The sequence below is a fragment of the Oncorhynchus nerka genome, linkage group LG21 (genome assembly GCF_034236695.1).
Source record: "Oncorhynchus nerka isolate Pitt River linkage group LG21, Oner_Uvic_2.0, whole genome shotgun sequence".
Taxonomy (NCBI): Eukaryota; Metazoa; Chordata; class Actinopteri; order Salmoniformes; family Salmonidae; genus Oncorhynchus; species Oncorhynchus nerka.
Window position 1 is genome coordinate 13,609,059 of NC_088416.1, and position 72,089 is coordinate 13,681,147.

The 72,089-nt window shown below is 42.2% G+C and overlaps 2 protein-coding genes and 2 long non-coding RNA genes across 4 annotated transcripts; 1 reads left to right on the top strand and 3 right to left on the bottom strand.

Annotated features, from left to right (window-relative positions):
• Positions 1–8,004: 8,004 nt before the first annotated feature.
• Positions 8,005–9,419, bottom strand: LOC135563548 (uncharacterized). The gene is made up of 2 exons (XR_010460371.1): positions 8,652–9,419; positions 8,005–8,434 (listed from the first exon to the last, which is right to left on the bottom strand). It is a non-coding gene; the product is annotated as an uncharacterized LOC135563548 (long non-coding RNA).
• Positions 9,403–23,138, top strand: LOC115115308 (zinc finger protein ZFP2-like). Its single transcript, XM_029643807.2, has 2 exons — positions 9,403–10,035; positions 20,270–23,138. The coding sequence occupies exons 1-2, from the start codon at positions 9,654–9,656 to the stop codon at positions 21,562–21,564; spliced, it is 1,677 nt and encodes a 558-aa protein (XP_029499667.2). The 5' UTR covers positions 9,403–9,653; the 3' UTR covers positions 21,565–23,138.
• Positions 23,139–28,716: 5,578 nt separating this feature from the next.
• On the bottom strand, positions 28,717–37,002 carry LOC135563547 (uncharacterized). Its single transcript, XR_010460368.1, has 4 exons — positions 34,303–37,002; positions 32,772–32,902; positions 32,139–32,233; positions 28,717–29,388 (listed from the first exon to the last, which is right to left on the bottom strand). It is a non-coding gene; the product is annotated as an uncharacterized LOC135563547 (long non-coding RNA).
• Positions 37,003–60,639: 23,637 nt separating this feature from the next.
• On the bottom strand, positions 60,640–66,881 carry LOC115115316 (zinc finger protein 883-like). Its single transcript, XM_065006320.1, has 2 exons — positions 66,288–66,881; positions 60,640–63,045 (listed from the first exon to the last, which is right to left on the bottom strand). Exons 1-2 carry the CDS (start codon positions 66,631–66,633, stop codon positions 61,805–61,807), a joined length of 1,587 nt encoding a protein of 528 aa, XP_064862392.1. The 5' UTR covers positions 66,634–66,881; the 3' UTR covers positions 60,640–61,804.
• Between the last annotated feature and the right edge of the window lie 5,208 nt (positions 66,882–72,089).

Genomic DNA, 72,089 nt, shown 5'->3' on the forward strand with positions numbered 1-72,089 from the left:
TAAGAAAAATAAATGTTTTTATTTGACTTTATCATTCATTTTAATTGTATTTTAATTGTTATTTTTTTCAAATGTATTATTATTTTTCACTTTTTTTTTAAGCCTGTCACATCTGTGAATGTGGAATGTGTTTTGTTGGTTGATTGAAAAACAAGAAAACTTAATAAAACTTTAAATTGAAAAAAAAAAAAACAGCACTCCGATTAAAAAACGTAAATACAGGCGCTAAAATCATATATGTAACACGGATCCTTCCAGAATAACCCAAGAATGCACATCATTAATTATCCAAATGGCAGAGCCAACAGACCTAATTGAGACAGTTGAAAGCCTCTTATCACAGATACCGCCATAACTCCTAGAAATTACTAATCGTATGAATGAGGCGGGGGTAACAGACATAATACCGATAGATGAAAGCATATTATCACAGATTCCAGCCGAACTCCTAGAAATTATTAATTGTATGAACGAGTCAGGGACGCCAGATGAAAACCTGTTATCACAGATTCCCGAAGCCCTCATATCCCTAATTAATCAGATGAATGAGAGCTCGGCATCCCACACCCCCCAAAACCAGCCGTTAATCTCTCTGCGCACCGAACCCGTTATCGGGATTAAATTCGACAACATACGGTGATCGCTACATAAATAGTCATATTAAACATTCATGAAAATACACATGTCTCACATGTTTCGAAAGCCTAGAATCTTGCTAATCAAACTGCGTTGTCAGATTTAAAAAAGGATTTAATGTGAAAGAATACGATAGACCAGCTAGATCTACTGTCTCTATTATATTATGACAGACCAGCTAGATCTACTGTCTTTAGTATATTACAACAGACCTGCTGTATCTACTGTCTCCATTTCACTTTGGCCATTGTTGTGGGTCTGCCGCTCCACCCCACCCCCACATGAAATAGCCTATTTGAGGCTGTTGAGGGGAGGGCAGGCCCACAACAATGGCCAAAGTGAAATGGAGACAGTAGATGCAGCTGGTCTGTTGTAATATAATAAAGACGGTAGATCTAGCTGGTCTGTCATAATATAATAGAGACAGTAGATCTAGCTGGTCAGTCATAATATAAAATAGACAGTAGATCTAGCTGGTCTGTCATAATATAAATGAGACAGTAGATCTAGCAGGTCTATAATAATATATTCAACCTTATGTTCCCTGTACTCTATATATATCAGTTTATTATACCTGTTGATACAGGGCTCATATGTGAAACTATTCTAACTGAACATTTTCTTTCACAGTGACACTGACTCGGATGGGAGACCCCAGTGCCAAGGTGTCCATCCCTCACTGAAGCTGGTTCATCCAGCCGGACACCTGTTGTCTCAGCGCTACTGGGGCATGGACCGCAAAAAATGTCCCCATTCCAACTGCAATAAAGGACTACAACAAGAGGATGGGAGGTGTGGACCTGTCAGATGCGCTGATAGGCTATTACAATGTTCTCCATAAGACAATGAAATGGTACAAGACCTTCTTCTATCATTTCATCGACATTGCTGTGGTGAATACATTCATCCTACACAAGGAAATGGCTAAGAGCTGTGGAATGCCCCCCAATTCACAGCTTGCCTTCAGAGAGCTGCTCATCAAGGAGCTTGCTGGCTACAGCACCACTGCACCACGTTCTGGCCCCTTTACCTCTGTCCCTTCTGCTCCTGCCACAAGTGGTGTTCATCTGCCCCAATTTATTTCTGCAGGCATGAATGTGCCTCAGGGCCCAAAGGGCACAGCATGGAGGCGTCGCTGTGTTCTTTGCAAAATGAAGTCCCCCATCACCTGCACCACATGCATTTACATTTACATTTAAGTCATTTAGCAGACGCTCTTATCCAGAGCGACTTACAAATTGGTGCGTTCACCTTAAGACATCCAGTGGAACAGCCACTTTACAATAGTGCATCTAAATCTTTTAAGGGGGGAGGGGGTGAGAAGGATTACTTTATCCTATCCTAGGTATTCCTGAAAGAGGTGGGGTTTCAGGTGTCTCCGGAAGGTGGTGATTGACTCCGCTGTCCTGGCGTCGTGAGGGAGTTTGTTCCACCATTGGGGGCCAGAGCAGCGAACAGTTTTGACTGGGCTGCGCGGGAACTGTACTTCCTCAGTGGTAGGGAGGCGAGCAGGCCAGAGGTGGATGAACGCAGTGCCCTTGTTTGGGTGTAGGGCCTGATCAGAGCCTGGAGGTACTGAGGTGCCGTTCCCCTCACAGCTCCGTAGGCAAGCACCATGGTCTTGTAGCGGATGCGAGCTTCAACTGGAAGCCAGTGGAGAGAGCGGAGGAGCGGGGTGACGTGAGAGAACTTGGGAAGGTTGAACACCAGACGGGCTGCGGCGTTCTGGATGAGTTGTAGGGGTTTAATGGCACAGGCAGGGAGCCCAGCCAACAGCGAGTTGCAGTAATCCAGACGGGAGATGACAAGTGCCTGGATTAGGACCTGCGCTGCTTCCTGTGTGAGGCAGGGTCGTACTCTGCGGATGTTGTAGAGCATGAACCTACAAGAACGGGCCACCGCCTTGATGTTAGTTGAGAACGACAGGGTGTTGTCCAGGATCACGCCAAGGTTCTTAGCGCTCTGGGAGGAGGACACAATGGAGTTGTCAACCGTGATGGCGAGATCATGGAACGGGCAGTCCTTCCCGGGAGGAAGAGCAGCTCCGTCTTGCCGAGGTTCAGCTTGAGGTGGTGATCCGTCATCCACACTGATATGTCTGCCAGACATGCAGAGATGCGATTCGCCACCTGGTCATCAGAAGGGGGAAAGGAGAAGATTAATTGTGTGTCGTCTGCATAGCAATGATAGGAGAGACCATGTGAGGTTATGACAGAGCCAAGTGACTTGGTGTATAGCGAGAATAGGAGAGGGCCTAGAACAGAGCCCTGGGGAACGCCAGTGGTGAGAGCGCGTGGTGAGGAGACAGATTCTCGCCACGCCACCTGGTAGGAGCGACCTGTCAGGTAGGACGCAATCCAAGCGTGGGCCGCGCCGGAGATGCCCAACTCGGAGAGGGTGGAGAGGAGGATCTGATGGTTCACAGTATCGAAGGCAGCCGATAGGTCTAGAAGGATGAGAGCAGAGGAGAGAGAGTTAGCTTTAGCAGTGCGGAGGTCCTACATGCTTGGTGACCCTCTGCTTTACAGCAGAAAGAGACTACTATTGCACCTAGCATCAGCAGCACAATATTGTGTAGAGGACTGAGGGTCTTCCAAATATTGAGTGTTATTAAGTGTTATTTTGTAAATGTATTTATTTATTTTTTTCATGTTTTTTTCCATTTCTTTGGGGGGGGGGGTGTTAGAATACCATTTTGGTATTTTGTATTTAGTTATTCCATTCAAAATTAATAACTTCACCAATTTGGCCACTTGGGTACATTTGGGCTACTTGTGTGGGACACCTGGGTGACTTCATGATAAAAGTCATGTAGCACACTCATTTTGGAAGTTATCATTCTGAAACTTTGCACAAGTACTGTTGCCCTCTTATGTTTTTCACTGAAATTGTTCCCATCATCCTATCTGAATGTTTGTTTTGTCTTGTTCATTTTAAAGATGATGATACAACAATAAAAATAAAATACGTATGGTTGTTTCATTGTATTATCTAAACCAGATCTATTGTGTTATATTCTCCTACATTCAATTCACATTTACACAAACTTCAGAGTGTTTTCTTTCAAATGAAACCAAGAATATACATATCCTTGGTTCTGGGCCTGAGCTGCAGGCAGTTAGATTTGGGTATGTCTTCAGGTGGAAATTGAAAAAAGTAGGGGTGTAGCTCTAAGAGGTTTTAAGATGCGTTTGGGAAACCCGGCCCAGATATCCAGTTCCTCCTCCTTTTTCGATGTAACAGTCATCTCCCCCTCCTCCTCTTTCACTCCATAAACTGCATCCTCCTCTCCTTTTACTGTAACACCCTCCTCCTCTTTCACTCAGAACGCTCCTTCCTCTTCTTTCACAGTAACGGCCTCACCTTCTACTTCTTGTTTTACTGTGATATCCTCCTCTTCTTTAGCAGAAGGAGAGTAACTTAGTGACCGCATGGTCGGGGATGTTAGCTAGGCTAATGCTAACTTAACCAGCCCGCTAGCTGACTAAAAACCACACCGTAAATATGAAATTAGATCGGATAAATAACTAGACGACAGAAGGGGGTTTAAAACACAGTGGATAATATACACTGAAGCGTCTAAAGAGCTTTATTGGTTCGGCTATTTTGTCTAGCAAGCTACCGAGGTGGCTGACTAACTGTTGCTGCTGTTGAAAGAAGCGTTCCATCCACTAGATTATACGTCACACTAACAGCATTGCCTTAAAGTCGCAGACCTCCATCTGCTGACTGGAGTGGGTAACGCTGTTGAGTAAAATGTATATTTTATCTTCAGACATCAAGTAAAAGTGTAGGAAGCATGTGTTTTTACTCACCAGTGTGACAATACTGTGTGGTTAAAGACTTAGTAAGCTAGTTGTACTCACAATATGGTTTCCTATAATTACAAACAGTTATGTTTTTGCGTTATTACATATTTATTAACTTATTTCGGGAAATCTTCTAAACTACCCACAATGCACTATTTCCCAAGGTCATATGGATGATCTACTATGTGCTACTGAGTTTGTATGCCAGTGTAAAGGTGTAATGAAGTTACATTTTTTAAATATATTTAACCAGGCAAGTCAGTTAAGAACAAATTCTTATTTACATTGACGGCCTGCCCCTGCCAAACCCTAACCCAGACGATGCTGGGCCAATTGTGTGCTGCCCTATGCGACTCCAAATCGCAGCTTGTTATGATACAGCCTGGATTTGAACTGTAGTGACGCCTGTAGCACTGAGATGCAGTGCCTTAGACCGCTGCGCTGCTCGTGTGTTTACATTACACTCAGTGATAATGGTATGGGATTCTGGGTAATCCACAGCAGATTTATGGAGTATTTTATGGAGAATTTGAAAATTGAGTGGTCCTGGGATAGAAATGTATAAAGTTGACATTACATCATACATTAGCAATTTATGTTCTAGTAACTACTGTTGTTGGTTTGGCGTCAAATAAGCCTATCTTTATATGTTACCTGCCGAATCTCAGTTTTCCATGTGGGTTTTATGCTAAAGTTCCCTCTTTCAAGTTGGTAGCTAACTGGAAAATGCATCTTCTTGAGGAGTGCTATTTTTACCCTGTTGACTACTGATTATTCATCCACACTATGTGTCTCATCAATGCAGGCAATTTATGACAAATGTATAAAGTATATGTTTTATAAACTCGTGAACACCAGCCAGCTTATTAGCCCGGTTTTGTTAGTTCAGGTGTATTATACTTCTTCACCACCAGTAATTTTTCAGGTTAATTTGATATATTTTGATAGTAAAATGGATGACAGTTTATTCTGATGTAGTGAATATGAGACACATGGAAACAATGGATTAATTTATTATAGTAAATTAGGAATTAGTAGGAATTGTTAAATCCACTATACGATCACAATAACTTTGATAGACATTTCAATCGTTTTTTTGTTAATATATTATACAGCAGATTTATGTAGAATTGCTGTGGGAGTGCTATTTATATCCCGTCACTAGTGATCATTCATCCATACTGTGCAGCTTTGGAAATAAGTTAACTATCCATTCATTGCTCCTTTCTGTGTTGACTGTGGGACCAGGAAGGTCACGCTAGGTTGATATCTAGCTCAAGCTTCACCTCATGCTTTTAATGAACTCTGTGGTTGTATTATCTAGTGGGAACTCGTTAGCACGGTAGGCTCTGGTGCCTTCTTGCTGTGGACTCAAGACGACAGAGGAAATTAACATGGTTGCTCCTTTTTGTTTTGTCAACTTTTCGATATGGATGTTACTCAGCTCACTGGTCACAATAACAACACTCACCTGTAGCACGCATGTTACATTTAATACCGGAGCTACGAGGCATGCGCCGAAATCACTAAGCAGTATACTTCAAAGCAGTGTGTAACTTTTATCAACAGTGATCAATGACGTCTGAAGCTTCATTTCGTCCATCATTCTGTCTCTTTTTATCTGCAGTTATGTTTTAGTTGGGCTCTAAATGGTCTCCGGTAGTTGGTGCTCCAGCTCGCTGACCATAACCGTGCTGGTTGGCTATGCTCGTTAGGCTAATAGCTAGTTGGCTAAATAGCTAACGTTAGCTGGCTGGCTAAGATAACTGCATATAGCTAACATTCTTTGATATATGGTTAGATGGTGTTATGTATTTCCAAAACTGTGGTTTACTTTAATCACTCAAGTCATGACTGAAAACGATTGGTTTAATATGAAGTTACACATTTGAAGTTATTTCTGCTGTAGTTTAGATCATAGGGAATAGGCTGGTCCTCCATATTACTTCTGTTACTGTAATTGAGTTATTCCAATATGTTTTCATTAATTTAATTCCCTTAATCTATTTTGAGAATTTGTAAGATTCTTGTTTGCATAAAATAGACAGAGACCGGTCTTATCAATAATAGGTAACAGAATTTCTTCTCGGAACGCACTGACACGTTACCACGAGGAACAGTTTATATACAATAACATGACGTAATTTTATTGCTTAATGAATCCCGACCTAGAATTAAGTGAGTTTAAAAGTTCATTCCAACTCACTAACACACTCACAGGTCACACAACATAACTGAATTAACTCTTGACGCCTCACCATTATCGATCACCACTTAGCTGACAGCTCTAATTAAAAGAAAACCTAGGAATGCACTCACTGCCTTATCTAAAACACCCCAGAGCTAAGTTTCGTCGGTTCAACCATAGGTTAACGACCCTATCTGCTTACTTTATCCACAACCCATTCCTCCCCTGCCTAGTTGAAATGGTGTTCATTAACTTCATTAATAATCCCTTCTTATGAACTCATATACAGATATAATAAAACAGAGTATACGTTTACTTAGTTGCAGTTCTATTTAAAATTAGAATATTGTTGTGTCATTTATTCATAATATTCCTAACAACTTCACACCTGACTTTGGCATTCTTCTGAAATCTGATTGGTTTAATGTAATAACTCCAAAAATAGAACAGTGAGGTGTAACTTTGAATTGTTGATATTTTATAAATAATATAAAACATACACATACAAACGACGACATCATACAAACATTAACTACATCACTCCTGACCAGACCCACTAGAACACACCTCCATCTCCATTAACTACATCACACCTGCCCAGACCCACTAGAACACACCCCCATCTCCATTAACTCCATCACACCTGCCCAGACCCACTAGAACACACCTCCATCTCCATTAACTACATCACACCTGCCCAGACCCACTAGAACACAGCCCCATCTCCATTAACTCCATCACACCTGCCCAGACCCACTAGAACACACCTCCATCTCCATTAACTACATCACACCTGCCCAGACCCACTAGAACACAGCCCCATCTCCATTAACTCCATCACACCTGCCCAGACCCACTAGAACACACCCCCATCTCCATTAACTACATCACACCTGCCCAGACCCACGAGAACACAACCCCAGCGCCCGCATGAGCACCATTTTATTTCTCTCTGTCACTTTCAACTTTTAGATAATAAAGCATTTGACCTTTCTATTGAATTAACAACAGAGGATTGGTTGATTTCCAGGTTTTAATTAAGTATAATTTTGAAGATGATTGATGAGAAAAGTATTGTCCAACTCTGGGGTATCTCACTGCACCCTCAAATGCCATGTCTTGAAATATGCAGACAGACAGATTAAAAGTAATTTTACATTGTATAATTGTACTTCTGACAGCCAACTTTCTAACTCCGCCCATAACTTTATGACATCATAACATTCCCAAAAGGATTATTGAGTCATTGTTAGTTTTACACTGAAGACATGACTCTGCCGTTGTGCTGTAGAATATGGTCTCTTGTATAATAAGGGACTATCATTTGTCCCAACATCACAGGCCACAGACTTTGATAAGGAATTCCAACAGTGTTTCTGCAATTTTTTTAATGGGGTTTCTCCATGTTCACCTGCCAATGTAAATCCATTAAATGAGACAAGTTACCAGACAGGAGATCTTGCTAATGCTCTTCCCATTGATAACCTGAATGACAATTAACTTGTGGTCGTGATGACGGCCTATTCGATGACGTCGTCCATCGGGATCCCCCAAAAAGGAAGACGCTCGTGATTGATCACTGGAGTCAGATGTGAAGGAGGAGGTTGATAATCAGGAGTCAGATGTGAAGGAGGAGGTTGATCATCAGGAGTCAGACGAGAAGGAGGAGGTTGATCATCAGGAGTCAGATGAGAAGGAGGAGGTTGATCATCAGGAGTCAGATGAGAAGGAGGAGGTTGATCATCAGGAGTCAGATGTGAAGGAGGAGGTTGATCATCAGGAGTCTGATGAGAAGGAGGAGCTTGATAATCAGAAGTCAGATGTGAAGGAGGAGGTTGAACATCAGGAGTCAGATGGGAAGGAGGAGGTTGATCATCAGGAGTCAGATGTGAAGGAGGAGGTTGATCATCAGGAGTCATATGTGAAGGAGGAGGTTGATCATCAGTGAACCTCTAGCTTGGTCATATATTTTGATACTTTGAATGTTGATATTGTGAACCTATGTTATATATTTGTACCTCCTGTTTCATGAAGTGATGTCACTGAGTACTGCCCCTATATATACAGTGCATTCGGGAAAGTATTCAGACCCTTTCACTTTTTCCACATTTTGTCATGTTACAGCCTTATTCTGACATGGATTAAATATATTTTCTTCCCCCTCATCAATGTACACACAATACCCCATAATGACATCCCAATACCCCATCACAATACCCCATAATGACAAAGCAAAAACTGGTTTTCATATATTAAAATATTTGATTTTCTTTCAAAAACAAGGACATTTCTAAGTGACTCCAAACTTTTGGACGGTAGAATACATCTACATGATGTATTGTTACACCATGTAGGAGCAGTATAGACCTAGTCTGTTCGTTATATACATCTACATGATGTATTGTTACACCATGTAAGAGCAGTATAGACCTAGTCTGTTCATTATAAACATCTACATGATGTATTGTTACTCCATGTTGGAGCAGAATAGACCTACAGTAGCTGGCTACTTACTAAATCTAAATAAGACTTAATTAAACTGCCTTAAATGTACTGTAGTAAACATTAGTTTTATTTGCACTAATCAATCAACACATTCCTGTCTTTGTATGTCTCAGTACAATGGTATTATTTAATTAAATCCATTTGAAATAATCTTTGTCTGAAAATAAAATATGATCCTCAACTGCGTTTCCCCTCCAGTCAGCAGACGGCGGATGTGCGTCTTCCAGGCGACGCTGCCAGCGTGACGTATAATCTAGTGGACGGTTCTTCAGAAACAGCTCGTCACCTCGGTAGCTTGCTAGCCAACATAGCCGATAGATTCAAGCTCTTAATACGCTTTCGGTCTATATTAGCTACTGTATTTTAGACACACTTCTGTCGTATCTACTTGTTAACCTATTTAATTTAATATTACGTTATTTTGTATTAGTCAGCTATAGTAGTTGGCTGGTTAAGTTTGCACTAGCCTAGTCGCTAATGATAGCTAGCTAGCTAGCTAGCTAACATCCCCGAACATGAGCTCACTAAACTACCCCCCTGCTGTTAAAGAAGAGATCTGCTGGACGGAGAAAGAAGCTCTGGGGTTGAACATTGTCGTGAAAGAGGAGAAGGAAGAAGAGGATGTTACTGTGAAACAAGAAGTAGAGGGTGAGGCTGTTACAGTGAAAGAAGAAGAGAAAGACGTTTCAGTGAAAGAAGAGGAAGACTCGTTCAGAGTGAAAGAGGAGGTAGATGTTGCAGTAAAAGACGAGGAAGATGTAGTTTTTGGAGTGGAGGATGACGTGAAAGAAGATGAAGATGTTTTTGGAATGAAGGATGATGAGGGGGAGATTACTGTCACATTAGAGGAGGACGAAGAAGATCAGACTGGAGATCTGATTAACACCAGTAAGTACAGTGAGTACTATCTTATAAAAGGGTGGGTATAATTTGAGGTACGTTCCAACAGGAATCCGTTCCAAAAACTTCGTAAATATCAAGGTTGCCAACAAACAACGCATACAGAGTCGTATAACAGTAGAATGAGATACCGGGTAGGGCGTGAGCTATGTAATTACGTTTTTCACTATCCACGTTTATTCGGAAAAATTTATCTTCATTCTGGTAGCATCTACCATTTCTCGTTCGTTGGTTTAGTAATTATTTCCGGTGTTCCTGCATTTGCGGGTGAACTCTGTTGCGCCTCAATTAGGGAATCGCTGTGGTTGAAATGTAACTAATGACCGCAAGCCCCAGTATTTTATTTGCTAGGTGGCTTGTACACAATTTTTACCGATTTAACTGTATATACCTACTCGTACTACAGAAACATGCATTGCATTTTGCCAAGTTCTCTCTGTTAATCCTGATTCCCAAATATAGCAGGTAACGTGTGTCTATGTCGATGTTGAGTTCAGTTAAATAATATTAAATAAATTAGAAAATGTAAAATATATACTTTTACCTATTTCAGGTAACCCCAAGATGTTTGATTCACTACAGCTGCTTTTGAATAACATTCCAGTCGTTTTTGCTTTACATTCCGACTTTTGAACGTCTGTTTATTGGACATATATTAGTGTCTAATAAAAAAGAGCAACTTATGTAAAGCATCCTATCTGTTTTAAGGTTATAGTGTGTGTATATATGTATATATGTATATGTGTGTGTGTGTAGTGTAGGTCCTCTTGATGTCCACTAGGTGTCAGCACAGCTTCAATCATGTCACACCAGGTTCACAACATGTTTTCATGTATAACAAATCAAGTTGAATACTACATGTGTAGACCTTACAGTGAAATGCTGAAATGAAGCCCTTAACCAACAATTTAGCTGTAAGAAAAATGTTTAGTAAAAAATAAGAAATAAAAGTAACACATAATTAAAGATCAGCAGTAAAATAAAAACAGGGAGCCTAAAAACATGGGGTACCGGTACAGAGTCAATGTGTGGGGGCACCTGTTAGTCGAGGTAATTGAGGTGTTCCTTTCAAGTCCAGTGGTGTAAATTACTTAACACAAATGTATTTAAACTACTCCACTACATTCCGTTTATATCTGTTTTTTAGAATCTGTACTTTTACTCTTTCTGTTTCTTTACAACATTAAATTTAACTTCACCACATTTCTAAAGAAAATAGTATATTTTTTACTCCATACAGTTTCCCTGGCACCCAAAAGTACTTTTTGCATTTTGAATGCTAAGCCGGACAGGAAAATGGTCCAATTCACACACTTATCAAGAGAACATCCCTGGTCATCCTTACTGCCTCTGATCTAGCAGACTCACTGAATACATGCTTCGTGTGTAAATTATGTCCGAGTGTTCCCATGGCTATTTCATAAATAAAAATACAAGAGAATCTGGTTTGCTTAATATATGGAGGGTCAAATAATTTATACTTTTACCACTGATACTTAAGTGTCTTTTAGCAATGAAGTTTACTTAGTATTTTACTGGGTGACTTTCACTTTTACTTGAGACATTTTCTATTAACATATCTTTACTTTTACTAAAGTATGAGAATTGGGTACTTTTTCAACCACTGTTCAAGATGTTTTAGCACCCAATACCCAACATTTACTTGGTGGCTTGTAGTAGGAGTGCTGAACTAGGATCTGTTTGGCATTTGTGAGTAGAATGAATAACATTACTTTGACGGGGGGAAGGCTGATTCCAGTTAAGCATTCTTAGCCTGAGACATTTCATAAATGCGTACAGAGGAGAATTTTTCTACGATCAGCTTTGCTTAGATCATTCTGAATCAGTTGTCTCTGAAATAAGATTATATGGACAGGGGTGGGTTTGATCGTAGATCAGCACTCCTACTTAACACCAGTTGCTGTACCCTAACTTTTTATAATCCAATTTCCCTTGCTGTCTATGTCCTTCTGGAACCCCACCTCAACATGGTTCTGTCAAGGCAACAAAAGCAAGTTGGCATGCTCTTGAAAGGAATTTAACTCACAACCTCTCCTTTGGGAATTCACCACCATATCTACTACTACACCTATTTCTAAACTCTTAACATGTGGCATTCTTCAGGGGGACCAAGTCTAGGAACACCTTTAAATGGTCTACAAAGAATGGCCCCAGGTAAAAGTTGGCGTTTGCAGAGTATGGTTGTATTGTTACTCTACAGCAGAGTATGTTATCACATCTCTATTGAAATGGCATTGAAGTGACACAAGGTGTCACTTCATTCTTGCTATTTGATGGGAATGAGCCCATTTTCCCCAACATACTTCTTGTTTGCTCTTTCAGGCCCACAAAGGCAACAAGAAAGAAGTTGCTACATTAACTGTTTCTCTGGGATTTGAACTCTCAAACTCTGGTTTGGGGAGCAATCACCATAACCACTACTCTACCAGACAGACGGAGACTAAATGTTGAGCGGTACTTGAAAATGCACACATCATTTCAGAGGTCGGAGAATGGTGTGGGGGCTTGTACTTCTTGGATCCACCAACCGTTCCTCAATCTTCTTCTGATGACTACAAGCATAGATTATGAATCTTCAAAACCTACACTATAGGATGGATGTGTTTAGGAACGGGGGACAAAATTCGAAAGGGACATGTTTCCAATTACCAGCAAATAGACCCTAGAAATGTTATTCCATCATCTTAATATTGGAACTTTGTCCCTTCATTTGCCGACTACTGTCAATAAGCTATCATAACATGTGGGTTATTTCTTGGGGACACGGTATCGGAAACGCTTTTGAATGGTCTACAAAGCATGCCCCCAGGTCAAATTTGGCTTTTTGCAGACAAGGATAATATTGTTACTCCACAACAGTATGTTATCACAACTCTATTAAAAGGACATTCTATACAAGGTGTCACTTCAGTCCTTCTATTATATGGGAACTAGCCCCTACCCCCCTACACACCTCAAGTTAGCTCTTTCATGCCAACAAAAGGCAATGTCAAAAATGGCTCTCTAAAAAATGCTCTCAGATTTGAACTCTCAAAATCTGGTTTGGGGAGCAAACACCATAACCACTACTCTACCGGAGAGACATTCTTTTTTTCTTTTTCAAATGCAGAGACTCCTTTTTCATTTCCCCATGCTATTACCTAACTACCTTACTCTAACCTTATTCTAAAATCGATTACGTTAATATTTTCCCTCAATCTACACACAATACCCTATGATGACAAAGTGAATATCGGGTTTATACATTTGAGCAAATTAATTACAAATAAAAAACAGAAATACCTTATTTACATAATGATTCTTCCCCTTTGCAATGAGTCTCAAATTGAGCTCAGGTGCATCCTGTTTCCATTGATCATCCTAGAGCTGTTTCTACAACTTGATTGGAGTACAGCTATGGTAAAGTCAATTGACTTGACATGATTTGGAAAGGCACACACCTGTCTATATAAGGTCCCACAGTTGACAATGCATGCCAGAGCAAAAACCAAGCCAAATCAAGTAAATTTTATTTGTCACATGCGCCGAATACAACAGCTGTGGACCTTACCGTGAAGGTCTTAATTACAAGCCCTTAACCAACAATGCAGGTTAAGAAATATCGTTAAGATTTTCGTAAAAATGTTCCTAAGTAAACTAAAGTCAAAAAAATAAATTAAATCCATAAATAACACAAGACAATTACATAACAATAAAGAGGCTATATACATGGAGTACCGGTGCCGAGTCAATGTGCGGGGGTACAGGTTAGTTGAGGTCATTTGTAAAGTGACTTTGCATTTATAATTAACAGTGAGTAGCAGCAGTGTAAAAACACTGGGGGAGGGGGGGGGTGGGGGCTCTTTGACTATTGTTTGGCCCTTCCTGTGACAACGCTTAGTATATAGGTCCTTGATGTCAGGAAGCTTTGCCCCAGTAATGTACTGGGCCGTACGCACTACCCTCTGTAGTGCCAGATGCCCAGCAGTTGCCATACCAGGCGGTTATACAACCTCTCAGCATGCTCTCGATGGTGCAGCTGTAGAACTTTTGAGGATCTGGGGATGGTCAGTCTCCTGAGGGGGAAAGGTTTTGTCGTGCCCTCTTCACAACTGTGTTGGTGTGTTTCGACCATGATAGTTTGTTGGTGATGTGGACACCAAGGAACTTGGAACTCTCGACTCGCTCCACTTCAGCTCTGTCGATGTTAATGGGGGCCTGTTCGGCCCTCCTTTTCCTAAAGTCCACGATCAGCCTCTTTGTCTTGCTCACATTGAGGGAGAGGTTGTTGTCATCAGGCCAGGAAGTGCTTAGGCATTGTTCCAGGGCTCAGGTCCTCTGGGAGGGGAGAGGGAGGAAGAGGGAGAGAGAGAATTAGAGGGTGCATGAGACAGGAGAAATACTCCAGATAATACAGATTGACCCTAGCCCTCTGACACAAACTTTTGCAACATAAAATACTGGAGGCTGAGATACGAGGGGTAGGGAGACACTGTGGCCATGTCCTATGATTCCCCCGGGCAGGGCCTATAATGTAGTGGATCCTACCAGAAAACATTTAGTTACTTTTTGCATTTATTATGCTTTACGTCTTACATATACACAAGAACAACACATTTCTCAATTTTGGTGAAAGTTGGCCATTAGCTAACCACAACTTTCCTGTCAATGACATTCATGAACTATGACAACTATAACTTGACGATCTGACAGTGTGGGGTAGAGAAATTCCAACTAACGGGGGAAAAATTAACCAGGTTCTTTGTGTATATGCAGAACAGTATACAAATACACTATTAATACATCCAGTCTCTGGTTATTGGTGATACTTTCCATTCTGCCCTATTGTGACCTTTGACCCCTTGCAAAGGGCCTTAAATTTCCACATTCTGGATGACATCCTGCTGAACTTTCATTGTTTGATCTAGCGTGTGAGTTTTTTCTCCCCCTCTCACTTGTCCCACGTGGGCCGACCTACGGTGCAGTTAGATGGAAAGGTGCTACTTGATATAGGCATGACTTGTGATTTGGGATGAGGGGAAATGTCAATCAATGACAATTGAAATTGCTAATTTATTCTGCACATTGCTATATTTGTTCATGTAGACATTGAATATGTTTCATGTGTGGGTGATGCATTTCATTTGTAGTCTTTCTTAATTTGTCCTTTTGAAATATATTTAACATCATTTGGTGGGATGTCTGTAAGAAATCACTTATGATGATCAATATTTCAACTGAGATGTTTGATACAAATTACTGAGCAACTCCTTCCTCCCTCCTTGAAGTAATCATTGCTTAGACAGGAATGAGCAGGGCTCCACTACATGGCTTTAACCTGTCTAGTCATTTCTAATCAGTGATTACTTCTAGGGAGGACAAAAGGAGGGATATATGTAAAGATTGAGCGAGCCACTACTGTCAGCTACACAACCCAATCCTGTTATTTGCATATAATATACTTTTGACCTCTCACCTGTATATTGTCTGTAACCATTCCACATATATCTTGTACAGTGGAAACACTTGAGCCTCTGCCTCGTCCACATCAGCAATAACTCATTACTCCTACTCCAGGTAAATTCATTAGCATGAAGTTTGATACCCACATGACCCCACTCAACCCCAGGGGCCAAGTGTTAACATTCAATCTAGCCTGGGGCCTTACGTATCAAGTGTCTCAGAGTAGGAGTGATCAGTTTAGCAGTTTACAACAAAAATAAGATTATAGACACATCCTAGATCAGCAATTACTCTGAGATGATTTGTGGATGAAGTCCCAGGTCCGCCTCTGTCCATGTTATGTTGTTTATTTGGATCTTAACATGGCTATTGGGGGCCCTAACCAATATTTGGTTTGGGGGCTGCCCACCTCGCTGGCAAAATGTTGTAGTGCCCTCCACCCTCTTGACGGTGGAGAGAAATGTAAATAATTCAGCAATTTCAATTGTGGCCATTTTGCAGGGAAAGGTTTATAGCAATTTTGAATACATTTCATGCAATTAGACTCATTTTGCCATGGAGCAGAGAAAATGTGCAGTATTACAGTGAATTTGCTGCAATTCTATACATTTTGCCAAGATGTATGCAATGTTAACCATATCTGAGTGAGAGTGACTAACACAATCATTGGGGGCCTCCTGGAGGTCAGGGCCCTTGGGCACATGCCCCTGCGTGCCCAGTCGGTATCGGGCCATTATTACAAGAAGTTTAGATAACTGGCTAGACTAACTTACCAATCACCATTTTTGTAGCTGACATGGCTAATTGTGACTCAGTGACTGGCAATATTTGTTCTGATATTTACTGCTTACATTTTTAGGATTATGTGTTTTGTATTGTTAGGTATTACTGCATTGTTGGAGCTAGAAACCAACATTTTGCTGCCCGTACGATAACATATGTGTATGTGACAAACTTTTATTTGGTAACCAACTGCTGATTCACAACCAAATCTCTAAATGTCACCTTGTGTATTTTACTATTGTAGCACAACAGTAAGTGACCGCTGATAAAAAATTAATAATGATAATAATGGTCGGTGGCCCCCTGGCTACTGCTTATGTGGATTATGCCTGCAGCCCACTGTGGTTATGAGTCATAGCGCAATTCCATCCTCACTGGAAGTAATCATTGCTTAGACATGATTGGGTAAGTCATGTATTTAGAAATGATCATTGATTACAGGGGGGATATGGTTTTAAAAAAAACTATTGTAATTCACTTTCAGTCCATGTTCTTTACATTCAATGTCAAATTCTGTATACTGATTATTTCCATTAAAAAATAAGTAACTGATGTAGAATGTAACAGGTATCAATTTAATTCTGAATGGACTCCAATCTAGCTTGATTTTAGAATAAGGTTAGAATAAGGTTGTGTTAGAGGAATTTAATTCCTGTATGTGTTAATACCCAATTAAAATGAAACACTGTCAATTCATAAGAATTTGTAAGACTCTTATTTGTATAAAATGGACAGAGACCCGTCTTTAAAATCAACCAGCATCATTTATTCTCGAGAGTACTGCCCATGATACATTTTACCACAGGTTATAAACTGAAAAGGACGTCAGCGTTTCCTAACTGTTCCGTCTCTTCTTGACACTGGTACAAAGGCTGTATAGTTCTCAAGCCTTCCCACATCGTCTAGAGCCAAGGTCAGCCTGTGTAGATTAGCATTCTAGCCAGTCTGGCGATATAGTTCATTCATTTCTACCAAGGAACAGACAGTCATTGTTCCAATTCTTGATTATATTTACACACATTCTATTCAGTACTATGATTTTAAAAAATCATACATATACAGTAACATAATAGTATTCTGATTAGTCAGTCCTGATTGAAATGTATACATATTTAGTCATTATTGATAAAAATTCCCTTAACAGGTTGTTAGGTAATAGCATGGGGAAAAGAAAAAGGAGTCTGCATTTTAAAAATAAAAAAAGAGTCTGTCTCTCCGGTAGAGTAGTGGTTATGGTGTTTGCTCCCCAAACCAGAGTTTGAGAGTTCAAATCTGAGGAGAGCATTTTTAGAGAGCCATTTTTTATGTTGCCTTTTGTTTGCAATGAAAGAGCTAACTTGACGTGTGTAGGGGGGTAGGCGCTAGTTCCCATCAAATAGAAGGGCTGAATTGACACCTTGTATAGAATGTCCTTTTAATAGAGTTGTGATAACATACTATGTTGTGGAGTAACAATATTATCCTTGTCTGCAAAAAGCCAACTTTGACCTGGGGGCATGCTTTGTAGACCATTCAAAAGTGTTCCGATACCTTGTCCCCCCCAAAAAAAACACATGTTATGATAGCTTATAGACAGTAGTGTTTAAAGTAATGTTCTTCATTCTACTCACAATTGCTAAACAGATCCTAGTTCAGCACTCCTATTTCAAGCCACCAAGTGAATGTTGGGTATTGGGTGCTCATTGGTCTCATACTTGAGTAAAAGTAAAGATTTGTTAATAGAAAATGTCTCAAGTAAAAGTGAAAGTCACCCAGTAAAATACGAAGTAAACGTCATTGCTAAAAGATACTTAAGTATCAGTGGTAAAACTATAAATGATTTGACCTTCCATATATTAAGCAAACCAGACAGCACAATTCTCTTGTATTTCTATTTAAGAAATAGCCATGGGAACACTCAGACATAATTTACAAACGAAGCATGTGTTTAGTGAGTCCGCTAGATCAGAGGCAGTAGGGATGACCAGGGGCACAAACTCTGCAGTTGTTGATCTAGTGTGTGATTTTTAAAAGGGCATTCTACACTTGAATATGTTTTTGTACTGTATGAATTGTTCATGACGTCCTCCAGGGATGTTTCATATTTTCCTGTTGAAAAGTTATATATAAATACAGTAAAGTATAAACACACTAAAGGGAAACAAATAAATGTTTTGAGGAAAATAGTTTTTTTTTTAGACAACTGCAAACTAGAAGGAGTGAGTGATGTCATAGTAAGGCATTCAAGGAGTTTGCTTGATGGGAAGTCGTGATGTCATCCAATAGGCGACTGATCTTCATGTGAATATCCATTATTCTTTTTAAAGTCCTTCCTGATCTGTCAAGTTGGTTGTTGATCATTGCTAGGAAGCCATGTTCAAGTCTTGCCATAGATCTTCAAGGCAATTTAAGTCCTAACTGTTACTAGGCCACTCGGGAACATTCAATGTCATCTTGGTAAGCTCTTCCAGTGTAGATTTGGCCTTGTGGTTTAGGTTATTGTCCTGTTAGGACAGTTTTTTTTGTAGTCAGATCTCTGAAATGCACTCTACCTATGTAACATTTAGTGTCTCCTTTTGTTACGCTGGGAAACCCTTTTTCATGGGCACATAAATCCTAAAAAATTTCAGAGTTTGCTAAATCCAATGGTTCTCACCGAGAGTCACCTTAACTTTATTGACAACACCCCAATGGATACTGTCATTAATGTGGTTATTCAATAATTACACATAATTTTTAATACTGTAGCTGTTTAGTTAGTCACATGTTCAACTATCATCAGCTGATCCAGGAAATCATTTTCTGAATGCCAGTCAAATGACAAACATCACAACATGCAGCAACAATCAAAGTGCTTCTTCATTCATTACTCTGGTAAAGACAGTTATGTCGTGCTCCACATTGGATCCAACATCCCTAACAAATTGATGTTTATAGTTTGTTATTGTCTGCTTGATTTATAGTAGGGTCTCGTTAGTCTGTTTGGAGACAGAGATACTTATCTCATAATGTGTAGAGAACCTTTCCTTGATGGACAGGCTATTGTACAACACACAGAGCTATTTTCCTTTATTCAGGAAATTTAGAATGACAACACATTACAGAGTAGCCTAGTGGGATTATTCCCAAAATTATCTGGTTATGAAATGTCATGACAAAGAAATTTTAGTTTCCATGTTTCACCTGAACAATGAAGTTATGGGTCCTACAGTGGGTGTATGTTGTTGTTAGGTGAAGTTATGGGCCAATTTGTTAAACACTTAGTGTGCAAATCCTCATTGTCAGGCTGATGGCAAAGCTAGCCAAAGAGAATATTACTGGTTTAAGTAGTTTTTAAGTATAAAGCAGTTGATTTGCGACAATAACAGAAACATATTAAGCAGGTGTTTCAAGCGAGCCTTACAATTATAATCCAAAAGTAGTGTGAAATGCACTCATAAGCAACTTGTAAATGGAGGCTATTTTTGCTGTCAGCCTATGAGACAACTCTGAGGTTTCCCCCATGGTGGTGAATTAGTGAATAGACACAGAACTTAATGTGAGTTTCCTTGAGTAGCACTCTAATATTCAGAATACATTGTGAAAATCTCAAATATTCACTCAACATTTTTGCTCCAGGCAGGTATACTACATACAAAGCTAGCAGTTTCCTCATTAGCAGGGAGGAGTTTCTGCAACCAAATTGTGTGCGCATTGCCCTGATGCCGCAATTTTAGCAAACACAGAAAGGGGCCTATATTGGAGACCAAAGGTCGTCTGGCACACTGTTTAGGATTTCAACAACTTGAATAACTTATTTCTAGCGTACAATCATCGATGTTACTACTAATGTGAAAACAAGACGACATCTGACTATTGTTGCTATCTTGACTTTCAAATTTAACAGACGTCAATTGTTGTACAACTTCATGGGTAAGCTCTGGGCATCACCTTTTACCTCAAGTAAACAGTGGATTTCTACTGTTGTGGGCCTTTAAGCATCTGTCTGACGTTGTCGTTCACACAGGAGAGAGACAGGAGAATCGTGGATCCTCTGGGGAGCCTCAACATCATGATGCTGACAAGGCAGCGGAGAGTCTCTCCAGATCAGAACTCCTCAAGAAACACCAACATAAAACCACAGGGAAGAGAACTCACTGCTGCTCTGACTGTGGGAAAAGATTCAACTCTTCATCAAACCTTAAAATACATCAAAGAATTCACACAGGAGAGAAACCTTACGGCTGTGATCAATGTGGGAAAAGTTTTACTCTGCTACACACCCTGAAATCACACCAGAGATCACACACAGGAGAGAAACCCTATAGCTGTGATCAATGTGGGAAGAGTTTTACAACATCTAGCAATCTAACTATACACCAGAGAACACACACAGGAGAGAAACCCTATAGCTGTGATCAATGTGGGAAGAGTTTTACTTCATCTAGCTATCTAACTATACACCAGAGAACACACACTGGAGAGAAACCTTACGCCTGTGATCAATGTGGGAAGAGATTTATTCTGCTACAAACCCTGAAGTCACACCAGAGAATACATTCTGGAGAGAAACCTTTTGGCTGTTATCAATGTGGGACAAGTTTTTCACAGCTAAGCAGCCTGATAGTACACCAGCGTGGACACACAGGAGAGAAACCTTTTAGCTGTGATCAATGTGGGAAGGGTTTTACTACATCTAGCCGTCTAACTATACACCAGAGAACACACACTGGAGAGAAACCTTATTGCTGTGATCAATGTGGGAAGAGTTTTACTCAGCTAAGCAACCTGATAGTACACCAGCGGGGACACACAGGAGAGAAACCTTATAGCTGTGATCACTGTGGGAAGGGTTTTACTACATCTAGCTGTCTAACTATACACCAGAGAATACACACAGGAGAGAAACCGTATGGCTGTGATCACTGTGGGATGACTTTTATTGGGCTTCAAACCCTGAAATCACACCAGAGAACACACACTGGAGAGAAACCTTTTAGCTGTAATCAATGTGGGAAGAGTTTTACCACAGCTAGCTGTCTAACTAAACACCAGAGAACACACACTGGAGAGAAACCTTTTGGCTGTGATCAATGTGGGAAGAGTTTTTCTCACCCAAGCAGCCTGATAGTACACCAGAGAACACACACAGGAGAGAAATCTTATAGCTGTCATCAATGTGGGAAGAGTTTTTCCACATCTTGCTATCTAACTACTCACCAGAGAACACACACAGGAGAGAAATCTTATAGCTGTGATCAATGTGGGAAGAAATACTCTGATAAAAGGTCTCTGATTAAACATCAGAAAATACATACATGAAGAAGTTGTTTCATGATATCAATGTCGCAATGTAGAATGTTTTAACATTGTCGTAGCAATATTTGAATGAATGTAGAATGAACCCTGAACGTTTGTCCCCTGTTCAGTTGATATTAGCCTCAGTGGAAAAATCCAGACTCTGAATTGAAAGAGTACTATTTATGTGATTTAACAAAAGGTGACAATTGTGTTACACTTACCACGTTGGTGGCCCACTTGAATCAAAACGCAACACTTCAACATGTTTCGGTTTACAATATATCCCAAACTTTTTGCATATTGGTTATTGATTTCGACATGTTAAAACTGTGTTTTGACATTGCGCTATTCCAATTTAGCAAAATGTCATTGAAAAGACGTTGAAAATAGGACTATGTTTGGTTGTAGTTGAAAGTGAAAGTTGAAAAGATGTCTTTTCGGGTTGTTTTTTCAATGACTGGAAAACAACTTAATTTCAACATACTTGCAGCATAAACACATGGACACAGTATAATACATTGGTCTATAATCAATTTTCTTAAAAATCCTACATCACTCCAGTATTTCTTTACAACATTCAAACGCTACTTGTCTTTATTCCACTTACTGAAGAAGCATGTCTCAAATGATCCCATATTTCAAACATTCAGCCTGACAAAAGATACATGTTTTATTATTCCATGCCTCACCATTAAGTCAATTATTGCCAACACATATTAACAAAGGGATGTATATTTGATTTTGATATTTCATATTTACAATTCATGTAACATTCAGCAATAATTATTTATGCAACCAACTGACAATTTTTGGGTACAATTATATTGACATTGTTATCCTGCTTTTAGACTATCAAGGTTCATTCTCAGATGTGCCAACCCAAATGTACTACAGCATGACATTGGGGACTGGGCCCTGATCCAACAACAAGCCTATTGAGTGAACCCTGAAAAGAGAGAAGCTTCGCAATGAGGTGGAAAGTTACTACGGATATCGCAGGAGTTTCCTCTTGATACCAGACATGTCTTTGGTAAGGACAACTTGATTGTCCAAGGGGACGAGAGTTCTAGAAGCTAGTGAGTTTTAGAAGGACAAGTGTTATAGAAGCTCATGAGTTCTAGAAGCTCGTGAATTTTAGGATTCTAAAATAGGATTCTAGGAAAAGGAGAAAAATATATATGATTGTATATTAATATTTAGAAATACGTTGTTTTTAATTGTTGACAGCAAGTTGTTTTTTGTTGGTGTTGAGCAAACTTATCCAACAAAAATATAGGATATATTTGTTGTCTTACAGGGAAAGGTGTTACAGGCTTTGGTTTTTCCATTTATATTTTCAGGTTGGACCTTAGCTCGTAGGAAAGGGGGATACCTAGTCAGTTGAACAACTGAATATATTCAACTGAAATGTGTCTTCGGTGCACTGATTGGTGTCACCTCGTTAGTCAGTATGTGTTACACCTGTGCTGGCTTGTCCATCTCGTTAGTGGGAAGGTGTTTCACATGAGCTGGTCCAGGTTCTATTTAAGAGTGTCTGGCCCAGTGCTCCAATTGTCTTGATAGATGTGGAGAGTCAACACCTTTAGTTGCTCCACCTTTTTGGTCAAAGATGTTTTCATTTCAGGTTGAAGCTTCTTTCTGAAGAGAGCTTATTTTTTTTAAATGAATCAATACAAGCAAACAAGATCGGTTCCGGGGATTGGTATGGCAAATACCTTACGATTTGCCTGGACTGAAAAGGAGATGGAACCGTGGAGTAGAGAGACATTTGGAAGGACCATTTTGATGGGATGCCTCAGGATAGAGGTGAAGGAAGTGCTCTGCCTTCAAGGGAACCCGAATGAGAAGGCTTTCGATGTGACGTTTCACAAAGAAGAAAAACATGACGAAGTAATGAAGATGGCAAAGGAAGCGGAGAAAACGGGACCCCTGTGCCATTATGCGGTGACCAGCCTGGCGAAGAACAACTTCAGGGTGGTCACCGTAACCATGTACAATCCGCATGTGAAGGATGAAGAGGTGAGGGCCTTTCTGGGGAGATATATGGACAATGTCTCCTCAGCGAGGTACCTCAGGGACTCCCTGGGTTTCTGGAACGGAAAGAGAGGTTTCCAGGCGTTACTCAGGGAGTCCCCGAAGAGTGTGGATGGCTATTTCCATCCTCCGGCGATGTTCTCCCTGGGGGCTGACAGGGGAACCCTATACTATGCACGTCAGCCCCCGTTCTGCAGGCGTTGTATGGCCTACGGCCATACCCTGGCCTCGTGCAGTAACAAGAAATGTCGGTTTTGTGGGTCGGAAGAGCACGAGGCCAGGGAGTGTGACGAGCCCAAGGCTTGCCACGGGTGTGGCTCAAGAGCACACCTGTGGCGTGATTGCCCGGCTCGTCACAGGTCATACGCGTCTGCAGCTGGGGGAGCGGGGGATGGGGGAGGAAAGAGAGGACGCATGCGGATTGTACGGATGGCACAGGGGAAAGGACGGAGAAGGACGAAGAAGGGAAGAATGAAGAGGCGAAAAGAAAGAGGAGAGAAGATGGACCGAAGGAAAAAGAAGGAGAGAAGAAAAAGAAGGCGGAAGAACGGGAAGGAGCAGAGAAGAGGGAGAAGGGGACAGTGGTGCGAGAAGGAGTGGAAGAGGTGATGGGGACGGAGGGAGGTGTGGAGGTGGGAGGGGAGGGGGTGGGAGGGGGAGATGGGGGGGAAGGAGTGGGGGGACAGCCTGCCAGGCTTCCTCGAGGACGAGACAAGGGAATTGATGGGGGGTTAGCGGGGATGGGACGTTGTGTCTCCCCCGCTACCTCCTACACCAAAGAAGAAGGGGAAGAAGAGGGGAAGTTTGGCAGGTAGTGAGAGGGAGGGGGTGGAGGGGGAGGGGGGCTAAGAGAGTGGCGGGGGAGGGGAGGGTAATTTGTCCTCCTGTTTGCCTCAGCCCCTTGCATTTTAGTGGATGACTCCAGTGAGGGGTCGGTGGGCTGTTTGCTAGAAGGATCCCAACTCCTCTTTGAGGAGATGGGGTCCCCTACATGCAGCCCCGAGGCAAACAGGGAGGGGGATGGTGGGTGGGGAGGGAGGACCCAACACACTGCCTGGGTCATGGGTTGGGATGGAGGACGGGGGGCGTCAGGAGTGGAGAGGACGTCCCCGCCGGTGGAGATGGACCAGGGGAGCATTGGGTGAGTCTCCTGTTTTTTTCTTTGGTTTTTGGGGTTTTATTTGTTGTTAATAATTAAATGAATAGTTCTGTTTCTTTTTTTTTTAGTCTAAATGTTAGGGGATAAGGAATAATGTTAAAAGGAGGGCGGTTTTTTGTTATTTAGAGGGTGTGGGGTTTGATTTCTGTTTTTTACAGGAGGTTCACCTGAGGGATGGTGGGGATGTGTGTAGATTTAAGAGGGAGTGGGATAAGGGGGAATCTTTTTGGGGCATAGGAGGGGTGCACTCAACAGGAGTAGGGATTTTGTGTGGGCATAGAGAGGTTAAAATAGAGAACACTTTTGTAATAATGCAGGGTAGAGTTTTGGGGATAGATGTTAAGTTTAGAGAAGCTAGATATAGGTTAATTGGGGTGTATGGGCCACAGGTGGCGGCAGACAGGAGGGAGATGGTGGACTGTCTGGCGCCCCTGTGTGTTACAAACAGGCACTTGGTGATAGGAGGAGACTTTAATATAGATTTAGGGGTAGGCGGTGATAGCAGTGCAGGTGCCATCTCTGGGCTAATGGCTTGCCATGGTCTGGTTGATGGTGGCCTGCACACTACTCCGGCAATGGTCGGTCTACATGGCGCAACTCCAGGGGGGTTGCGCGGAGGCTCGACTACGTTTTTCTATCCAGGTCTTTGGGTCAGTTGTCTGGGCGGCTGTTGCCTGTCTTTTTCTCGGATCACGACGGGGTGTTCCTGCAGGTGGGGTCGCCAGTCTGCCTCTTCGGTAGGGGGTACTGGAAGTTAGATCGGGATATACTGGAGGAGCAGGCTTTCGTTGACGCATTTTTTTGTTTCTTTCGAAGGCTTGACGGCCTCCGGTCTATGTGCGAGGGGGTGTTAGAGTGGTGGGATTTAGTTAAGGTGAGGATAAGGGCTTTTATAATAGGATATTGTAGAAAGCAAAAAAGGGAGGAAAGGAGGGAGGTGGATCGTATCCAAAGGTTAATTGAACTCGAGCACGAGGCAGGCAACCTCGGCGGGTCAATTGACTGGGAAAGATTCGCAGCCCTAAAGGCGCAGCTCAGGGAGCTGCAGGAGCAGAAGGCTCGAGCTTTCCTGGAGCGTGCGCATAGTGGCTTTCTAGAACATAATGAGACTTGTTCCGCGATGTTCTTTAAGTCGGTTAGGGCCAGGCAGAGTAGGAAGGTAATGCATGGAGTTAGGGAAGAAAATGGTAGTATAGTAAGTAAACCAGAGGAAATGGTCAGGGTGACAACTGATCATTTCCAAGGTTTATTTAAGGAAAGGGAAATAGATGTAGAGCAGGGAAATGTGTTTTAGAACACTTGTCCCGGCGGTTGCCAGAGGACATTAGAGACGTGATGGAGGCCCAGATCTCACTAGAAGAGGTTGAGAGCGCTCTTAGGAGGATGGGAAAAGGGAAGGTGCCTGGGATGGATGGGCTGCCGGCTGAGTTTTACCTCAAGTTTTGGGGTATACTTGGACCAGTGGTTCTCGAAGTCTTGAAGGCCATCCTTGAGACGGGGGTCCCGGGGGATCAATGGCTGTTGGTGTGCTGTCACTTCTTTATAAGAAGGGGGAAGCAACTGACCTTGGCAACTGGCGGCCATTGACCATGCTGTGCGTAGATTACAAGATTCTTGCAAAGGTTTTAGCAGACCGGTTGCGCACAGCCCTTCCCTACGTCGTCCACGAGGATCAGACGTGCGGGGTAGAGGGCCGCTCTATAAGATGGAACCTACAGTTGATCAGGGATTCCATCGCTTGGGTCGAAGATAGAGGGCTGCCTTTAATGGTAGCAGCGCTAGATCAGGCGAAAGCTTTTGATCGCGTGAATAGATCTTTTCTATTCAGGGTGTTAGGTAGATTAGGATTTGGGGAGAAGTTTATAGGATGGATCCGTACTTTATATGTCGGAGCGGGGTGTCGAGTTAGTGTAAATAGTCACTTAGGTGACGTTTTTGACCTCTCGTCTGGGGTCAGGCAGGGATGCCCACTCTCGGCTCTCCTCTTCATACTGTACATGGAGCCTCTGGGGCTGCCATTAGGGCAGACACAGGGGTGGAAGGCTTGTTGATCCCTGGAAGTGGTGGGCTGCGTGTTAAGATGACGCAGTACGCCGACGACACTTCCTTGCTGTTGTGCAAGGACTCGTGCCTGACAAGGTCCCTTGCCATCTTTGGGGATTTTACCCGAGCGTCGGGAGCAGTTCTGAACCATGCAAAGTCTTCCGTCAAGTTTTTCGGAAGATGGCGCGGTAGAACGGATGTGCCTGGGGGGTTATCTCTCTGTGTAGGGGCCCAGAGGATTCTCGGGGTTCATTTTGAGACCTCCGGCTCAGCGACGCTAAACTGGAACATGCGTATCGCAGTGGTACAGAGGAAGCTAGCAATGTGGAAGGCTAGGTATTTGTCTTTTATGGGCAAAGTCCTGGTCCTAAAGGTGGATGTGTTGCCGTCTCTTTTGTATTTGGCATACATCTACCCATTGCCGGCTTGTCTGAGGAGGCCTCTAGTGAGGCTTGTGTTTCAGTTTATGTGGAGTGGCAGGTGCGAGTGGGTCGCCAGGGCACGCATGATCTGTCCCATCGGGGAGGGAGGTACCACATTTCCCCCTCAAGCTGGACTCAATTTTTGTTTCTTTCTTGTTAGCGGAGCTTGCTCAGCCAGTGATACACCCGTCCGGTTACCTCCTGCGGGTGTTCTTCTCGTACCAGGCGAGAAGCGTAATGGTGTGGTCTAACGCGGGTCCTCGGGCGGAACAGCTGCCGTGGCACTTTGGCCATGCGGCCAAGTGGCTGCGTGCGCACCCGAGGTTGAAGTTGCCCGAGTAGGTTTAGACCACAGGCACCTGTACGAGGAGGTCAGGCAGGCAGGGAGTCCTGCGCCTGTAGCGGGCATCTCGTCAGTGGTCTGGGAGGGAGTGCAGGCGCGGGGCCTGGACAACGGGCTCAAGGACCTGAATTGGTTGAGCCTTCATAGCGCTTGCCGGTACGTTCCATCTTGTACCGGTATAGTTTGGTGCAATCCCCCACCTGTCCAAGATCCTCTTGTGGCAGGGAGGAGACTGTGCGCCATGTCTTTTGGGACTGTGCCTTTGCCGGACTAGTCTGGGCTAGGGCACGGGTGATGCTAGGTGTGGTTAGGAGTGATTTTGTTTTGACATGGGCTAGGCTAGAGAGAGGCGTAGGGAGAGCAAAGGGAACGGATAGGGACAGGTTTCTGCTCTGGCTTCTCATGAGTCTCTTTAAAAGGGACTGTGGGAAGCCAGGAAGAATTTTGTCAAGACAGGGAGAGATTGGGGGTGGAAGGGATAGTGAGAAGGGTGGAAGGTGATTTGAGGGGAGGATGAAGAGGGAGGAGAGGAAGTGGGGGAAGCATGCGGCACGGGAGAGGTGGAAAGGGGGTTTAGGGCTGGGAGTGTTAGAGTGAGTTTGGTAAGGGGATAGATTAGGGAAGGGGAGATAGGGAAAGGGTTAGGTATTGGTTAGGTATGACGGGGAGGGACGATGCTCCCCTGAGGTTTGTTTTTGTTTGGTGTTTGGTGATTTGGTTTTGTAAATAAAAGTAAGTAATTAAGAATGAATGATAGATATGATTTTGTAAAGTGTGAATGATATTGATTGTAAATAAATTATTTTAACCACCTTTTTGTTTTGCTTCCTGTCGAAGTTTGGTGTGGGTTTTTCTTTTGTTTGTCTCTTCTTGGCCAGATTTAGTGGGTCTCATGGTGGTTGTCTTTTAGGTCCCAGTTGTTGTTACTAGTCAACATTCAGTGGACACCCCCATAGTGTCTTTCAGAACCCCTCCTAAAAAAAACAAGCTTGTATTTTTGGTTGGATATAGCATATTGTTAATATTTTAATCAATTGAATTTCCTTAGGGTGCCCATTAGTCTTTCAGTTATTAGTCTGTTTGTTGTGTACTAAATATGTTTTCTTTTTGTTTTTCCCTGTGAAGCCATTGTTGCATCCATGTCTGAAATGTGCTGTATAAATAAAGCTTGATTTGATTTCAACAACAAAATGTTATTTTTATTTCACCTTTATATAACCAAGTAGGCCAGTTGAGATAAAGTTCTAATTTACAACTGTGACCTGGCCAAGAAAAAGCAAAGCGGTGTGACAAAAACACATAGTTACACGTGGGATAAACAAAAGTACACAACAGAAAAATCTATATACAGTGTGTGCAAATGGAATAAGGAGGTAAGGCCATAGTGGCAAAATAATTACAATTTAGCAATTAAACACTGGAGTGATAGATGTGCAAGTAGAGATACTGGGATTCAAAGGAGCAAAAATAAATAATACGGGGATGACGTAGTTGGGTGTGGCTATTTACAGATGGGCTGTGTACAGGCGCAATGATCGTTAAGCTGCTCTGACAGCTGATGCTTAAAGTTAGTGAGGGAGATCTATATATGAACCCAATGACCGACCAATCGAAAGAGTCTTGGTCCCTCTTTAGTATGAAAATCAGTATCAATCCCATGTCAAAGGATTCAACTACTCAAAAACAGAAACAAACAAATGGATCAAATCGATCAATCCCACTTTTCAAGCCTGTTGAAGGAGTGGTAAACACCACCCTCGGCTCCACCAGGGGCTTGAGGTGATCTCCCACAGCTCTGCTTATGTCATGATCTGTGGCCTTGCCGTTCCATTTCTTGACTGTTCCTGCAACACATTTAGTCATATTATATAAAACACTCAAAGTAATGGATATGTAGCATCTATGGCGTCAGTTACACCTGGCACCTAAATGTGACATCTGATCTCTCCAAGTTGCATTAGGTTCAGATCTACCAGGATGGGCCTTTGACATAGTCTGGATGAAGTCAGGCCACTGAATATGCATCAGCAATGTAAAGAGATGGGGTGAAAAGTACATTCTACACAAATTACCATCATATAATATCAAAGGACAAATGTTTGTGTCTGAGGGGAAATTAACTTTCATACAGCCAACACTTCCCACACTGCCCCTACTCGGATGGTATCGCGCCGTCCCAATCTTCGCTCTCTCTCCCCCGCTACTCTCTCCTCTTCCATCCTATCATCTCTTCCCTCTGCTCAAACCTTCTCCAACCTATCTCCTGATTCTGCCTCCTCAACCCTCCTCTCCTCCCTTTCTGCATCCCTTGATTCTCTATGTCCCCTATCCTCCAGGCCGGCTCGGTCCTCCCCTCCTGCTCCGTGGCTCGACGACTCATTGCGAGCTCACAGAACAGGGCTCCGGGCAGCCGAGCGCAAATGGAGGAAAACTCGCCTCCCTGCGGACCTGGCATCCTTTCACTCCCTCCTCTCTACATTTTCCTCTTCTGTCTCTGCTGCTAAAGCCACTTTCTACCACTCTAAATTCCAAGCATCTGCCTCTAACCCTAGGAAGCTCTTTGCCACCTTCTCCTCCCTCCTGAATCCTCCTCCCCTCCCCCTCCTCCCTCTCTGCAGATGACTTCGTCAACCATTTTGGAAAGAAGGTCGACGACATCCGATCCTCGTTTGCTAAGTCAAACGACACCGCTGGTTCTGCTCACGCTGCCCTACCCTGTGCTCTGACTTCTTTCTCCCCTCTCTCTCCAGATGAAATCTCGCGTCTTGTGACGGCCGGCCGCCCAACAACCTGCCCGCTTGACCCTATTCCCTCCTCTCTTCTCCAGACCATTTCCGGAGACCTTCTCCCTTACCTCACCTCGCTCATCAACTCATCCCTGACCGCTGGCTACGTCCCTTCTGTCTTCAAGAGAGCGAGAGTTGCACCTCTTCTGAAAAAACCTACACTCGATCCCTCCGATGTCAACAACTACAGACCAGTATCCCTTCTTTCTTTTCTCTCCAAAACTCTTGAACGTGCCGTCCTTGGCCAGCTCTCCCGCTATCTCTCTCAGAATGACCTTCTTGATCCAAATCAGTCAGGTTTCAAGACTAGTCATTCAACTGAGACTGCTCTTCTCTGTATCACGGAGGCCCTCCGCACTGCTAAAGCTAACTCTCTCTCCTCTGCTCTCATCCTTCTAGACCTATCGGCTGCCTTCGATACTGTGAACCATCAGATCCTCCTCTCCACCCTCTCCGAGTTGGGCATCTCCGGCGCGGCCCACGCTTGGATTGCGTCCTACCTGACAGGTCGCTCCTACCAGGTGGCGTGGCGAGAATCTGTCTCCTCACCACGCGCTCTCACCACTGGCGTCCCCAGGGCTCTGTTCTAGGCCCTCTCCTATTCTCGCTATACACCAAGTCACTTGGCTCTGTCATAACCTCACATGGTCTCTCCTATCATTGCTATGCAGACGACACACAATTAATCTTCTCCTTTCCCCCTTCTGATGACCAGGTGGCGAATCGCATCTCTGCATGTCTGGCAGACATATCAGTGTGGATGACGGATCACCACCTCAAGCTGAACCTCGGCAAGACGGAGCTGCTCTTCCTCCCGGGAAGGCCTGCCCATTCCATGATCTCGCCATCACGGTTGACAACTCCATTGTGTCCTCCTCCCAGAGCGCTAAGAACCTTGGCGTGATCCTGGACAACACCCTGTCGTTCTCAACTAACATCAAGGCGGTGGCCCGTTCTTGTAGGTTCATGCTCTACAACATCCGCAGAGTACGACCCTGTCTCACACAGGAAGCAGCGCAGGTCCTAATCCAGGCACTTGTCATCTCCCGTCTGGATTACTGCAACTCGCTGTTGGCTGGGCTCCCTGCCTGTGCCATTAAACCCCTACAACTCATCCAGAACGCCGCAGCCCGTCTGGTGTTCAACCTTCCCAAGTTCTCTCACGTCACCCCGCTCCTCCGCTCTCTCCACTGGCTTCCAGTTGAAGCTCGCATCCGCTACAAGACCATGGTGCTTGCCTACGGAGCTGTGAGGGGAACGGCACCTCAGTACCTCCAGGCTCTGATCAGGCCCTACACCCAAACAAGGGCACTGCGTTCATCCACCTCTGGCCTGCTCGCCTCCCTACCACTGAGGAAGTACAGTTCCCGCTCAGCCCAGTCAAAACTGTTCGCTGCTCTGGCCCCCCAATGGTGGAACAAACTCCCTCACGACGCCAGGACAGCGGAGTCAATCACCACCTTCCGGAGACACCTGAAACCCCACCTCTTTCAGGAATACCTAGGATAGGATAAAGTAATCCTTCTCACCCCCCTTAAAAGATTTAGATGCACTATTGTAAAGTGGCTGTTCCACTGGATGTCTTAAGGTGAACGCACCAATTTGTAAGTCGCTCTGGATAAGAGCGTCTGCTAAATGACTTAAATGTAATGTAAATGTAAAAGGGGTGAGAAATTACACCAATATCAGTGGATAACTTGCACTAATGTAAATAAACATAGATGATGGAACATATTCCCTTTTGCTTACGTGATGAACCACTAAGGGGACATAAATATTTACCATCTTAACCATCTGTGACCTCTCACCTCTCTGGCTGTTAGTGTTCTTCCTAATCAGTCCCTCAACAGCTCTCTGACTGAGCTCCTCCCTCACTGGGTCTTCAGAGGAGAGGAGAGGAAGGCTGAGGAGGAATGGATCAGTCAGTCAATAAAGTGTAGAGCTGCTGTGACAAAATCACTATTTTAGTAGTTCATTAAAGTAAATAAGGCTTTATGACTGCTGAATACCAACTATCAATCACTTAGATCATGTATTTTCAGGTAGAGATACATCCTTGGGACGTCCCTAGCCCATTGAAGTTGACATTTAAAATGGTGAAAGTAGGGGTTAAGGTAGGGATGTCCCAAGGATTCCAGATAGCATTGACCATTGTGCATTCTTCTGTCTCTTTTAAATGAAATGAAATGAAATCAAATGTATTTATATAGCCCTTCGTACATCAGCTGATATCTCAAAGTGCTGTACAGAAACCCAGCCTAAAACCCCAAACAGCAAGCAATGCATGTGTAGAAGCACGGTGGCTAGTAAAAACTCCCTAGAAAGGCCAAAACCTAAGAAGAAACTTAGAGAGGAACCAGGCTATGTGGGGTGGCCAGTCCTCTTCTGGCTGTGCTGGGTGGAGATTATAACAGAACATGGCCAAGATGTTCATAAATTACCAGCATGGTCAAATAATAATAATCACAGGCAAAACAGTTGAAACTGGAGCAGCAGCACGGCCAGGTGGACTGGGGACAGCAAGAAGTCATCATGTCAGGTAGTCCTGAGGCATGGTCCTAGAGTTCAGGTCCTTTGAGAGAGAAAGAGAGAATTAGAGAGAGCATACTTAAATTCACACAGGACACCGGATAGGACAGGAGAAGTATTCCAGATATAACAAACTGACCCTAGCCCCCGACACATAAACTACTGCAGCATAAATACTGGAGGCTGAGACGGGAGGGGTCAGGAGACATTGTGGCCCCATCCGATGACACCCCCGGACAGGGCCAAACAGGAAGGATATAACCCCACCCAATTTGCCAAAGCACAGCCCCCACACCACTAGAGGGATATCTTCAACCACCAACTTACCAACCTGAGATAAGGCCGAGTATAGCCCACAAATATCCCAACCCAGACAGGAAGATCACATCAGTGACTCAACCCACTCAAGTGACGCACCACTCCTAGGGACGGTATGAAAGAGCCCTAGTAAGCCAGTGACTCAGCCCCTGTAATAGGGTTAGAGGCAGAGAATCCCAGTGGAAAGAGGGGAACCGGCCAGGCAGAGACAGCAAGGGCGGTTCGTTGTTCCAGAGCCTTTCCGTTCACCTTCACACTCCTGGGCCAGACTACACTCAATCATATGACCCACTGAAGAGATGAGTCTTCAGTAAAGACTTAAAGGTTGAGACCGAGTTTGCGTCTCTCACGTGGGTAGGCAGACCATTCCATAAAAATGGAGCTCTATAGGAAAAAAGCCCTGCCTCCAGCTGTTTGCTTAGAAATTCTAGGGACAATTAGGAGGCCTGCAGAGGAACTTCACAGATTCCACTCCTTCATCAATACAAGCAGTGAACATCTGAAATTCACCCTCACCTTTGATGCGCATGAAACAAGTTACCTGGACATTTTGATTAAGAGGGAGGGGAGTGGCTTTAGCACAGACCTATACAGGAAGCCGACTGACAAGAATTCCCTGTTACGCCGAGACAGCTTCCACCCTACACCCCTAAAAAATAACCTCCCCATCAGCCAATACAGTTGCATACACAGGATTTGTAGTACACAGAGTGACTATGACAAACAAGCCAAATGTCTGGATGAGTGTTTCAGACAGCGGGGTTACCCAGAGGAACGGCTGGATGAGTGTTTCAGACAGCGGGGTTACCCAGAGGAACGGCTGGATGAGTGTTTCAGACAGCGGGGTTACCCAGAGGAATGTCTGGATGAGTGTTTCAGACAGCAGGGTTACCCAGAGGAACGGCTGCATGATGCAAGGGATCGTTATAAAAATACAGTGGTGGAAAATGTACCCAATTGACATACTTGAGTAAAGAAAACATTTAAAATGTTATTTAAATTTGCTAATATAAAACAAAAACATAACTGTTTGTACTTATAGGTAACCAAATTGTGGCTACAACTCAGTTACTAAGTCTTTAATCAGGGAACGGTTTCTCAAAACAATCTTATGGCTAAGTTCACCGTTAGAACCATCGGATGCGTTTGGGAAACCGGGCCCAGATATCCAGTTTCCTCCTCTTCTTCCTCCTCCTTTTTCAATGTAACAGTCATCTCCCCCTCCTCCTCTTTCACTCCATAAACTGCATCCTCCTCTCCTTTTACTGTAACATCCTCCTCTTCTTTCACTGTAACACCCTCACCCTCTACTTGTTTTGTATTAAGACAGCCTCTTCCTCTTTCACGACAATGTTCACCCACAGACCATCTTCCTCCGTCCAGCAGACCTACTCTTCTTTAGCAGGACGAGAGTAGCTTAGTGAGCTCATGGTCTGGGATGTTAGCTAGCTAGGCTAATGCTAACTTAACTAGCCCGCTAGCTGACTAATGACAACAACACGGAAAATATTAAATTAAATCGGATAACTAACTAGACGACATAAGGGGGTTTAAAACACAGTGGCTAATATACACGAACGCGTCTAAAGAGCTTTATTGGTTCGGCTATTTTGTTTAGCAAGCTACCGAGGTGTCTGACTAACTGTTGCTGCTGTTGAAAGAAACGTTCCATCCACTAGATTATACCTCACACTAACAGCATTGCCTTAAAGCCGCACATTATGTATTGTTACACCATGTAGGAGCAGTATAGACCTAGTCTGTTCATTATATACATCTACATGATGTATTATTACACCATGTAGGAGCAGTATAGACCTAGTCTGTTCATTATATACATCTACATGATGTATTATTACACCATGTAGGAGCAGTATAGACCTAGTCTGTTCATTATATACATCTACATGATGTATTGTTACACCATGTAGGAGCAGTATAGACCTAGTCTGTTCTTTATATACATCTACATGATGTATTGTGACGTCGCTGCTTATTTATTATTTTCTGTTAGTTTGACTGAATTAATCAGAAACATTCTTAAAAATGCAATGTCAAGTGGATGTAGATGTCAGATGTCAAATTTGATTCTCACTGATTAAAATCTGCACTAATCAACACGTGCATCTGTAAAAATGGTAACATCTGTACTCTAGAAGATCGACCCAGTAATCCATAACAATTACTAAATACTATAACAAGTTAGTTCAATATTGTGAGTTAGGAATGAGAAGTCTCTGTGAATCATTAATCCAAGATGGGATTTAGGGCACACAAACATTTTGCAACAAAACACAAATCTGATTGTTATTGGACAATTTCAGGTAGTTCATCCCATTTCGGGATGTCTCAATGTAATATTATTATTTAATAATAAAAAATAAAAAAACATAACTTTTCCCTCCACTGCGTCAGCAGGCGTGTCTGCAGATGGCGATGTGCGTCTTTCAGGCGACGCGGCTAGTGTGACGTATAATCTAGTAGATACCATCAAAGAGCGGGCCACCAACAAAACACATTAATCATGCATCCAATATATTATTTTAGTTAAATACTGTAGTCCACAATATATTTTATTATAGTGGTCTCTACAGCCTAAAAACTTTCCAAATAAATCAGACTTGTCATCAAATGTTTTTGGTTGCTTACACATATTTTACGGATGTTATCAGAGGTGCAGCGAAATGCTGATGCTTATAGCTCCAACAGTGCAGTAATACCTACCAATACAAATCAATACACACACAAATCCCCAAAATAACAAGAAAGAAATGAAGAAATATCAGAACGATGTCAGACTCCGGGATATAAATATTTAAGCAGGGCCTCCCAAGTGGGCCAGCATTCTAAGGCACTGCATCTCCGTGCAAGAGGAGTCCCTACAATCCCTGGTTCTAATCCAGGCTGTATCTCAATTGGCCCAGTGTCGTCCAAATTAGGGGAGGGTTTGCCCGGCTGGGACGTCCTTGTCCCATCGGGCTCTAGCGCCTCCTTGTGGTGTTCAAGTGATTGAGGGATCTAGTCTAGATTAATCTCAGTTAGGGAGCCTGAAAACACATAAGAGAATACACACAGAAGAGAATCCTTACCACTGCTCCTTGTGTGGAAAGAGGTTTAGGTGGGTTGGGAGCGTGGAAAGGCATGAGAGGACACGCACAGGAGAAAAGCCTTTCTAATGATCCCATTGTGGAAAGAGTTGTACCCAGTTAGGGAGACTGAAGGAGCATGAGAGAATGACATTGAGGTTAAATAAAGTGTGCTTTATCAATGTAACATATTTTGACACGTCCACTTTGGGGCGCTGTAGAGTCATAATATCCATAACAACTAGAGGTCAAACAGGGAAATGGCGCCAATCGTTTTTCCACCATTCATTTTTCCATAGGGCTGTGTTTGTTTAGGCTTACCCTGGTGTGACGTTTTGATAACCATGTGAATCTCTCTAGGACAAGGTGACTGATTCCACACCGTGTGTTGTGAATGTATTGTAATGTTTTTAATATTGTATAACTGCCTTTATTTTGCTGTACCCCAGGAAGTAGCTGCTGCCTTGGCAGGAACTAATGGGGATCCTTTATTCACGGATCCGATCATGCTATTTAGCATCAAAGTAGACAAAATGCAAGACTACAAATAATAATAATAATAATAAACTTCTTCCATTAAGTATGATGGAGGCCACAAAGACTACAAATCCCTGCAGCTCCACGGATTCAGACTACATATAATAATAATAAACTTCTTCCATTAAGTATGATGGAGGCCACTAAGACTACAAATAGAAAGGCGACGCTGCCAGTGTGACATATATCTAGTGGGCGGGATGCTCCTTCAACAACAACAGCTAGTCAACAGACACCTCGGTAGCTTTTTAGCAAATATATCTACAACATTCACGCTCTTTACACTGTTTTTGTGTATATTAGTCGCTGTGTATTAAACACAGTTCTGTCGTATGTAGTCGTTGGCCCATTTAATTATATATTTACGTTGTTTGTCAGCTAGCTGATTTGCTAAGTTAGCTTAGAACCAGGCTAGTCGCTAATGCTAGCTAGCTAACATCCCCGACCATGAGTTCACTAAGCTACTCTCCTCCTGCTAAAGAAGAGGTGGTCTGCTGGTCGGAGAAAGAAGCTCTGGTGAAAACAAGTAAAGGGTGAGGCTGTTACCGTGAAAGAAGACGAGAGACGTTTCAGTGAACGAAGAGGAAGACACGTTCAGAGTGAAAGAGGAGGAGGATGTTACAGTAAAATGAGAGGATGATTCAGTTTTTGGAGTGAAGGAGGAGGGGGAGATGACTGTCATAATGGAGGAAGAAGAGGAGGTTGGATATCTGTTTAACACCAGTAAGTACCGTCTCTGCAGTCGGTGAACCAATATGCAGTAAAGGGGTTCTACACTTTAATGATGTTCTGTAGGAATGGCTGAAGCTACACTGTAACGTGTAGAACATCAAGAGTGGACTATCAACAAAACGTTACCAGTTGATTAAATGCATCCAATGACAATGCCTGAAATACGGTAGTCCTCAATATCTCCTATTAGATCAGCCCAATATGTAGTCTTAAAGGGGCAATCAGCAGTTGTTACATCCATTTTGGGATGTATACGTTAATGGTATGTACCCATCTGTTTTTTGAAGAATTCACTTATAAATGCCTCATGAGCTTAGTTCAACTGTCGTACCCCATCAGAACCCCAAATATAAGCTTTTTTTTACTCCAATGTTTGTCAGTTAATATAAACAAACACTGTATATCCTCAAAACATGGTTAAAACTATCGTGTTGATGTCATCGATGGTTGCATTTCTCCAGCTCCATCCCTCAGCTTTTTACCGAAACGGGCAGGGAGTTCACTTTGTTATTGTTTCTACATGTGATTGCTTCTCCCGTTACTCCTCAAGGTCCAAGTACTGTATGTTATTTTCAGAGGTAGACTGGCTCTGGCAGCTAAAATAGTAAAATATTCCATGTAAATGTGAAACGATTCTCAATTGCGATACGTTTCTAGAAACATAAATCATATCACATCAACATAAGTTCACACAATACTTTCATATCACATCAAAATAATTTCACACAATACTTTCATATCACATCAAAATAGGTAACCAGTCGCGATGGTAAACCAAATTGGTTTCTCGTCATTTCTCCTTCCTTCAGGCTTCTTTTTCTTCTTTGGACTTTATATGGCGGTTGGCAACCAATCAAGAGCATCCTGACCGGTTGCATCACCGCCTGGTATGGCAACTGCTCAGCATCTGACCCTAAGGCACTACAGAAGGTAGTGCGAACCGCCCAGTACATCACTGTGGCCAAGCTTCCTGCCATCCAGGACCTATATACTAGTCGGTGTCATAGGAAAGCCCACAAAATTGTCAAAGACTCCAGTCACCCAAGTTATAGACTGTTTTCTCTGCTACCGCACGGCAAGCGGTACCGGCGGGCCAAGTTTCGGACCCCCCAACCCCTTCCCTTTTGTGCACTGTTACAACTCTCTGGTTGTTTGTTACCTATGCATAGTCACGATGCCCCCATCTTCATGTTCAGATTTCCTCAATTAGCCTGTACCCCTGCACACTGACTCGATACCTGTGCCCCCTCTATATAGCTTCGTTATTGTTATTATCATTGTGTTACTTTTTATTATTAGTTTTTATTTTAGTCTACTTGGTAAATATTTTCTTCTTCTTGAACTGCACTGTTGGTTTAAGAGCTTGTAATTAAAGCATTTCACGGTAAACGTCTAAGTTGGTTTCTTGACGGGTTTGTAAAAAACGGTTTGTCATAAAACACTATATATATAATGTTGCTGACACCCCTCCCCAGAAGTGTCTCATTATTGGGATTCATTGCTGATTCCTACCTGTAGCTCACTATGAGGTGTCTAGTGATACAGGTTGAGGGCCCTGTTGGAGATTGGTAGCGGAGTCGAGGGAACAAGCAGGGTTGGACACGGCCATGTTATTATCCCACACACAGTCTCTGTGGTTCATATGAACCCCATTCCTGGGAATTAGATTTGATTACAAATCGCCCCTGTCTGTTACCACAGAAGTGTTTCGTCTGTCCCATTCCCAGCTAGGTTACGGGGCTCTTTGTCTCCAGTACCTATGACTGGTTGATAGGGGAAACCTCCATGCTCATTATAGAAAAAGTAATTAGGGCAACACTATTTAGTAAACTGAAATAAAATAACTATTCCAAAACTTTTTAGTCTTTCTTTGTAGATATTTCAATCTCTTTTTCCATTTTTAAATTAAATATACCTTCCGGCAACCCGCCTCACTCAATGTGATAAGGATCTGCTATTTTTTAGACCTTATAGCTAGAACCTCCATCAGAAGCTAACCAGCTGATTAGCTACTAGCTATTTAGTCATTGTTAGCCACTGCTAGCAACCTTTATCTTTTTAGCTCAGACACCAGCCGCTTTTAGCCTGGATAATACCTGCCAGTCTGCACAGCGCGATATCAACCCTGAGCATATCGGACTGTTTTTCTCCACTACATCACCGTATTCCTGCCGTAAGTTCTGGACCATTACACCAGATAATCGCAGCTAGCTAGCTGCTACCGAGTGGCCCAGCCTCGAAGCTAGCCTTGAGCCAGGCCCATCTCCCGGCCTGCTCAGTGGACCCTATGATCCCTCGGCTACACAGCTGATGCCTCCCAGACTCTTCACTAAGACGACGAGAAGCCACTACATCACTGGATTCCTGCCGTAAGCTCTGGACCTTTGCACCGGATTGGCTATAGTGGCTAACACCCTTGTCCCGAAGCTAGCATCAGTTAGCCTCGAGCCAGGCGCATCTCCCGGCCAGAGTAGTAAAGACTACCATATCGGCTTCCCTGGTTCATATATTGCTGTTCACTGGACCCTATGATCAATTGGCTACATAGCTGATGCCTGCTGGATTGTAAATTAATCACAGGTCTCCATTTTGCTTATCTGTCGGCCACAGCCTTGAACTCAGTCCCTGTGTGTAGTTAACTGACCCTCTCTGCCCATTCATCACCATTTTACCTGTTGTTGTTGTCTTAGCTGATTAACTGTTGTTGTCTTACCCATTGTTGTCTTAGCTAGCTCTCCCAATCATCACCTGTGATTGCTTTATGCCTCGCTTTATGTCTCTCTCTAATGTCAACATGCCTTGTATACTGTTGTTTAGGGTAGTTATCATTGTTTTATTTTACTGCGGATCCCCTAGTCCCACTCAACATGGCTCAGAGAGCTCTTTTGTCCCACCTCCCACACATGCGGTGACCTCACCTAGCATAACTAGTGCCTCCAGAGATGCAACCTCTCTTTTCGTCACTCAATGCCTAGGTTTACCTCCACTGTACCCGCACCCTACCATACCCCTGTCTGTACATTACGCCTTGAATCTATCCTACCACGCCCAGAAATCTGCTCCTTTTATTCTCTGTTCCCAACGCTCTATTCGACCAGTTCTGATAGCCTTTAGCCGTACCCTCATCCTACTCCTCTGTTCCTCGGGTGATGTAGAGGTTAACCCAGGCCCTGTGTGTCCCCAGGCCCTCTCATTTGTTGACTTCTGTAACCATAAAAGCCTTGGTTTCATGCATGTTAACATCAGAAGCCTCCTCCCTAAGTTTGTTTTACTCACTGCTTTAGCACACTCCGCCAACCTTGATGTCCTTGCCGTGTCTGAATCCTGGCTTTGGAAGGCCACCAAAAATTCTGAAATTTCCATCCCCATCGACAACATATTCCGTCAAGATAGAACTGCAAAGTTCAATCATGCTTTCCAGTCAATGCCCAAACAGTTCGAGCTTCTAATTTTACAAATTATTATCTCCAGAAATAAGTCTCTCACTGTTGCCGCCTGTTACAGACCCCCCTCAGCTCCCAGCTGTGCCCTGGACACCATATGTGAATTGATTGCCCCCATCTATCTTCAGAGTTCGTTCTGTTAGGTGACCTAAACTGGGATATGCTTAACCTCTAGAGGGTGTGGGACGCTATCGTCCCACCTGGCCAACATCCAGTGAAATTGCAGAGCGCCAAATTCAAAAACAGAAATACTCATTATAAAAATTCATAAAACATACAAGTGTTATATTTCAACCCTGCAGGCACTACACAAAACGCTGAAATAAAATATTAAACATGCGTTACCTTTGACAAGCTTCTTTTGTTGGCACTCCAATATGTCCCATAAACATCACAATTGGTCCTTTTTGTTCGATTAATTCTGTCCATATATATCCAAAATGTCCATTTATAAAGCGTGTTGATCCAGACAAAACAGCTTACAAAAGTTGCCTATAAACTTTGCCAAAATATTTCAAACTACTTTTGTAATACAACTTTAGGTATTTTTAAACGTTAATAATCGATCAAATTGTAGACGGGTCTTTCTGTGTTCAATACAGGAATGAAAACAAACCAGCAATACTTTTTACGTCTTGCGCAACTCTCAACAGTGTACCCAGTTCCTCATTGGCGTACTTCTTCATTGCACAAAGGAATAATCTCACCCAAATTCCAAAGACTGGGGACATCCAGTGGAAGCGATAGGAACTGAAAACAGGTTCCTAAGAAATATCCCTGGGCAATGACATCTCAGGGAACAGAGAGAGGGGAAAAAAATCAAAAATCTGAACAGTTAGTCCTCGGGGTTTTGCCTGCTACATAAGTTCTGTTATACTCACAGACATGATTCAAACAGTTTTAGAAACTTCAGAGTGTTTTCTATCCAGATCTATAATAATAATATGCATATCTTATATTCTTGGCATGAGTAGCAGGAAGTTGAAATTGGACATGCTATTTATCCAAAAGTGAAAATTCTGCCCCCTAGCCCCAAGAGGTGTTAACTGACTTGCCTAGTTAAATAAAGGAAGAAAAAAATGTAAAGGCAATCACAACAGCCAGATGAAAAATCTGAGTAGTATCAGTAAAGTCAAGCAATGTTTATAATCAATCCTCAGGTTGTTTTTAGCCTAAATAATAGATAACATTTCAACAGGACAATAACGTCAATATAAAAGGTAAACAAGAAAGGCGCGCTCTCGGTCTCGCGCATGAAACATCTCTGGAACACTGAATGGTCCACTCATTCAGAGTGGTCTGACTCTCATTTTTCAGAATATAAGCCTGAAACAATTTCTAAAGAATGTTGACATCTAGTGGAAGCCATAGGAAGTGTAATTTGAGTCCTAAATCAATGGAATCTATATAGGCAGTCAATGGAAAACTACAAAAATAAAAAATAAAATCCCACTTCCTGGATGGATTTTTCTCAGGTTTTCGACTGTCATATCAGTTCTGTTATATTCAGACATTATTTTAACAGTTTGGGAAACTTTAGTGTTTTCTATCCAAATATACCAATTACAGTGGGGCAAAAAAGTATTTAGTCAGCCACCAATTGTGCAAGTTCTCCCACTTAAAAAGATGAGGCCTGTAATTTCATCATAGGTACACTTACACTATGACAGACAAAATGAGAAGAAAAAATCACATTGTAGAATTTTTTATGAATTCATTTACAAATTATGGTGGAAAATAAGTATTTGGTCACCTACAAACAAGCAAGATTTTTGGCTCTCACAGACCTGTAACTTCTTATTTAAGAGGCTCCTCTGTCCTCCACTCGTTACCTTTGTTAATGGCACCTATATTTGAACTTGTTATCAGTATAAAAGACATCTGTCCACAACCTCAAACAGTCACACTCCAAACGCCACTATGGCCAAGACCAAAGAGCTGTCAAAGGACACCAGAAACAAAATTGTAGACCTACACCAGGCTGGGAAGACTGAATCTGCAATAGGTAAGCAGCTTGGTTTGAAGAAATCAACTGTGGGAGCAATTATTAGGAAATGGAAGACATACAAGACCACTGATAATCTCCCTCGTTCTCGGTCTCCACGCAAGATCTCACCCCGTGGGGTCAAAATGATCACAAGAACGGTGAGCAAAAATCCCAGAACCACACGGGGGGACCTAGTGAATGACCTGCAGAGAGCTGGGACCAAAGTAACAAAGCCTACCACCAGTAACACACTACGCTGCCAGGGACTGAAATCCTGCAGTGCCAGACGTGTCCCCCTGCTTAAGCCAGTACATGTCCAGGCCCGTCTGAAGTTTGCTAGAGAGCATTTGGATGATCCAGAAGAAGATTGGGAGAATGTCATATGGTCAGATGAAACCAAAAAATATAACTTTTTGGTAAAAACTCAACTCGTCGTGTTTGGAGGACAAAGAATGCTGAGTTGCATCCAAAGAACACCATACCTACTGTGAAGCATGGGGGTGGAAACATCATGCTTTGGGGCCTTTTTTCTGCAAGGGGACCAGGACGACTGATCCGTGAAAAGCAAAGACTGAATGGGGCCATGTATCGTGAGATTTTAAGTGAAAACCTCCTTCCATCAGCAAGAGCATTGAAGATGAAATATGGCTGGGTCTTTCAGCATGACAAAAACCCAAAACACCACCCGGGCAACGAAGGAGTGGCTTCGTAAGAAGCATTTCAAGGTCCTGGAGTGGCCTAGCCAGTCTCCAGATCTCAACCCCATAGAAAATCTTTGGAGGGAGTTGACAGTCTGTGTTGCCCAGCAACAGCACCAAAACATCACTGCTCTAGAGGAGATCTGCATGGAGGAATGGGCCAAACTACCAGCAACAGTGTGTGAAAACCTTGTGAAGACTTAAAGAAAATGTTTGATCTCTGTCATTGCCAACAAAGTGTACATAACAAAGTATTGAGAAACTTTTGTTATTGACCAAATACTTATTTTCCACCATAATTTGCAAATAAATTCATTAACAATCCTACAATGTGATTTTCTGGATTTTTTTCTTCTCATTTTGTCTGTCATAGTTGAAGTGTACCTATGATGACAATTACAGGCCTCTCTCATATTTTAAGTGGGAGAACTTGCACAATTGGTGGCTGACTAAATACTTTTTTGCCCCACTGTATATGCATATCCTAGCTTCTGGGCCTGAGGAACAGGCAGTTTACTTTGGGCATGCTTTTAATCCGGAGGTGAAAATAGTGCCTCCTACCCTCGTGAGGGTAACATCCCGGCCATCCTACAATCCAAGATGGATGCCCTCAATCTCACACAAATTATCAAGGAACCCACCAGGTACAACCCTAAATCCGTAAACATGGGCACCCTCATATATATTACCCTGACCAACTTGCCCTCCAAATACACCTCTGCTGTTTTCAATCAGGATCTCAGAGATCATTGCCTGCATCCGTTATGGGTCCGCGGTCAAACGACCACCCCTCATCACTGTCAAACGCTCCCTAAAACACTTCTGCGAGCAGGCCTTTCTAATCGACCTGGCCCTGGTATCCTGGAAGGATATTGACCTCATCCCGTCAGTAGAGGATGCCTGGTTGTTCTTTAAAAGTAACTTCCTCACCATCTTAAATAAGCATGCCCCTTTCAAAAAATGTAGAACTAAGAACAGATATAGCCCTTGGTTCACTGCAGACCTCACTGCCCTCGACCAGCACAAAAACATCCTGTGCGTACAGCACTAGCATCGAATAGTCCCCGGATATGCAACTTTTCAGAGAAGTTAAGAACCAATACACACAGTCAGTTAGGAAAGCAAAGGCTAGCTTTTTCAAACAGAAATTTGCATCCTGTAGCTCTAACTCCAAAAGGTTTTGGGACACTGTAAAGTCCATGGAGAATAAGAGCACCTCCTCCCAGCCGCCCACTGCACTGAGGCTAGGAAACACTGTCACCACCAAAAAATCCACGATAATCGATAATTTCAGTAAGCATTTCTCTATGGCTGGCCATGCTTTCCTCATGCTTTTACCCCAACCCCGGCCAACAGCTCCGCAACCCCCGCAGCTACTTGCCCAAGCCTCCCCAGCTTCTCCTTCACCCAAATCCATATAGCTGATGTTCTGAAAGAGCTGCACAACCTGGACCCGTACAAATCAGCTGGGCTAGACAATCTGGATCCACTCTAGACCCAAACTGTTACAGACCTACAGTGGGGAGAACAAGTGTTTGATACAGTGCCGATTTTGCAGGTTTCCTACTTACAAAGCATGTAGAGGTCTGTATCTTTTATCATAGGTACACTTCAACTGCGAGAGACAGAATCTAAAACAAAAATCCAGAAAATCACATTGTATGATTTTTAAGTAATTAATTTGCATTTTATTGCATGACATAAGTATTTGATATTTCAGAAAAGCAGAACTTAATATTTGGTAGAAACCTTTGTTTGCAATTACAGAGATCATACGTTTCCTGTAGTTGTTGACCAGGTTTGCACACACTGCAGCAGGGATTTAGGCCCACTCCTCCATACAGACCTTCTCCAGATCCTTCAGGTTTCGGGGCTGTCGCTGGGCAATACGGACTTTCAGCCCCCTCCAAAGATATTCTATTGGGTTCAGGTCTTGAGACTGGCTAGGCCACTCCAGGACGTTGAGATGCTTCTTACGGAGCCACTCCTTAGTTTCCCTGGCTGTGTGTTTCGGGTCGTTATCATGCTGGAAGACCCAGCCACGACCCATCTTCAATGCTCTTTATGAGGGAAGGAGGTTGTTGGCCAAGATCTCGCAATACATGGCCCCATCCATCCTCCCCTCAATACGGTGCAGTCGTCCTGTCCCCTTTGCAGAAAAGCATCCCCAAAGAATGATGTTTCCACCTCCATGCTTCACGGTTGGGATGGTGTTCTTGGGGTTGTACTCATCCTTCTTCTTCCTCCAAACACAGCGAGTGGAGTTTAGACCAAAAAGCTCTATTTTTCTCATCAGACCACATGACCTTCTCCCATTCCTCCTCTGGATCATCCAGGTGGTCATTGGCAAACTTCAGATCGGCCTGGACATGCGCTGGCTTGAGCAGGGGGACCTTGCTTGTGCTGCAGGATTTTAATCCATGACAGCGTAGTGTGTTACTAATGGTTTTCTTTGAGACTGTGGTCCCAGCTCTCTTCAGGTCATTGACCAGGTCCTGCCGTGTAGTTCTGGGCTGATCCCTCACCTTCCTCATGATCATTGATGCCCCACGAGGTGAGATAGCCCACCCATTTTCACCTACCTCATTCCCATACTGTTTTTATACTGTTTTTTTTATTTATTTATTTACTTTTCTGCTCTTTTGCACACCAATATCTCTACCTGTACACGACCATCTGATCATTTATCACCCCAGTGTTAATCTGCAAAATTGTATTATTCGCCTACCTCCTCATGCCTTTTGCACACATTGTATATAGACTGCTCATTTTTTTTTTCTACTGTGTTATTGACTTGTTAATTGTTTATTCCATGTGTAACTCTGTGTTGTCTGTTCACACTGCTATGCTTTATCTTGGCCAGGTCGCAGTTGCAAATGAGAACTTGTTCTCAACTAGCCTACCTGGTTAAATAAAGGTGAAATAAAATAAATAAAAATCTTGCATGGAGCCCCAGACCGAGGGTGATTGACAGTCATCTTGAACTTCTTCCATTTTCTAATAATTGCGCCAACAGTTGTTGCCTTCTCACCAAGCTGCTTGCCTATTGTCCTGTAGCCCATCCCATCCTTGTGCAGGTCTACAATTTTATCCCTGATGTCCTTACACAGCTCTCTGGTCTTGGCCATTGTGGAGAGGTTGGAGTCTGTTTGATTGAGTGTGTGGACATGTGTCTTTTTATACAGGTAACGAGTTCAAACAGGTGCAGTTAATACATACTTCCGGCGCCGACAGAGATGGCCGCCTCGCTTCGCGTTCCAAGAAAACTATGCAGTTTTTAGTTTTTTTACGTGTTATTTCTTACATTAGTACCCCATCTTAGGTTTCATTACATACAGTCGAGAAGAACTACTGAATATAAGAGCAGCGTCAACTCACCATCAGTACGACCAAGAATATGACTTTCGCGAAGCGGATCCTGTGTTCTGCCTTTCACCCAGGACAACGGAATGGATCCCAGCCGGCGACACAAAAAAACGACTTCGTAAAAGAGGGAAACGTAGCGGTCTTCTGGTCAGACTCCGGAGACGGGCTCATCGTGCACCACTCCCCAGTATACTTCTCGCCAATGTCCAGTCTCTTGACAACAAGGTTGATGAAATCCGAGCAAGGGTAGCATTCCAGAGGGACATCAGAGACTGTAACGTTCTTTGCTTCACGGAAACATGGCTCACTGGAGAGACGCTATCGGAGTCGGTGCAGCCAGCTCGTTTCTCCACGCATCGCGCCGACAGAAACAAACATCTTTCTGGTAAGAAGAGGGGCGGGGGCGTATGCCTTATGGCTAACGAGACGTGGTGTGGTCACAAAAGCATACAGGAACTCAAGTCCTTCTGTTCACCTGATTTAGAATTCCTCACAATCAAATGTCGACCGCATTATCTACCAAGGGAATTCTCTTCGATTATAATCACAGCCGTATATATTCCCCCCCAAGCAGACACATCGATGGCTCTGAACGAACTTTATTTGACTCTTTGCAAACTGGAATCCATTTATCCGGAGGCTGCATTCATTGTAGCTGGGGATTTTAACAAGGGTAATCTGAAAACAAGACTCCCTAAATTGTATCAGCATATCGATTGCGCAACCAGGGCTGGCAAAACCTTGGATCACTGCTATTCTAACTTCCGCAACGCATATAAGGCCCTGCCCCGCCCTCCTTTCGGAAAAGCTGACCACGACTCCATTTTGTTGATCCCTGCCTACAGACAGAAACTAAAACAAGAAGCTCCCACGCTGAGGTCTGTTCAACGCTGGTCCGACCAATCTGATTCCACACTCCAAGACTGCTTCCATCACGTGGACTGGGATATGTTTTGTATTGCGTCAGACAACAACATTGACGAATACGCTGATTCGGTGTGCGAGTTCATTAGAACGTGCGTTGAAGATGTCGTTCCCATAGCAACGATTTAAAACATTCCCAAACCAGAAACCGTGGATTGATGGCAGCATTCACGTGAAACTGAAAGCGCGAACCACTGCTTTTAATCATGGCAAGGTGACCGGAAATATGACTGAATACAAACAGTGTAGCTATTCCCTCCGCAAGGCAATCAAACAAGCTAAGCGTCAGTATAGAGACAAAGTAGAATCTCAATTCAACGGCTCAGACAAGAGGTATGTGGCAGGGTCTACAGTCAATCACGGATTACAAAATGAAAACCAGCCCTGTCACGGACCAGGATGTCTTGCTCCCAGGCAGACTAAATAACTTTTTTGCCCGCTTTGAGGATAATACAGTGCACTGACACGGCCTGCAACCAAAACATGCGGCCTCTCCTTCACTGCAGCCGAGGTGAGTAAAACATTTAAACGTGTTAACCCTCGCAAGGCTGCAGGCCCAGACGGCATCCCCAGCCGCACCCTCAGAGCATGCGCAGACCAGCTGGCTGGTGTGTTTACGGACATATTCAATCGATCCCTATCCCAGTCTGCTGTTCCCACATGCTTCAAGAGGGCCACCATTGTTCCTGTTCCCAAGAAAGCTAAGGTAACTGAGCTAAATGACTACCGCCCCGTAGCACTCACTTCCGTCATCATGAAGTGCTTTGAGAGACTAGTCAAGGACCATATCACCTCCACCCTACCTGACACCCTAGACCCACTCCAATTTGCTTACCGCCCAAATAGGTCCACAGACGATGCAATCTCAACCACACTGCACACTGCCCTAACCCATCTGGACAAGAGGAATACCTATGTGAGAATGCTGTTCATCGACTACAGCTCGGCATTTAACACCATAGTACCCTCCAAGCTCGTCATCAAGCTAGAGACCCTGGGTCTGGACCCCGCCCTGTGCAACTGGGTACTGGACTTCCTGACGGGCCACCCCCAGGTGGTGAGGGTAGGCAACAACATCTCCACCCCGCTGATCCTCAACACTGGGGCCCCACAAGGGTGCGTTCTGAGCCCTCTCCTGTACTCCCTGTTCAACCACGACTGCGTGGCCACGCATGCCTCCAACTCAATCATCAAGTTTGCGGACGACACAACATTGGTAGGCTTGATTACCAACAATGACGAGACGGCCTACAGGGAGGAGGTGAGGGCCCTCTGAGTGTGGTGTCGGGAAAATAACCTCACACTCAACATCAACAAAACTAAGGAGATGATTGTGGACTTCAGGAAACAGCAGAGGGAACACCCCCCTATCCACATCGATGGAACAGTAGTGGAGAGGGTAGCAAGTTTTAAGTTCCTCGGCATACACATCACAGAAAAACTGAATTGGTCCACCCACACAGACAGCATTGTGAAGAAGGCGCAGCAGCGCCTCTTCAACCTGAAGAAATTCGGCTTGTCACCAAAAGCACTCACAAACTTCTACAGATGCACAATCGAGAGCATCCTGGCGGGCTGTATCACCGCCTGGTACGGCAACTGCTCCGCCCACAACCGTAAGGCTCTCCAGAGGGTAGTGAGGTCTGCACAACGCATCACCGGGGGCAAACTACCTGCCCTCCAGGACACCTACACCACCCGATGTTACAGGAAGGCCATAAAGATCATCAAGGACAACAACCACCCGAGCCACTGCCTGTTCACCCCGCTATCATCCAGAAGGCGAGGTCAGTACAGGTGCATCAAAGCTGGGACCGAGAGACTGAAAAACAGCTTCTATCTCAAGGCCATCAGACTGTTAAACAGCCACCACTAACATTGAGTGGCTGCTGCCAACACACTGACTCAACTCCAGCCACATTAATAATGGGAATTGATGGGAAATGATGTAAAATATATCACTAGCCACTTTAAACAATGCTACCTAATATAATGTTTACATACCCTACATTATTCATCTCATATGTATACGTATATACTGTACTCTATATCATCTACTGCATCTTTATGTAATACATGTATCACTAGCCACTTTAACTATGCCACTTTGTTTACATACTCATCTCATATACATCTACTGCATCTCGCTCTGTACTGTCACTCATTCATATATCTTTATGTACATATTCTTTATCCCCTTACACTTGTGTGTATAAGACAGTAGTTTTGGAATTGTTAGTTAGATTACTTGTTGGTTATTACTGCATTGTCGGAACTAGAAGCACAAGCATTTCGCTACACTCGCATTAACATCTGCTAACCATGTGTATGTGACAAATAAAATTTGATTTGATGATTTGATTTGATAATGAGTGGAGAACAGGAGGGCTTCTTAAAGAAAAACAGGTCTGTGAGAGCCGGAATTCTTACTGGTTGGTAGGTGATCAAATACTTATGTCATGCAATAAAATGCAAATTAATTACTTAAAAATCATGCAATGTGATTTTCTGGATTTCCGTCTCTCACAGTTGAAGTGTACCAAAGATAAAAATTACAGACCTCTACATGCTTTGTAAGTAGGAAACACTGCCGATTTTGCAGGTTATCAAATACTTGTTCTCCCCACTGTTTATCCATCCTGTCCTGCCTTTCTCAAGTCTCGAAAGCCAAGTTAACAAACAGATCACTGACCTTTTCTAATCCCACCGTACTTTCACCTCTGTGCAATCCGGTTTCCGAGCTGGTCATGGGTGCACCTCATCTGCGCTCATGGTACTAAACGAGATCATAACCCCCATCGATAAAAGACAGTGCTGTGCAGCCGTCTTCATTGACCTGGCCTGTTGTCCGGACCTCTGGCAGTCTCTATGGGGGTACCACAGGGTTCAATTCTCGGGCCGACTCCTTTCTCTGTATATATCAACAATGTCGCTCTTGCTGCGGGTGATTCCTTGATCCACCTCTACGCAGATGACACCATTCTGTATACTTCTGGCCCTTCTTTGGAAACTGTGTTAACAAACCTCCAAACAAGCTTCACTGCCATACAACACTCCTTCTGTGGCCTCCAACTGCTATTAAACGCTAGTAAAACTAAATGCATGCTCTTCAACCGATCGCTGCCCGCACCCGCCCACCCGACTAGCATCACTACTCTGGACGGTTCTGACTTAGAATATGTGGACAACTACAAATACCTAGGTGTCTGGTTAGACTGTAAACTCTCCTTCCAGGCTCATATTAAGCATCTCCAAACCAAAATTAAATCTAGAATCGGGTTCCTATTTCGCAACAAAGCCTCCTTTACTCACGCTGCCAAACATACCCTCGTAAAACTGACTTTCCTACCGATCCTTGACTTCGGCGATATCATTTACAAAATAGCCTCTAACTCTCTACTCAGCAAACTGGATGCAGTCTATCACAGTTTCATCCGTTTTGTCACCAAAGCCCCATATACCACCGACCACTACGACCTGTATGCTCTTGTCGGCTGGCCCTGGCTACATATTCGTTGCCAAATCCACTCGCTCCAGGTAATCTATAAGTCTTTGCTATGTAAAGCTCCGCCTTAACTCAGCTCACTGGTCACCATAGCAACACCCATCCATAGCACACGCTCCAGCAGGTATATCTCACTGGTCATCCCCAAAGCCAACACCTCTTTGGCCGCCTTTCCTTCCAGTTCTCTGCTGCCAATGACTGGAACGAATTGCAAAAATCGCTGAAGTTGGAGACCTATATCTCCCTCACTAACTTTAAGCATCAGCTATCTGAGCAGCTTACCGCTCGCTGCAGCTGTACACAGCCCATCTGTAAATAGCCCATCCAACTACCTACCTCATCCCCATGTTTTATTTACTTTTTTTGCTCTTTTGCACACCAGTATTTCTACTTGCACATCATCATCTGCACATCTATCACTCCCAGTGTTAATTTACTCAATTGTAATTACTTCGCTACTATGGCCTATTTATTGCCTTACCGCCGTACTCCATTTGCACACACTGTATATAGATTTTTCTATTGTGTTATTGACTGTACGTTTGTTTATCCCACGTGTAACTCGGTGGTGTTGTTTTTGTCGCACTGCTTTGCTTTCTTGGCCAGGTTGCAGATGTAAATGAGAACTTGTTCTCAACTGGCCTACCTGTTTAAATAAAGGTGAAATAAAAATAAATAAATTATAAAATCGTAACTTTATTGACAACACCCAAATGGATACTGTCATTAACGTGGTTCTTCAATAATTACACATAATTCTTAATACTGTAGCTGTTTAGTTACAGACACATGTTCAACTATCATTAGCTGATCCAGGAAATCATTTTCTGAATGGCAGTCAAATGACAAACATCACCACATGCAACAACAACCAAAGTGCTTCTTCATTCATTACTCTGGTAAAGACAGCTGTCTATGCCGTGCTCCACATTGGATCCAACATCCCTAACAAATTGATGTTTATAATGTTATTGTCTGCTTGATTTACTGTAGGGTCTCGTTTGTCTGTTTGCACACAGAGATACTTTGCTCATAATGTGTAGAGAACTGTTCCTTGATAGATAGGAAAATAGCTCTGTATGTTGTACAATAGCCTATGTTGTTGTTAGGTGAAGTTATGGGTCCTACAGTAGGTCTATGTTGTTGTTAGGTGAAGTTATGGGTCCTACAGTAGGTCTATGTTGTTAGGTGAAGTTAAAATGAAGGGTTCAACTGGCATTGTTCTCAGATCCCCTAAGAACCGTAGGGTTCTTGGTCAATGAAAAACGGCCCCAAAAGGTTATTCAAAGAACTTGCTAGAAGGTGGGTTCATCAAGGAACCTCCGTTGTTGCTGGACTTCTTACGGGAACTTCGCACTTACAAGTTTGGATGCAACAACAGTTAACCTTTTTAAGTTGGGTTGATGTTTGTCTCTGAATATGTCTCGAAATAATAATTTTAAAATAATAATAACATACTAATAATGAATAACGAAGACAATTATGGTTTTCTGTGAATAGCTTCCATAACGTTACTATAGCTAATTAACGAAAATATTAGAAAGCTGGGTTTGACCGTCGGCGTTGTATGAGCTACAGTACAGTACCGCTATCTAGGCAGAACTAGGTTTGGATTACTTCCTTGAACTATATTCTTTCCCATATATTGTATATCGTTTCCATAAAGCCAACATGGCTTTACATTCATTAATGGAAGTTTATAATCTAGAGCAGTTCTCACATTTGTGAGAATTAACTAGCTAGTGTTAAAGATGATGCAAAACAATAATTATATTATGTATTATCTAAACCAGATCTATTGTGTTGTATTCTCCTACATTCCTTTTACATTTCCACAAACTAAAGTGTTTTCTTTCAAATGATACCAAGAATATGCATATCCTTGCTTCTGGGCCTGAGCTACAGGTAGTTAGATTTGGGTACGTCTTCAGGCGGAAATTGAGGGGGGTAGCTTAAAGAGGTTATCTTCTCTGCGCACAGATCCCATTAGCGGGATTAAATTCGACAACATCCGGTGAAATGGCAGAGCACTACATAAATAGTAATATTAAACATTCCTGAATGTACAAGTGTCTCACATGGTTCAAAAGCCTAGAATCTTGGTAATCCAACTGCGTTGTCAGATTTCAAAAAGGCTTTACTGCGAAAGAATACAATGCGATTTATCTGAGGACAGAGCCCCATACCAAAATACTATTTCAACCAGCACAGGCGTAACAAAATCACAAATTGCATTAAAATAAATAATTTACATTTGAAGAACTTCCTCTGTTTGCAATCCCAAGTCTCATTGTTACACAATGAATGATCTTTTGTTTGATCAAATCCATTTTTATAGCCTAACACAAAACATTTTGTGAACCGCTTGTGTCGTGAATTCTGTTTCATTCAACTTTCGATGAAACATTCGATGTAAATACACACACTAAACGTGCTTTTATCCAGCCATGTTTGGTTTCATTGCAATCAACTGGTTGTGTGTAACACAACCAAACTTGATGGTTCTTTTCGTGGTACGTATTGACCGAAATAAACCGATTTGAAGACAACAAGTAATGACCTCATTGTGCACCAATGATATGACCATTGTTTCGTTAATTGACTGTATTTTAAGCCAATGACCGCTGATCGTCTTGAAATCTAGCTTGGTAGATAGCCAATGAGCTGAGGTAAATGGCAAAATGTAATGGTTAGCTGTTGGAAGACCATCCCATGTAGTAAACTCGGGCGTAAAGACGGTCATTCGCCATTGAAGATTCATACTGGAAGGAGCTACGCGTGTTACGCACAGCAGTATTTTGGTAAAGCGCATCTTCAGCTATTTTCATATCAAACATTATGGCGACTAAGTCAGGGAAAGCAAAATCGAAGTCTAGATATACAGATGTACACAAAATTATAGAGGAAATTGATAGGGAAAGTGAGACAGAGTTTCTCCTGGATGAAGTTAGCGAGCATAGCTATGATTGCAAGATGGAGGATTATTTTTTGTACGGCGAGGACATCGTTTTGGACCAGTAAGTTCTTCTCATTTTAATACCGTTGTTTGAAATTAATAATATCAAATTATATATATATATATTGTGGGAATCCAACTACCTATGACCCATAGCCTATGTGTGTGTGTGTGTGTGTGTGTGTGTGTGTATGTATATATATATATATATATATATATATATATTATGTGTATATATATATATATATATATATATATATATATATATATATATATACACACACACACACACACTGTGCCCTGCTGGAGGTAATTTGCAGGGCTCTGGCAGTGCTCCTCCTTGCACAAAGGCGGAGGTAGCGGTCCTGCTGCTGGGTTGTTGCCCTCCTACGGCCTCCTCCACGTCTCCTGATGTACTGGCCTGTCTCCTGGTAGCGCCTCCATGCTCTGAACACTACACTGGCAGACACAGCAAACCTTCTTGCCACAGCTCGCATTGATGTTCCATCCTGGATGAGCTGCCCTACCTGAGCCACTTGTGTGGGTTGTAGACTCCGTCTCATGCTACCACTAGAGTGAAAGCACCGCCAGCATTCAAAAGTGACCAAAACATCAGCCAGGAAGCATAGGAACTGAGAAGTGGTCTGTGGTCACCACCTGCAGAACCACTCCTTTATTGGGGGTGTCTTGCTAATTGCCTATAATTTCCACCTGTTGTCTATTCCATTTGCACAACAGCATGTGAAATGTATGTTCAGTGTTGCTTCCTAAGTGGACAGTTTGATTTCACAGAAGTGTGATTGACTTGGAGTTACATTGTGTTGTTTAAGTGTTCCCTTTATTTTTTTGAGCAGTGTATATCACTTTCAACAGGAAAAGTTTTATTTTTTAAATCACTGGAGGATGTCATGAACCATGTAGAATGCCCTTTTAAAAATCGCACATTACTTCAACAACTTCAGAGTTTGTGTCCCTGTTTTATAAGATAGTACTCACGGTATTTACTGGTGTTAATCAGATCAAAGCCCCTGTTTTATAAGATAGTACTCACTGTATTTACTGGTGTTAATCAGATCAAAGCCCCTGTTTTATAAGATAGTACTCACGGTATTTACTGGTGTTAATCAGATCAAAGCCCCTGTTTTATAAGATAGTACTCACTGTATTTACTGGTGTTAATCAGATCTCCAGTCTTCTCTTTTTCATCCTCCTCTAATGTGACAGTAATCTCCCCCTCTTCATCCTTCATTCCAAAAACGTCTTCATCTTCTTTCACAGTAACATCCTCCTCTACTCTGAAGGTGTCTTTCACTGTAACATCTTACTCTTCGTCTTTCACGGTAACAGCCTCACCCTCTACTTGTTTTTGTATTGTAACAGCCTCCTCTTCCTCCTCCTCTTTCATGAGAGTTTCTTTCTCCGTCCAGCAAACTCTACATTTACTCCACATCTGTATTTCTGATTCAGTCAAATAACTAGATATCAAAATAAGCACCTAGTTATTGATACCCTTAATTACTGTATAAAATAAATGAATAAACTTTACCCACTACCAGGATATTTTAGCCCAAAACCTGGTTCCCTCTCTGCTAGGAGGCTGAAACTCGGCCATATGTGGATCTTCCAGCAAGACACATCAACAAATAAATTGTAAAATGTATAAAATAATATAACTTCCCTTTATTTTGTTGGTGTAACAATACATTATGTAGATGTATATAATGAACAGACTAGGTCTATACTGCTCCTACATGGTGTAAGAATACATCATGTAGATGTATATAATGAACAGACTAGATCTATACTGCTCCTACATGGTGTAAGAATACATCATGTAGATGTATATAATGAACAGACTAGGTCTATACTGCTCCTACATGGTGTAACAATTGGAATTGAAATGGTGAAGCATTTGGAAAGTATTAAAACCCCTTCACTTTTCCATTTTTTTCTGACATTACCATGGCAGCCTTTTTTTGTTTGTTAAATAATCAATCTACACACGGTACCCCATAATGACAAACAAAAACACATTTTTAGATTTTTTTTTTCTCTAATTTATTAAAATATACTGAAAAATCATATTTACATAAGTATTCAGACCGTTTACTACGTACTTTGTTGAAACACCTTTGGCAGCGATTACAGCCTTGAGTCTTCTTGGGTATGACGCTACAAACTTGGCACACCTGTATTTGGGAAGTTTTTACCATTCTTCTCTGCAGATATTCTCAAGCTTTGTCAGGTTGGATGGGGAGCTGTAGATGTATAGTACCTTTCAAAAGTTTGGGGTCACTTAGAAATGTCCTTGTTTTCGAAAGAAAATCACATTTTATGTAAACATTGTGTGGTCCTTCTTGTTCTTTAACAAAGCTTTTGTAAACAGTGTGTCACGCCCTGACCTGAGTATTCTTTGTTTTCTTTATATATTTTGGTTAGGTTAGGGTGTGACATGGGTGATGTATGTGTTTTTGTACTGTCTAGGGTTTTTTATAGGTTTATGGGGTCCAGTCTGTCTTGAGCCGGCAGCCAGCCAGTAGCTGCCAGAGCCTCCAGTCAGCCAGGAGCTGCCAGAGCCGCCAGTCAGCCAGGAGCTGCCAGAGCCGTCAGCCAGCCAGGAGCTGCCAGAACCGTCAACCAGCCAGGAGCTGCCAGAGCCGTCAGCCAGCCAGGAGCTGCCAGAGCCGTCTGTCACGCCGACGATGCTGGAATCTCCCTCCTGTCCGTAGCTGCTAGAGCCGCTCCTCAGTCCAGAGGCGCCTTTCCGTCCAGTGGCGCTCTCTACGATAGAGGGGGGGGGGGGGGGTACTGTCACGCCCTGACCTGAGTATTCTTTGTTTTCTTTATATATTTTGGTTAGGTCAGGGTGTGACATGGGTGATGTATGTGTTTTTGTACTGTCTAGGGTTTTTTGTAGGTTTATGGGATTGTTTACCATCTAGGTGTTTATGTATATCTATGGTTGCCTAGATTGGTTCTCAATTAGAGGCAGCTGTTTATCGTTGTCTCTGATTGGGAACCATATTTAGGCAGCCATCCTCTTTGGGTATTTCGTGGGTTATTGTCTATGTGATGTTGCATGTTAGCACTCAGTTTTGATAGCGGTCACATTCGTCTTGTTATTTTGTTTGTTTGGTTAGTGTACTTCGTGTTTTTTCGTCTTTCATTTTAAAAAATGTATTCACATCACGCTGCGCTTTGGTCTCCTCACTATGACGTTCGTGACACAGTGTTTTTTTCATGCAGCAATTCAACCATGAAGGCCTGATTCACGCAGTCTCTGAACAGTTGATGTTGAGATGTGTCTGTTACTTGAACTCTGTGAAGCGTTTATTTGGGCTGCAGTCTGAGGTGCAGTTAACTCTAATGAACATATCTTCTACAGCAGAGGTAACTCTGGGTCTTCCTTTCCGGTGGCAATCCTCATGAGAGCCACCCATACCTTGTCACAACACAACTGATTGGCTCAAACACATTAAGAAGGAAAGAAATTCCACAAATTAACATTTAACAAGGCACACCTGTTAATTTAAATTAAATCCAGGTGACTACCTCATGAAGCTAGTTGAGATAATGCCAAGAGTGTGCAAAGCTGTCATCAAGGCAAAGGGTGACTGCTTTGAAGAGTCTCAAATATAAAATATATATTTTGATTTGATTAACCCTTTTTTGGTTACTACATGATTCCCTATGTGTTATTTCATCGTTTTGATGTCTTCACTATTATTCTACAATATAGAAAATAGTACAAATAAAGAAAAAACCCTTGAATGAGTAGGTGTGTCCAAACTTTTGACTGGTACTGTATGTAAATGTGATACTTCAGTTGTTTTTGTTACATTTGAAACATTTGTAAAAACCTGTTTTCGCTTTGTCATGATGGGGTATTGTGATTTCATGATGGGGTATTGTGATGTCATTATGGGGTATTGCGATGTCATTATGGGGTATTGTGATGTCATTATGGGGTATTGTGTGTAGAGGGGAAAATATTGATTTAATCCATTTTAGAATAACGGAACAAAATGTGGAAAAAGTGAAGGGGTCTGAATACTTTCCAAATGCACTGCATATATAGGGGCAGTACTCAGTGACATCACTTCATGAAACAGGAGGTACAAATATATAACATAGGTTCAAAATATCAACATTCAATGTATCAAATTATTTGACCAAGCTGGAAGTGTAAATGCCAGCCCAGCCACAATCCTAGAAGTTCACTGATGATCAACCTCCTCCTTCACATCTGACTCCTGATGATCAACTTCCTCCTTCACATCTGACTCCAGTGATCAATACAGAGCGTCTTCTTTCTTGGGGGAATCCCGATGGACAACGTCATCCAATAGGCCGTCATCACCACCACTGCCCACAAGTTAATAGTCATTTAGGTTATCAATAGGAAGAACATTAGCAATATGTCCTGTCTAGTAACTTGTCTAGTTCAATGGATTTATATTGGCAGGTAAACAGGGAGAACCCCCATTAATAAAAACTCTGTTGTATCTTAAACTGCGGAAAAACTTTTGGAAGTCTTTAACTGTATCAAAGTCTGTGGCCTGTGATGTTGGGACAAATGATAGTTCCTTATTATACAAGAGACAAAACTCACAAATTCTACAGCACAACGGCAGAGTCATGTCTTCAGTGTAAAATTAACAATGACTCAATAATCCTTCTGGGAATGTTAAAACATCCAAAAGTTATGGGCGGGGTTAGAAAGTTGGCTGTCAGAAGTACTGTTATACAATGTAAAATTACTTTTAATCTGTCTGTCTGTATATTTCAAGACATGGCATTTGAGTGTGCAGTGAGATACCCCAGATTTGGACGATACTTTTCTCGTCAATCATCTTAAATACTATACTTAATTAAAACCTGGAAATCAACTGATCCTCTGTTGTTAATTCAATAGAAAGGTCAAATGCTTTATTATCTAAAAGTTGAAAGTGACGGAGAGAAATAAAATGGTGCTGATGCTGGCGCTGGAGATGGAGGTGTGTTCTAGTGTGTCTGGGCAGGTGTGATGTAGTTAATGGAGATGGAGGTGTGTTCTAGTGGGTCTGGGCAGGTGTGATGTAGTTAATGGAGATGGGTGTGTGTTCTAGTGGGTCTGGGCAGGTGTGATGTAGTTAATGGAGATGGGGGTGTGTTCTAGTGGGTCTGGGCAGGTGTGATGTAGTTAATGGAGATGTGGGTCTGGGCAGGTGTGATGTAGTTAATGGAGATGGGGGTGTGTTCTAGTGGGTCTGGGCAGGTGTGATGTAGTTAATGGAGATGTGTCCTAGTGGGTCTGGGCAGGTGTGATGTAGTTAATGGAGATGGGGGTGTGTTCTAGTGGGTCTGGGCAGGTGTGGTGTAGTTAATGGAGATATGGGGGTGTGTTCTAGTGGGTCTGGGCAGGTGTGATGTAGTTAATGGAGATGGAGGTGTGTTCTAGTGCATCTCTATCTGTATTTCAATATAAAGCATATATTTAATAATACCTGTTGACCTGACCATGTAACTGCTCACATCTGATCATGCTGTGCCCTCGATGTAGCCAGTTCAGATGCAGGAGGGGTTCACCGACACAGCTGATATAACCTAGAGGATTTAGGGAGAAGGGGAGAGACTGTTATTGAGAAAATAAGGTAGTTAAAGTGACAGTGTTCAACAGGAATCTGTGTTTGGCCTCACCTGGTGTCCACACCACACTAAGTGGCTGCAGAGGACTTTATGCTGAAAAACATGAACGTACACACAAGGACAAACAATATAGCGTAGTTATAGAAATAATGAAGTGTCTTACTATTCTCCATGGTTGGCCCTCTTGCCTATTCTTTGAAGGTGGAAGGAGCCACAGTTCCTTTCACCCAATCTCTTTACGTTGCTTATTTATATTCAGTGGCCTGACTGCATCCAGACTGTCAAAGGCCCATCCTGGTAGATCTGAACCTAATGCAGCTTGGAGTGATCAGATGACAGAAGTCACATTTAGGTGCCAGGTGTAACTGAGGCCATAGATGCTCCATATACATTACTTCTGAGTGTTTTATATAATATGACTAAATGTGTTTCTTTCTATGTTGCAGTCAAGAAATGGACCAGCAAGGCCACAGAACATGACATAAGCAGAACTGGGGAGACCACCTCAAGCCACTGGTAGAGCCGGGGGTGGTGTTTACCATTCCACCACGCCTTCAGCAGGCTGGAAAAGTGCGATTGATACCATTTTTCATACTAAGATGGACCAAGAGTCTGTTGATTGGTCAGTCAATAGGTTCATTTGTTTTGCAATATGTCCAATCAAGCTTTATTTATACAGCACATTTCAGACATGGATACAACACAATGTCTTCACAAGAAAAAACAATGAAAATACAGAAATATTTAGTACACAACATAAGAGGATAAAAAAACAAGGTTAACAACTTAAAGACTAATGAGCATCCTAAAGAAATGCCATTGATTAAAATGTTAAAACATCCAAATCAAAATATAAGCTTGTTTTTTAGGAGGGGTTCTGAATCCCACGATGGGGGTGTCCAATGAAAGTTGACTAGGGACAACAACTGGGACATAAAAGACACCCACCATGAGACCCACTAAATCTGCCCAAGAAGAGGCACCCAAAAGAAAAACCCACAAACTTAAAGACAGGAAGCAAACCAAAAAGGTGGAGCAACTAAAGGTGCTGACAAGACAACTGGAGCACTGGGCCAGACACTCTTAAATAGAATCTGGACCAGCTCAGGTGAAACACCTTCCCACTAACGAGATGGACAAGCCAGCACAGGTGTAACACATACTGACTAACGAGGTGACACCAATCAGTGCGTTAATTTGAAGAATTAGCTAGCTACATTTTGAAGTGTTGCATTTTGATTCAAGTGGGTCACCAATGTGGTAAGTGGAACACAACTCTTTTTTTTGTTACTCACTTTTTGTTAAATCACCTAAATAGTACTCTTTCATTACAGAGCCTGGGTTTTTCCCGAGGCTAAAATCAATAGAACAGGTGGTAAACGTTTAGGGTTCAACATTGTGAAAATCATCATTAAAGTACTCCTACTACAATGTTAAAACATTCTACATTGTGACATCATTAAAATACTTCTACTACAATGTTAAAACATTCTACATTGTGACATCATTAAAATACTTATTCTACAATGTTAACATTCTACATTGTGACATCATTAAAATACTCCTTCTACAATGTTAAAACATTCTATATTGAGAAATTAATTCATTGATATCATGAAACAACTCCTTTATGTATTTTCTGATGTTTAGTCAGAGATCTTTTATCAGATTATCTCTTCCCACATTGATTACAGCTAAGAGATTTCTCTCCTGTGTGTGTTCTCTGGTGTGACACCAGGCTGTTAAGCAAAGTAAAACTCTTCCCTCATTGAGTACAGCTATAAGGATTCTGTCCTGTGTGTCTTCTCTGGTGCAAAGTAAGCTGGCAAGATGTAGTAAAACCCTTCCCACATTTACTACAGCTATAAGGTTTCTCTCCTGTGTGTGTCCGCTTGTGTATATTCAGGCTGTCTGGCCGTGAAAAACTCTTCCCACATTGATCACAGCTATAAGGTTTCTCTCCAGTGTGTGTTCTCTTGTGTAAAGTCAGCTGGCTAGATGTAGTAAAACTCTTCCCACATTGACTACAGTTAAAAGGTTTCTCTCCTGTGTGTGTTCTCTGGTGTGTTGTCAGACATCCAGATGTACCAAAACTCTTCCCACATTGACTACAGTTATAAGGTTTCTCTCCTGTGTGTGTTCTCTGGTGTGTCTTCAGACATCCAGATGTACCAAAACTCTTCCCACATTGATCACATTTAAAAACTTTCTCTCCTGTGTGTGTCCGCTGGTGAACTATCATGCTGTTTAGCTGAGTGAAACTCTTCCCACATTGGTTACAGCTATGTGGTTTCTCTCCTGTGTGTGTTCTTTGGTGTATCTTTAAATAACTAGATGTAGAAAATCTCTTTCCACATTGATCACAGCTATAAGACTTCTCTCCTGTGTGTGTCCGCTGGTGTACTATGAGGCTGTTAAGGTGAGTAAAACTCTTTCCACATTGATCACAGCTATAAGGTTTCTCTCCAGTGTGTATTCTCTGGTGTGATTTCAGGGTTTGTAGACGAATAAAACTCTTCCCACATTGATTACAGCTATATGGTTTCTCTCCTGTATGTGTTCTCTGGTGTATAGTTAGATAGCTAGATGTAGAAAAACTCTTCCCACATCGATTACAGCTATACGGTTTCTCTCCTGAATGTCCCCGCTGGTGTACCATCAGGCTGTTTAGCTGAGTAAAACTCTTCCCACATTGATCACAGCCATAAGGTTTCTCTCCAGTGTGAATTCTCTGGTGTGATTTCAGGGTTTGTAGACGAATAAAACTCTTCCCACAGTGATCACAGCCAAAAGGTTTCTCTCCAGTGTGAATTCTTTGATGTATTTTAAGGTCTACTGAAGAATTTAATATTTTCCCACAGTCAGAGCAGCAATGAGTTTTTTTCCCTGTAGGTCTCTGCCGGTGTTTCTTGAGGAGTTCTGATCTGGAAAGACTTTTCTCTGCCTCGTCAGCATCATGATGTTGTTGAGGATCCCCAGAGGATCCACGATAGTCCCGTCTCAATCCTGTGCGAATCACAAAGTCAGACAGATGGTTAAATGCCCACAACAGCAGAAATCCACTGTTTCAGGTAAAAGGTGATGCCCAGAGCATTCCCATGATGTTGAACAACAATTGATGTCTGTTAAATTTGACAATTAAGAGAGTCAAGTTAGCAACAATAGTCATTTTGTCTTGTTTTAACATTAGTAGTAACTAGAAATAAGTTATTAAAGTTGTTGAAATCCTAACAGGCTCGCGTGCGCTCGCGTTGCAAAATAAAATTAGAAATCTATATTATTCAATTATTGCACCCACAATGCTTGCACGTGCCAACGAGCGTCTGCGTTGCTAAGGGCTAAAATAGAAGTCAGTTCTATTTGTGACGCAGATCGCGCTGCAAGTCCTGCCTCTCCCATCTCCTCATTGGTTTATAGAAGCAGGTACCCACATGCCATCTCCTCATTGGTTATACCCACATGGGTGACTGAAAGACGAACGTGGTGGTAATGCACCTAATTTATGAAAGTTGCCAATCGTAATATAAAGTCAAGAGAAGAAAAATCCTAGAAGGAAGAGAGATGACAATAAACGATTCGGTTGACCATTTAAGTTTGGATTAATTGGTGGAGTAGAGGACCTTGTGCATTTCAGGTAAAATAACAACTCAATGTATCCCAGGACAAATTAGCTAGCAACAGCAAGCTAACTAAATAGGACAAATTAGCTAGCAAGTGCAAGCCAGCTAGCTAAAATGTCATAAATGTCTAATGCTTTTCGACGTGTCCCCAAATTAATATAATTGGTTCAGAGTTTGTTTTGATATTTTAACCTACGTGTCGTGATCGTGTTTGGTGTGAGGGGACAAAATACAGGTATGCACGATGGCGCAAGTGCGCAGCCGGTTTGGGTTCCGTGAAACAGTGCTCCAAAAAACTTTTGGTCTCCGATATAGGCCCCTTTCTGTGTTTGCTAAAATTGGTGCACGATGGTGATGCAAATGCAATTGGTTGAAGAAACTCCTCCCTGCTAATGAGGAAACCGCTAGTTATGGATGTAGTATATCTGCATGGGTCAAAAATGGTGAGCTTAGATTTAAGTTTTCTTTTGAAGTATTCTGAATATTATAGCACACTATCAGCGCAAGATCAGGAGTGCAACTCAAGGAAAATCACATTCAGCTCTGTGTCTATTCACTAATTCACCACTGTGGGGGGAAACTCAGGGGGTCATCATTGGCTGACTGCAAAAATAGCCTCCATTTTCAGGTTGCTTATGAGTGCATTTCACACTACTTCGGATTATAATTATATGGCTCGCTTGAATCTCCTGCTTAATACGTTTGTGTTGTCACAAATCAACTGCTTTACACTTAAAAAAACACTCATCACCAGTAAAACGCTATTTGGCTAGCTTTGCCATCAGCATGACAATGAGGGTTTGTACACTAAGTGTTTAACAAATTAACCCATAGTTTCACCTAACAATAACATAGACCTACTGTAGGACCCATAACTTCCCCTAACAATAACATAGACCTACTGTAGGACCCATAACGTCACCTAACAATGACACAGACCTACTGTAGGACCCATAACTTCACCTAACAATAACATAGACCCACTGTAGGACCCATAACTTTACCTAACAACAACATAGACCTACTGCAGGACCCATAACGTCACCTAACAATAACATAGATCTACTGTAGGACCCATAACTTCCCCTAACAATAACATAGACCTACTGTAGGACCCATAACTTCACCTAACAACAACATAGACCTAGGACTTTAAATCATGTAATATTTCAGGTGAAACATGGAATCTAAAATGTATTTGTCATGACATTTCATAACCTGATCACCAGATCATTTTGTGAATAATCCCACTAGGCTACTCTGTAATGTGTTGTCATTCTAAATGCCCTGAATTAAGGAAAAAAGCTATGTGTGTTGTACAATAGCCTATCCATCAAAGAACAGTTCTCTACACATTATGAGCAAAGTATCTCTGTTTCCACTAACGAGACCCTACTATAAATCAAGCAGACAATAACACATTATTAACACCAATTTGTTAGGGATGTTGGATCCAATGTGGAGCACAGCATAACTGTCTTTACCAGAGTAATGAATGAAGAAGCACTTTGGTTGTTGTTGCATGTCGTGATGTTTGTCATTTGACTGGCATTCAGAAAATGATTTCCTGGATCAGCTGATGATAGTTGAACATGTGACTGTAACTAAATTGCTACAGTATTAAGAATGATGTGTAATTATTGAAGAACCGCATTGATGACAGCATCCATTTGGGTGTTGTCAATAAAGTTAAGGTGACTCTCGGTTAGAACCACTGGATTTAGCAAACACTGAAATTATTTAGGATTTCTGTGCCAATGAAAACTGTTTTCCCAGCGTAATATAAGGAGACACTAAATGTTACGTAGTTAGAGAGCATTTCAGAGATCTGAATACAAAAAAAAAACTGTACTAACAGGACAATAACCTAAACCACAAGGCCAAATCTACACTGGAGGAGCTTACCAAGATGACATTGAATGTGCCTGATTGGCCTAGTTACAGTTTGGACTTAAATCGTCTTGAAAGTCTCTTGCAATACTTGAAAATGGCTTTTTAGCAATGATCAACAACCAACTTGACAGAACAGGAAGGATTTTAAAAAACAATAATGAATATTCACATGAAGATCAGTCACCTATTGGATGACATCACGACTTCCCATCAAGCCAACTACTTGAAGGCCTTACTATTACATCACTCACTCCTTTTTTTTTAAACCTTTATTTAACTAGGCAAGTCAGTTAAGAACAAATTCTTATTTTCAATGAAGGCCTAGGAACAGTGGGTTCAGGGGCAGAACGACCTTGTCAGCTCAGGGATTTGAACTTGCAACCTCCCGGTTACTAGTCCAACGCTCTAACCACTAGGCTACCCTGCCGCCCCTTCTAGTCTGCAGTTGTCAACAAAAAAAACTATTTTGCTCAAAACATTTATTTGTTTCCCTTTAGTGTGTTTATACTTTACTGTATTTATATATCACTTTTCAACAGGAAAATGTGAAACATCCCTGGGGGACGTCATGAACAATTCATACAGTACAAAAACATATTCAAGTGTAGAACGCCCTTTTAAAAATCGCACACTAGTTCAACAATTGCAGAGTTTGTATCGCTGTTTAAGATAGTACTCACTGTATTTACTGGTGTTAATCAGATCAATGTCCCTGTTTTATAAGATAGTACTCACTGTATTTACTGGTGTTAATCAGATCTCCAGTCTGCTCTTCTTCGTCCTCCTCAAGTGTGACAGTAATCTCCCCCTCTTCATCCGTTATTCCAAAAACGTCTTCATCTTCTACTCCAAAAACGGCATCATCCTCATTTTCTTTCACGGTAACATCCTCCTCTTTCACTCTGAACGCGTCTTTCACTGTAACGTCTTTCTCTTCATCTTTCACGGTAACAGCCTCACCCTCTACTTGTTTTTGTATTGTAACAGCCTCCTCTTCCTCCTCCTCTTTCACGAGAGTTTCTTTCTCCGTCCAGCAGACCACCTCTTCTTCAGCAGGAGGGGAGTAGTTTAGTGAACTCATGGTCAGGGATAATAGCTAGTTAGCATTAGCGAATAGACTAGTGCTAACTTAACCAGCCAGCTAGTTGACTTACAACGTAAATATTAAATTAAATGGGGTAGCTAGTTGTTTACACATAAGTATGTTTAAATCCTAGTGGCAATTAAACCACGAAATTGTCTAAAGAACTTGAATGTTCCGACTTCGTTGGCTAGCGAGCAACGTTGTGGCTGCAGTTGTTGAAGAAGCGTTCCGTCCACTAGATTAAACGTGACACTAGAAACACACTAGAAACATCGCCTGAAAGACACATATCGCCATCTGCTGTCTGGGGGGAGTAAACGCAGTTGAGGAGTGAAAACTTTATTTTCTTCTTCATTTAATTATAAATTATAAATAAGTTTAGGGAAACGTTTTTTCCTCACCATTAAATAAGAATATTATATCAACACGTACAAAGAGCAACAAGTGTTATTTGATTAGGTCAGATGTTTTTTGAGAATTTAAAACAAACTCTACATCTACTCCACATCTGTATTTCTGATTCAGTCAAATAACTAGATATCAAAAGTATCACCTAGTTATTGATACCCTTGATAAAGATGAGCAGAAATGTATGTATAAAATAAATAAATCAATTTTACCCACTACCAGGATATTTTAGCCCAAAACCTGGTTCCCTCTCTGCTAGGAGGCTGAAACTTGGCCATAAGTGGATCTTCCAGCAGGACACATCAACATCCACAAAGAAACGGTTAATTGGGCACAAAATCAACATTTTCAATGGCCATCTCAGTCTTCGGACTTGAACTCCATTGAAAACCTGTGGTTTGAATTGAACAGGGCAGTCTACACGCGCAGACAAAATAAATCAAGGACCTGGAGAGATTCTGTATGTTGGAATGGTCTAAGATCCCACCCAATGTGTTCTCTAATCTCATAAAACATTTCAGTGTCGTTATCCTCCCAAGGGGAGGGTGCTGGAGTATTGAAAAGAAAAGATGGGTGGCAATAATTCAGACCCCTACCTTTTGAGAATTACATGTTAAAATATATCTCTTTCTCTGAGCAATTGTATCAGTATAAAATAATATAATTTCCTTTATTTGTTTTTACATACAATATAGCTCAGTATTTGAATTATGTACTTTATAGAGTCATCTTTATCATGGGTGTCAACAATTTGTCCACCAATTTGTACCTCCATACTGCTGCTACATGGTGTAACAATACATCATGTAGATGTATATAATGAACAGACTAGGTCTATACTGCTCCTCCATGGTGTAACAATACATCATGTAGATGTATATAATGAACAGACTAGGTCTATACTGCTCCTACATGGTGTAACAATACATCATGTAGATGTATATAATGAACAGACTAGGTCTATACTGCTCCTACATGGTGTTACAAAATAATTCAACTGCGCTACCCACTCCAGTCAGCAGGCGGCGGTCTGGGAATTTAAGGCAATGCTGTTAGTGTGACATATAATCTAGTGGACGGAACGCTTCTTTCAACAGCAGCAACAGTTAGTCAGCCACCTCGGTCGCTTGCTAGACAACATAGCTGAACCAATACAGCTCTTTAGACGCTTTAGTTGATATTAGCCACTGTGTTTTAAACCCACTTCTGTCGTCTAGTTAGTTACCCGATGAAATTTCATATTTACCGTGTTGTTGTCACTCGTCAGCTAGCGGGCTGGTTAAGTTAGCATTAGCCTAGCTAGCTAACATCCTCGACCATGAGGTCACTAAGCTACTCTCCTCCTGCTAAAGAAGATGAGGTCTGCTGGATGGAGAAAGAGGAGGATATCACAGTCAAACAAGAAGTGGAGGGTGAGGCTGTTACTGTGAAAGAATCGGAAGATACGTTCAGAGTGAAAGAGGAGGAGGATGTTCCAGTAAAAGGAGAGGAGGATGCAGTTTTTGGAGTGAAAGAGGAGGAGGGGGAGATGACTGCCACATCCAAAAAGGAGGAGGCAACTGGATACCTGGTCCCGGTTTCCCAAACGCATCTTAAGGCATCCAATGGTTCCAACGGTGAACTTAACCGTAAGATGGTTTTGAGAAACCGTTCACTGATTTACACTAGTAAGTACAGTCTTAAATACAGAGGCACAAACTCTGCAGTTGTTGAACTGATGTGTGGTGTTAAAGTGGAAATCTGCAATTGCTACATCCATATTGTGACTTTTAAATTATGTATTTATAGCCAGTGATTCTTGAAGAATATAACACATGCCTCATGAGCTTAGTTCAACTGTTGTACCCCATCAGAACCCCAAATAAGCTTTTTTTACTCCAATGTTTATAAACAATGTAAATCAACACTGTATAGCCTCAACATGGTTAAAACTATAATGTTGATATCATGGATGGTCAGTCCTTGCATCCATAGGTCTGTCTATGAATTTTGAAAGTAGTTACTTTTCTCCAACCCCATCATCATCTTATTACCAAAACAGTGGTGGGATGACAGATTTGTTATTGTTTGAACTGCAGATTGGTTAGTTGTGTGGAGCAACAAAATGGCTGCCCAGAGACTTTGTTTGGTAAACAGCTGAGGGATGGGGGAAGGAGAAGTGTAAACACTCTCAAATTAATAGAGAACGCTATTGTAGAAACCGTAACCCAATACCTAGCGACCTCATCAAGAAGTTCAGACATCTTGGCGTAACAGTTATAAGGTGTTGACTTGACAGTCGCTGGACACAGGTTTGAGTTAAGCTCAGGGCTACCCCCTGAATTCACTACAATATAAATACAAGGACTGGCCATCCATGATGTCATATTGACAGTTTAACCAGGTTTCTAGGATATATAGTATATTCTAGAATTCATCCATGATGTCATAATGATAGTTTAACCAGGTTTCTAGGCTATATAGTATATTCTAGAATTCAGACATCTTGGCGTAACAGTTATAAGGTGTTGTCTTGACAGTCAGTGGACCCAGGTTTGAGTCCAGGTCAGGGATACCCCCTGAATTCACTTTTTATTTTTTATTTTTTACACTATTTTTTTATTTGATTGTTTACATGAAGTTAGCTCTATTTATGGAATAATCTATTTTTTTCCTTTATAAGATCTCTTAAAAACGGTATCGACAACAATGAGTGTCCTATGAGGGGTAATAAGAGGCAGTGTGTCAAGATAAGTCCCAGACAAAGGATGAGATTGAGAGACTGGCCCATGAGCTGCAGAACATCAAGAAGAAGTACCTCACTCGGAAACGCAAAGAACAGCAGTGCAGCGAGAAAGAGAGGAGCCTGGCCCAGGTGGGACAGTCGGTGCTCCTGCCCCAGCGCAGAATTCACTACACTATGAATACAAAGACTGGACATCCATGATGTCATAATGATAGTTTAACCAGGTTTCTAGGATATATAGTATATTCTAGAATTCATCCATGATGTCATAATGATAGTTAAACCAGGTTTCTAGGCTATATAGTATATTCTAGAATTCATCCATGATGTCATAATGATAGTTTAACCAGGTTTCTAGGCTATATAGTATATTATATAACTGCCAGTGTAGATTTCCTGTGGTGGTCAAATGTTTAGAGCTGTTGATAAGTCATTGTATAATAGTCAGCCAATTTTTGTTCATGCCATTGCATTAAAGGCAAGACATACCTATATTCAATTACATTCATGAATTGGTTTGAAACCTTTGTTTTAAACCGTTCTCAAAGTTGGTGCCTTGGCGGATTTGTAAGAAATGGTTTGTCATGAAACACTTTTTAAAATGTATTTAAATATAACCTTTATTTAACTAGGCAAGTCAGTTAATTAAGAACAAATTCTTATTTACAATGACTGCCTACCCCGGATGACGCTGGGCCAATTGTGCGCCACTCTACGGGATTCCCAATCACGGCCGGTTGTGATACAGCCTGGATTTGAACCCGGGTGTCTGTAGTGATGCCTCAAGCGGGAGCCCCAAAATCATGTTCTAGTGCTGTCCCCAACTAAAACACATCTTGGTCAAGCAAGAGCCATCTGTTCTTTCTAAAAATCGCCCAATGTGTTTTTATAAAATCTATATGTTCTGAACTTGTCTGATGCTTTAAGCACGCTGTTTGATTAAATAAATAACACACACAAATGACTAGAGGGAGCCAGTAATCAATATTACCTGACTAGAGGGAGCCAGTCATCAACAACCTTTTTTAAAATTTGTATTTTACCTTTATTTTACTAGGCAAGTCAGTTAAGAACAAATTCTTATTTTCAATGACAGCCTAGGAACAGTGGGTTAACTGCCTTGTTCAGGGGCAAAACGACAGATTTGTACCTTGTCACCTCGGGGTTTCGATCTAGAAACCTTTAGTTTACTAGTCCAACGCTCTAACCACTAGGATACGCTGCCACCCCGACGTAACCTAACCAGAATACCCCCCCCCGCTGCTGGACTTTGTAAATTCTGCCGTTCTGCTCCTGCTTCTGCTCCTCTAGACTAATAAACTACAGATAGATAGACTAGTAATAGACTACACCAGCAGTCGGCAACCTTTTCCGGTTGGAGTGCCAAATTATCTAACCATTTCTACCAATCTGTGTGCCCGTTATGATTTTCATATGCACATTTTTTGGAACAGTCTAATTTAATTTATAATATCTCAAAATGATTGTCTGTGATTAATCTACATTCTATCTAAATCTAAATGAAAATTTTACATATCTAAAAGTAACTTTTATTGCCATTGCCAACTATGTAAAAACAATAGTGTACATAAAGCCAACAAATAAATACATTTAATTGTTCAGGTAGAAAATATCCTGATAAGAATAAATATCCTAGAAATCACTTTGGCTGCACATGGCCTGTCTACAACAAACTTGAAACATTGTATCAACTATCAACAGGGTCCTCCGAAACTTGAAACATTGTATAAAATATTCTGGGCCCTCAGTTTCCCGGCGCCAGTCGGCTATTTTTGCAAAGGATAAGAAGTCATCAGGTATTTTATGACATTTCCACTGGATCAGAACTTTACATTTTTCCCTTTCATGCCGAGTGGTTATCGAAATGGTGAGAGCTGGAAATGTTTTACGAAAATACTTTGAGGAACTGTTGTCATTCGCATTTGATTTTGATTAGACTTTGTTTACTTGTTGTTTGAGGTGAAGAAAAAATGTGTTTGAGAAGCACCACAACTCATTAGTGGTGGTGCGTTAAGACAAACAGAAATACTATCAGACATCCCCAAATTGGCACATTTATAGGCCTACATTTGCGCGCAGGCCAGGTAGACTAGTCCTACTTCTATATGCGTAATTAAGTGTGCGTTCTTACTCAACATTGACAGGAGTGTTTCAAACAAGAGACAATAAATTGACAACTGACGCATCTTGCGGGGTCAGGTCTGGGTGGTCTGCCAGGGACCGTTTCACTTAGTATCCGTTTGGGTCGGCATGGGGGATGAATGTATTTCCCATAGTATGAGTTATTTATTCTGAAAAA

Coding starts and splice junctions, on each gene's coding strand:
- LOC115115308 (XM_029643807.2), top strand. CDS start 9,654: ATGAGCTCACTAAACTACCCCCCTGCTGTTAAAGAAGAGATCTGCTGG. Junction 10,036..20,269: donor GATTAACACCAGTAAGTACA/GTGAGTACTATC, acceptor TCGTTCACACAG/GAGAGAGACAGGAGAATCGT.
- LOC115115316 (XM_065006320.1), bottom strand. CDS start 66,633: ATGAGTTCACTAAACTACTCCCCTCCTGCTGAAGAAGAGGTGGTCTGC. Junction 63,046..66,287: donor GATTAACACCAGTAAATACA/GTGAGTACTATC, acceptor TGATTCGCACAG/GATTGAGACGGGACTATCGT.